Here is a 72,089-nt window from a genome sequence, read left to right on the forward strand (position 1 = left end):
TGATAAAATGTAAAAAAAAAAAAAAAACAAGTAAAAACAAAAACAATTAATTCAATTGAAAAAAGTTCCTGGATGGGAAGCGAAATATCTTCAAAGTTTGCAACAAAGTCCAGTGGATTGTAATTTTAACTTTTTTGGAATGAAATAAGCAAAACTCCTTTTAAAACCCTTTTGTTTAAAACCTTTTTTTTCAATGTTTAATACCTTTTTTTTTTCTTGTTTGCAACAATAATGGAAGAAAATTCACTCCATAGATAGAAATTACACACAAAGACGACTGAATCGGGTTGACATTTGCATTTTATTCCCATTAAGCACTACAGAGACAACAACAGGACCGTCCACATGCAGGTGGACAGTTCTGGCACAGAGATGAAGGCAGGGAGCATAATCTTTGCTCTCCTTCCGAGTTACTTTAGAATAAACAGAAACTAAAGGAGTTTTCAGGTAAATTTGGAGGAAACTTTACCCTCAGGGTGGTCCAATATATTAATGGGTTTAGGGTACAAGCTTAATACCCTAAATGGGCTGACATTTCTTATTTCTGGGACCCAAGACAGCTGACGGATTAATCCAAAAAGTTTGGTGGAAGGAAAACATTTTATGTGGATGGAGGATGAAAAGTGGTGCGACTGAACCATGAGGGGGCGCTGCTAATAAAACTATTACCTGCTTCTGAGGTTTATTGAGTTTCTTAAATCTTAGTCTCACTTTGTAATGAGTATCATGTTTTTAGTTGTTGGCTCATCTTTTTTCTAAGGTAAAATTGAGTATATAGTAATATATACTATATTATTATATAGTAGTATATATAGTATTATATAGTAATATATAGTATTCAGTAACTTATTAATTTAACTGAGGAAATGAAACATACAGCTCCTATTTCTCCCTCCTTCTATTTTTTAGTGTTGCTTTGCTCTCAGTAATTGATACTTGATTGATTGCTTACTTTCTGGGCGGGGTGGGAGATTTCATGAACCTGGGGGGGGTTGGGGACTTGACACTACGGGGGGGAGTGGGGGACTTGGGTGTGGGGGTTGGGGACTTGGATGCCGGGGTGGAGGCAGGGGTTGGGCTCTTCATGGACTGAGCTGGGGTCTGGGGCTTAGATGGGGTAGGGGTCTTGGAGGGGGCTGGGGATTTGGGCGGCGCAGGCTGGGCTGCAGGCGCGGCGGTTTTAGGGTGTCCCAGTTTGGGCTCTGGGATCGGCTCCCCGTGCCTGTAGACGCTGACGGTGATCTCCACGAACTCGCCGCCGTATTTGTTCCGGACGTTGATGCTGTACTTGCCGGAGTCGTCGGGGGTGACTTTATTGATCACCAGGCTGGCGAACTTCCCGCCATCAAATGTGACCCGGGTGTGCTCATTGCATGCCACCTCTTGCTCGTTTTTGAACCAGGTGACCTCAGGAGTCGGCTCGCCGAACACGGTGCAGGTCAGGCTCAGAGACTAGACCAGAGGGAATAGTCGATTTAAACACAGACACAGAAAAATAACTCACATGTGAATCAACTAAAAACTCTCCCCTCTAAGGAATCTATCACACTGCCTTAAGTGGTTGTGGTCAAATGTCCAGCATAGCAGCGATCCGCATCAGAGGAAATGTTTGGTTAAACTGGCTGTTAAACTACAGATTAAGTTCGTTTTTAATTTCCTCTCTGGAATTTTGTGGCTGGCTTTATTTTTAGTAGATGAAAAAATAAATATTTCTGTTGGGAAAACAAAAAGAATTTATCTGAACTGAATCCAAGTTTTTTGTCATTACTCTCAGAAACACCAGGAAGTCACAATGGAAGGTGACTAAGGTCGGTGTTTCCTGCTTTTCTCTCTTAGCTTTGCAGTCGTTAGGCTGTTACAGTGACACTTCACAGGAAAACAAGGGCCTCTCTTTACAAAAAAAAAAAAAAAAAATCAGGTTTAGGGCCGTTCTGCTGCAGAACATCTTTACCAGACGCAAAAGGAATGTCTTTGTCTTGCTGTCAGGAATAATGAAAACAAAAGTTCCTTATTGACCTTTCAAACCATTTGTTTTGCACCTGAGTCTATTGAGGAATGTTATCACATAATTTTTACGACAAATTTGCTACTGCTGAGGGTTAGATCGTGGATTTAGTGAATCCTGCTCCCCAAGGGATTTTATAAAGTCGATGAAAAAATATATTTAAATAATATATAATATATATAAAGATTTGTATTAATTATAGAATAAATATGTTTTTAAAAAGGCCTCTGAAGACTTCAACTGATCTTTTGTTTCAGAGGAGCTGCAGCAGCTTACAGCCCCGGTTATCTTGTGTCTCGTTCCAGCCTCGGCTCCTCAGGAATGCTGCTGCGGCGGTTGAGCTCTGACCCTCAGCCTTCTTACTACAGAGCTGATGTAACCGTCCCGCTAAAACAAACATGGCTCTAAAGTTGATGCAGAGACTGGAAGCTTCTCACCTTCTCTTCCATAATAGTGACCACATCAGGGAGTCCACCAACCACTCTGCCACGGTCTGAGGACAAAGCACAGATATTATTCCAGGACTCGATGACTCACATAAACCCACAGTGTGGGTTTAACAAGGCGGCGATGTTTACACAGAGAAGACAGGAATAAAGAATCTCGGAGGCCATATTTATTCTCTGCAGCTGAGGCTCGAATCTTAATTAAACTTTTCTGAATGTTTAAAAAGCTTTAATGGAGGTTTTCTATTCCTCTGAGATGAATGAAAGCTTAAAAATAATAAAATCAGGAAAAATGAGAAAACCAGGTTAACATCACATTCAAGAAATTTTAAAGGGAAATGGGCTGTTCCAACCGTTGCATTTCCGAATTGTGCCGAGTTGTGCCCTACTTTACACGTGTAAATAAAATTTATTTGATTGGTCGATTATCAAGAGGGCGGGATTGCTGTGGCGGAAGGTAGCAAGCAAGTTTGGTTGTGGCGGGTTCCTTGGAAGCATCTTGCTAACCAGTTAGCAACTTAGTGCTAGTAGGTTCCCAATAGAGACTGACATTTTTTCGGGAATCCCATGGGTCACGGGATTCCCGTGGGATTCCCGTGGGATGGGAGTCAGTATTAGTAACGATCACGGGATTGGGACGGTACAGGATTAAACATTAACGGGAGCAGACGGGAGCGGGAGCAAACCAATAGTAACTTCCGCTCTGAGTTTTTCACCCGCGCTCAAAAACAACAAGAATGGGAGTGCTGCAGGAGCGGGAGTCATTCTGAAGGGGAGCGGGATGGGAGTGGGAGTAATTTCACCAGGAGTGGGACGGGACACGATTTAGATTTTTACTCTGGCTCGGGATCGGGACAGGACACCATTTTTTTCTGTGGGAGTGGGACGGGACAGGAGTGAAAATCCACTCCCGTGTCAGTCTCTAGTTCCCAATGGGAAATTCCATTGCGACCAAGTAGCACTAAATTGGTGACTTAGAAACGACACTGTCAAGGAACGCTATGGACAGCGGAAACATGCAAGAGGAGGAGAGTTTAGTCTCCTCCGTCATACATTTTTTATTTAGAGGAGGAAAGCGGGGATAAAAAGATGTTGTGGAAGAGGACGCCAGGGCTGCAGAAGCTTGGTTTGGTGTAGAAGGCTTACAGCCGTACATGTTTGAGCCCTTGCCTCGCAACGCTGCCAGTTCTGTTAGCTGTACGCCTGCTGAAGACACAGACGTCCATCCCCGTGAACACTGGGACGGAACTCAATGGGAAAGGAATTGATTCTTATTTATTATTTCAACCGTTGCGTATATTAGCTGCGATGTATGGATCAAGATTCTATGACCAAAAAATTTGATTGACAGATGACCGTTGATATATGATTGGCCGAATTTAGGTGTACAGGCTGACGTATAACTAACTGGCCTGCATAAGATAACAAAAAAAACTACAACACAGATTTTAAGAAAGGATTTTTTTTTTTTATAGAAATTTTCTAAATTTTCGGCAATATTAAAGTAAATTTATACACATGTTTAAGCCAGAATGATTTGACCGTTAAGTATGGCTTCCCTATGACTTTAAGGACTTTCCAAAGGTAATTTCCTTGACCTCAAGGACAATGTTAGGAATATTTACCTGTTGTTACCATGACGATATCATCAGATGGCTCCCAATTTATTTTATCCTAGTCTTTAGAATAATCAGAATCTGCACAAAATGTAACATTTTGATCTGTCTTAAATAATTATTCATTGAGTCGGTTCCTGGATATCTACGTTTTATTCTTGAGTCAATTTTTTAGCTACCCTACCTACCTCTAATGTCAACATAAGATCTTACTTACTCTTCTCAGCAAATGCAGCCGCCCTAAAAACAGAAAAGAAAAACAGTTTGATGAACAAAAATGGCTCAGTGTTTAGATACACATCCACAATTTAATTTTGTCAAAACAACTTACTTAAGCCTCAGATACTCCTCATATGCATCAGTGTAAGCTGCCAAAGGAAAACAAAGACATTCATTAGAGAAGAAACGGTCCAGTCCAGTTAGAAACAATAAATCCAACCCTTTCCGGACCAGTTTAAACACCGCAGCTACAGCAAGAGCTGTCAGCATAGGATGCAGCTGTTCTCATGGACATGCATTCAGAGGAGGCACAGAAAGCTTTTGGACAGCACCATCCTGCCTGTTTCAGGAGATGCTGGAATAAGAAATGCATTTTGGAAATATATCAATTAATCAGAGGGTCTACTGCAGGTGACTGATATTAAGTCTAACTAATTACTATCATAGCCCAGTTTGAAACATGAATCCTCTGTAGCTTTTGGGATGGAGAGCTAAATCCTGTTTAATGGCAGAGCTGTTAGAATTTCTCCCACACAGCCTCCTGTCCTGGAATCAACATCTAATCAGTTTTAACATCTGTGCCAACAAGGCTTTCTTCTAAATGAGATCTTCTGTCTCCCTGTAAAAATAAAGGGTTAATAATATCAAAAATAGCTCCTGCAGGTGTGTAATTTGCAGTGGTTGGAGGACGTTACACACCTAACGCCGTAATGTATCTTCAGATCTACAAATATTTTATTATTATTATTTACATATTTATTTGCTGTTTATTTATTTGCCTTAAAATAAAAATAATAGTCTGGTATTTTTCCTGCTTTTTTCCCCACCAAAATCCTGGTATCCCTCCCTTAAAGTCCCAAAAGATTTCTAAATTGGCCCTAATGTTATAAAAGAAAACTTTTAGAAGTACATATCCAGAAAAAAAAATTGTTTAGCCATAGAAAAAAAAGGCAGAGTGTTAGGAATCCAGTTTGTGTGGGTTGTGTTTTTTTTTTGTGTCTTTCTCTTCCTCCACCACCAGATGGTGCCCTCTTCTCGTTGGTCCTCTCGCACACCTGCGGCTGGTTGGTTCATCACTGAGGACTACTTAAGGACTGTCACTATCTCAACGCCAGAGTGTTTGCCAGTTTTGGGTACTCTAGCCAAGCTGAGATTAGCTGAGTCTAACTGAGTCTTTGTTTCTCTGAGTTCTAACTGTTTTTTTTTTGTCTTTGCCTATCGGCAGGAAGCCATCCTGCAAGCTGGATGTTTTTGGCCTTCTTCCCCTGGAAGGATTGTTTGAGTCTCACACTGAGCAGGGGATTAACCTCCACAAGTTCCGTTCAAGACCTCCTGGATTCCAAGTGACAGTCTGCTAAATAGTGCCTCAGGAACCAACCAAATTAAAACCTGTCTGCTCTCCAACGAGTTCCTCCCTCTGGTTAACCCACATAAGACTGGATCCTGGGAAGAAGGTTTTCTCCACTAACGTGAGTCCTATTTGCTCTGTTTCTCCAAAGTCATCGTTCAAAGTTCCCACGGACCCTGAACTACCCTGGTCTCTCTGGTTTACTGCATTTGGGTCAGATCCCTTAAGAAAATCATGACAAAGAGAAAATGCAAATAAAAGTGAAAACTACAACCTATTTCTGAGACAGGATTGACATATTTTCCTGACTTTATTTATTAGACTAAATTGTTTAAAAATAAGTTAATAGATGGTGAGACATCAAAAATTTTTGGTCCCCCCATGTTACTCGTTTTTAAATAATCTTGAGGAATTAATAAAAATAAAAAATAACATCTTGTGATACAGCAGGTGGTGCAGCTCTGGTTATATAATGTTGTTTATCCACCATACAGCTGCACAGGCAGCCCTGGTTTCATACCTTGTCCAGAGAGGTCAAATGTCCGGGTGTGGGTTGTTACCCCATCTGAGATCTCAATGGCGTAGTGACCCTTCTCCTTATCGGATGGATCGCAAATCTGCATCCAGGCCATCTCTGCAGTGCCGCCGATCCTCATCTTCTCAGAGGATGCGATCTTACTGTCCCTGCAGTTTCACACACATCACCAGCATACACTAGCAAATGAGATATTTCTAACACAAGCTGTTCAAATGAGACGAAGAGTCTGAAACTCAACATCTTTTTATTCTGAAACACAACATTTCCCTGGAAAGAAGTAAAGAAATCCTAAACAATGAGGACCAGAACACATGAATTACACTGTTATTTCGCAGAGATTAACTGCGTGCTAAAAATCGTTTCTCTTTTTCATCAGTGAAACCTTCTCTTAACCAAAACTTTGGCCTCAACAGAGCCTAGAAAACAAAGAACTGAAAATCCTTTGTATTGATCAGAAAAGAGGAAGTAATTAGAATCTCAGGTAAGAGATCAGATATAAGGGAATAATTGGGATTAAGTAAAACAAAGTTTCAATTTGAAGAGTCAAACAATCCCAAATGTTCCTTTTTTATGATGTAAATGTTGCTTAATGCTGAGATGCATATTGAATGGGATCCCTTTGTCTCTGCCATGCTCTGTCCACAGAGAGAAAACAACTTGGCCTGATTAGCAGCACGATTATGCTATTTATTCTGCAAAAAATGATCTAAACATCAGCAAAGATGTGAGAAAATAAGTGTAGCCTACATTCCCGTTATTTTAGCTGTTAAATCTGATGATCTACATATTTTCCCCTAAAAAAAAGTTAATTAAATAAAATGCACTTTGAATTTAGATAAGGGATAAAAAATAAAATAAAAAAATATATATATATTTTTTATTTATTTATTTTTTTATCCCTTATCTAAATTCAAAGTGCATTTTATATATGTATATGTATATTAAAAACATCTCTTTCCGTTGAAAAATGTCATACCTGCTCAAATCAATGGAAAATACAAACATTTCAAGAAAAATTACATATCTTTAAATTTTTAGTGTAATATATAAATGTATTACTTGTGCTTCCAGACAGTCTTCATCTCCTCTGTGTAGTAGTTCATGTAGCACTGCAGCCTGATGCCCTCTGGAGTACACTGCAGGACCAGCTCAGAGGCTGACGCACCTAAATAAAAAAATAAAAAACAAACATCTCTTCATGAATCAGGGAAAAGATTCAAAGTTTATTTCTGCTTTAAAAATGGTTCCTGTTGCTCTGTTCATGTAGAAGTTTCTAAACAGTTGGTTTCTTGTCGGCTACTGCATATAAACTCTTCTTCAATTCTTCCAACCAAAGGCTGCACAGCAAGTAAAAATGTAAAGTAATGTATCTTGTGTTACTTTATCAAAGTCGAGCATTTAAAAGGTGCAACTTTTCACTAAGTTTGTTTTTTTAATGGAGGTGGGTTGATGTGTTTCTTTAAACAAATCAAGTTCAATTATTTGGGAATTAGCAGTAAGAATAAATAAGACTGAAGATTTTTAAGGTTTATAAAAGTTTCTATATACTCTCTTCTTATTGGTGCATTGATAGGATTTAATTCTTTTAGATACTAGAGTGGAAAAGGAGCCATATTTATATCACCACCACTTCTATAAAAACATGTTTGGTATTAATTTATGACCTGAAATCTATTAATTCTGGTTTAGAAGTGGACCAATACATCAGTGAGACAATATTTTTGGCTAATACTATAGTTTTTGTGTATTAAAATCTGACGACAACTTAAAATCACATGAAGCACATGATTGCTGTTCCCTCCATGTTTTCCATCGTTAATGTTTCCTTTAAGTTGCATAACATTTGTTATATTTGCGTCATTTTAAACATGTAAATGAGAGAAGAAAACAAAACATATGCTTCAAGAATTCCTCCAAAGATATTCGCAACACATTTTTAGAAATTCGGTAAGACTGGTATCAAAATAATTGGTATCGGACTTAAAAAATCTATACTCCAATTAGCGAAAGCTGCAAAGGATGAAGAGGTTTATTCTGTTGTTAGATTCTTTTCTATTCTAATCAGAAAATACCGACTTCGAGCATTCCACAAGCAAAGATATAAGTTGGGTTTGGAGAAAGATAATGCAAAATCTCCACATAACCTCTGTGAAGTATGGTGGAGGGCCTGTGATGCTGTGGGCCCTAGTTCTGTCTCACAGCTCTGTGAGCCACAAAAAACTGATTATTCAGCAAACACTGAATGAAACAGAGTAGAATAGAATTAAATTTTATTGTCATTACACTGTCACAAGGAAAAAGCTCAATCTCTGCATTTAACCCATCACCTTGGGGAGCAGTGGGCTGCCATTGTGCATAACCTGGTGAGCAGTGTGGGGTTAAGGGTCTTGCTCAGGGACCCAGAGTGGCAATCAGGGAGTGGGGCTTGAACTCAGTACCTCTGGAACCCAAGTGCAATGCCCTAACCACTAGGCCACCGCTGTTTCCTTTAACTTGTGTACCATTGGTCATATTTTTGTCATCTTAATTGTGTAAGTGAGAGAGAAAACCAATATTTCGGCTTCAAAAATTGCAAGGCAAAAACAAACTCAGCCGATTGGAACCTACCAGCATTGCGAGCAATTGCATTGATGATGTCATCAAACACTGAAAACCAAAGAGGGAAAAAACGTAATCAGCACATTAGGATTTCTGTTCAAGTAAAATAAATGTGACTGAGTGTTTACGTCTCGAGTACCTTGGCCTGAAATGTCATAAACAGAAGTGTCCTTTCCTTTGTCATCACTCAGCACAGCCTTATAGACTCCCTGATCCTTTCTGGAGAACTTTAAAAACAGGTTGGGTCGTTTTTAAAACCTTTTTGAAACAATTTTAACAGCAATTCCATAATTAATTACACATCAGATGAATGTTTTTACCAAAGGCAGAGGAAGAGAGACGGCTCCAGACATGACATTGGGGGGAGTCTCTGGGACAATCTCATCATCTTCTTTGTACCAGTGGAAAGTTGTGTCCTTTTTCACATTAGCCACCTAAAATCACACCAGAGAAAAAAGCTTAATCTCTACAGTCCAGTTAAGCTGGGGACAGATATGATACCTGTTTTAAAAACATGTAACCTTGCAGGTGAGCATCACTGTACAGTCCTCAGAGACAGTGAAGTGCAGATACTCAGAGAAATGTGGACCTAAAACAGAAAAAAATCATAATTTCTGGCAGATGAAAGCCAACGTATAACATGTTGATTAATCTATAATCCAGTTAGAGTTCAGGCGGAGCAACAAAAAGCTTCATTTTAAAATATATTTGGCCTTTAAATGTGCTTCTACCTTGCTTCCTAATGTGCTCTTTCCTCTGAAACTCAGCCTCCTTCAGGGCAGCCTTGAATGCTAAGAAAAACAGAAAACAAAACCAAACCCCAAATATTTCTCAGAAATGAACCATGATAATTAAATTAAGTCTAATTCTGACACAGATCCTATTTCTCCACATATGTCCATTAAAATTTATCACAGCAGCTTTGCTCAGGCACCTCATTATTTCTGAAACAGTCTTACCATCTCCCACAAGGACCAGGGAGCTCTGGGTTTTGGCCTTGCCGTCAGTGATCTGGACCGTGTATGTCCCCTCATTGGCTCGGGTGAAATGATCCACTGTCATCTGGATGACCCCTGAAGCCACATCATGGCTGATCTTTTGACCCTGAGAAATAAATTCATTAATAGGCAATTTTACACTAAACAGCCTCAAAAGTCACAATAATCCCAGTTTCTTTCTCACAGCATATCTTCCCTTATGTGTTCCAATGGTGCCTTTCAGACCTGTTTTCTACACCGTGTCCCATTACAATCAACCATCTCTCAACTCATCAACCCTTTTGAAATAACCAAAATAGAAATAGCTTGTGATATGATGAGTAAGGAAACTGGGAAAGATTTCCATTGGTTTCAAATCTTGACTAAAAAAAGATTGTAATGAATGGAGGCAGGCTGACTGGCAGAAAGCTTGTGCTTTTCACTGACAATTGAACCAGTTGGTGACAAGCAGAACCGACAGGTAGCAGCCTGGAAGAGGCAGATGAAAGCAGAACCTGCCGGTGACAGGCTGAATTGGCTGATTTGAGAGCTGAGAAGGCATGCAATGACTGAACAGAGGGGAAGGGGATAAATGTCAAAACAGCCACTTCAAATCTGTAAACATTTCTAGGTATCTAAGCTTAATTATTATAAATATAGTTTTTTTCTTTTACTTTCTGAAATTGAATTTCTTCTGCAAAAAATGTAATTTAGAAAATCCATTATTACAGTTCCAACTACACTGCAAAAACGATCTAGAAATAAGCAAAAAATTCTTAAATTAAGTGTATTCACCCTTAATTTGAGTAGGTAAATGAGATAGTTTGCCAATGGAATGAGTAATTTTACTCTTAAAATAAGATCATTAGATAATATGCACTTGAAATAAGACAATGCAATTGTGTTTTCTTATTTTAAGTGTAAATTGTCTTGTTCCATTGGCAAAATGTCTCTTTTACCTCCTCAATTCAAGAACAAATGCACTTATTTTAAGAAAAAATTACTTATCTAGATTTAGATTTTTTGCAGTGTAGGAGTGTGATTTCAACCAGGAAGAATCTTATTTTAGTGATCTTCAAATGGAACAACACAGAGGAGAGTGCTTTTAATAAATGCTAAAACAGCCTGCCATACCAGAATGCATATAAACTTGCACATTAACCGGAGTAGCAATCTTCTCCCTTACCAACTTCTTCTCCTTTGCAGCTGTAGCGCTATTGCTCTATTAAACACATTCTCCATATGTGTATTTTTTTCATCTATGCATTAAAATCTCTAGTTTAGTGGGGTGAAATAGTCACTTCCTGTTGTCTGTTGTCATGGTTACTTGTCTAAACAGTGTAATGGCTTTACATACTTGTTAAGCACGTGTTCAACTCTGAGTGGACCTACTATATGTAGCCCATATATCTGCTCTAGAACCCCTTTCATTTCTGTTACATCATAACCATTGCTGCAAACAAAAGGTGGTGGAAATGAAAACAAATGGTAAAGAAGCAAAGACACAGGCCTATAATCACACCTCTGAATGTGATGCAATGTGGACAGTGTTAGAGGTTTGCAACCAAAAGGAAATGCAGCTTACTGCTGTAGATGAGGAGGATGAGGAGGAGGATACATTTCATAGAGACTCCCAGGCTGTTTCTCAATTCACAAGAGCACAGATTCGTGTTCTCACCAAATATGTTCTTGGCAACACAGGAATATATGGACTTGGGGAGAACGGGGACACATAGTATAAATCTAGGTCAATTAGAACAGAAGGGTACTTGTGAGGTCACCACACTATCGTCAGGAGCTGCATTTCACCTCCCGTTACTAACAGTCTCTAGATAATAATAAATTCTTACTTTTTTCATTTATTGGGGAAATAATAATAAACAGAGTCAGATAAACACAAATCAAATGAACATTTTACCAAATAAAATAAAAAAAATTGCTATCAGAGCCAGCTGTACTTCACACATGGCTATGCAGAGAGAGAGCTGCTGCAGATGGGATAGCCTTGGCTGCGGTTAGCCTCGGAGGTCCGCTGGTTGCCGCGATCCTCTCAACCTCAGAATTTTTTTTTTTCTAAATACGCACTAAATCAGTAAATGGGCCGTATAGTGATGCTTAAAAGTATAATTTTCTTGCCTCAAATGATATTAAAACGTGCTTTTATAGAACAACGGCAACAGAAAAGAGAACTTTTAACTTGGTTCTCTGAGCTCTGTGATCCCTCCCTTGGAGACTGCTGATGACGCAATGCATGCTGGGACAGCTGTCAATCTTAAAAGCGGAAGAGTCTGTGCTGATGCATGCTGGGTGAAGAAGTAGAGGCGAGAACAACAGCTGGGGACTTTGTTCGTTCTCGGTCTTGTGTTCTTGTGAATTGGAACAGCACTAGGGCTGAGGCTGATGACGTTTCACGAGCAAAGTGGACATGAGAACACACAAGTACACATATTGAGCAATGGCCGCAGTCTCAGATTATTACATAGAAATCTAAGCAAACCAGAGAGAAGAGGAGGGTCATTTTTGCAGCAAAACCTTACTATGGTCATTCAAACTGAGCAACAGATACCAGAAAGCACTTCTGCACATTTGCACATTTGCATATCATCTGATTCTGGTGTATCTGAGGTGTTACTTGTGTATGGCATTATACCTCGCCACTGGTGACCTCCTTGTCATTGACGATGAACCTGTAGGAGACGGATGGAGACAGCTTGACGGCCTGCAGCCAGAAACGAACATGTCCCTTCTCCAGAATCTCATAGTTCAGGTTGTGTTTCAGCGGAACCACTGCACAGAGACAAACACAAGACAAACACTCTGACATTTGGTCACCAAGAAAAAAAGACACAACAGGTGATGCCAATGTTTACCTGGGTGCCTGATGGCATAGCTGAGTTCAAGCATCGTGTTCAGAGCTAGAGAAAGGATCCAATGACACAACCAGAACATCAGCGTCAGCAAAAAAAGAGTCTGAAATGTTCAGAAGGTTCTGAAGGTCATGACGTACCGTCCTCAGTCAGAGTGTGGCTGGAGGAAACCCCATCTGTGTCGGTGACGACCACAGAGTATCTGCCCAAATCCTCCTTATCAGGGTTGGTGAAGGTAAGTCTGGATCTGTGAGTCACACAACCATCATATCACTGTCAAGGAACTGCTCTCACTCTCATAAATATGTCCAAACTACTATATTCTTGGTCCGACCACTAAGTTTATTACATGTATGCATGCTTTTAAACAACTATTTCATCCAAAAAATGCAAACTGGAGAGGGAGCAAAGCTGAAAACCGCTGTTAGGAGTTGATCCTCCAACTTCTGCAGGGTAGCTCTTATTTGCTGGTATTCTGTCAGTTTTCTAAAGTTCTGTTTTGTTTTCGATTCCTTTCAATTTTAGAAAAAGCTAACAGAAGAAACAAACAGGTTTTGCAACACCTAATGTTGCATCAACCTTTAAAGTCTTTCACCTGGAACCCTAAGTTACTGTAAAACATTGATTTTCTCAGGAGGAATGTTCTAACTAATATGACATTTAAATTGTCAGTATATTAACGATAAACTGACAAAAGTAGAGTCAAATTTATGCAACGCGATATGACAACCCTAAAGATTAGAAATAGAATTCATAGTCTTTTCAGAACTACTTTTTGTGGTTTATGGGGGAGAAATGATAAACCAAAAAGTCTCTGCAGCCGTTTCTCTTATATCGATGAACAGAGGTTTAAATTCTTGCCAATGCTACTTAGCCCCACCTACTTCCTTCATTGTGCATTCATTCATTGTTTGGCTGTGACTCCATCCTGGAGAGAACATCAGCTGTGCTGCTGCCATCAACTCCTTTTTGCATTGATGTTTGAGCTTGGCCTGTTTTTCAGTGTGGTCGTAGCCTGATAAACCAGACTAAATGTGAGATTAAATGTGTAATTTAGTCTGGGCCCGATTATTGAGACATCAGAAGATTGTTGATAAGAACAACCCGTAGTTTTTCAAACCATGTCTGTGCCTATTGGCCAACGCTCTGACCAATGAGCGCAACTGACTGTGACGTAGTAAGCGCGACAGAAAGCTGGTGGGGGAGTGTAAACAAACAGCTTGTCAGTAAAACGGCGAATACGTTCTTGAAAATGAATGAGCGTAGAGCCTCTTCCTGCTCACAACTCAACGAAAACCCCAAGTCTAATCCTTCCAAAACTGATTCCAAATCTGAGTCAAATGAGAACTGTTCAACAGTTGTCGTCAAGTTCCTTGTTGTGCTTTCTCCAGCGTCGCCCCCTCAAAACCCCGCCCGCTTTGCATCCAAAAATTCAAAACACATCTCTGTGTTGTGATTGGCCAGCAAGTTCTAGGGCCTGGGGCATTGATCGAGGCTAGACCAGTCGCAGGTAAAAAATAATTTTGGCCGCTGGCGGTGGGGCTAGTTTACTAGACTAGTGTGGTCCTGTTTCTCTGACTGTGACTAACTGGATGTGCTCTCTTCATCCTCTGACATGAGAGCTGGCTTGGAGCTCATCTGCCTGGCTGTGTGTTTCCTGGACACATTCATTGTTTTTTGCTCCCAGCTGTTAAAGAGGTAATCTCAAAACAAATAGTTTCTCAGCTGAAAGCAGAGACCTTTCAAATAATATTTGTTCTTCCATCCACTTTGTTTTCTGAATATTTAATGATAAATACCCTGTCACTGTTTATCTACAGTACACCCTTTACAGTAGTAGATATAAAAGCCTTACTGGGATTATGGCAATAAAACTTACCAGAAATGTAATTTTTTTAAAATCTGTAATCTGTTGCAACTCATGATTTTTTGAATAATATAGGGATGGGTGGCTTTGACTTCAGGATGTACTCTGAATACTTTTGCAATTTAATAAATCTGTAATAAACATGACCAGAAAAACAAATCCAAACCTTATTTTGTCCTTATTCTGTCACTAGAATTAGTCAGAGTCCAATAGAACCTATTTATAACACAATAGGCTCCTTAAATACAGCGGCTGCATAACTTAGCGCCTTTTCATCAATAACCAGAACATTAACCATTAACGCCACTGAGACACATTTTTAATAATTGTGTAATTTCTTTAAATATGTTTATCAGCTTGCATTTTTATACTTTTTTCTCCTTGACTTGTTTTTTGAAGAGTCCGAGAAACAGACTCTCCATGTAGTTTAGGTTTGCATGGAGGAAGCAGGTTGCTTACCAAAAGTTCTGGTTACTTTAAAGGCACACTATGCAACATTTTTCAGTTAATTCATGTGTTCCATAACGTTATGGATGATTAAATGAGTCATTTCAGGTTGAACAAAGGTATTCTCGGCCGCCCTGGTGGTCTGTGGGGGAAATACTGCACTTGCAATTGCAGGAGCACCGACCCGCACCCACAGGCTCAGAAGTCAGAAGTCTCATGAGAGTCAGTCTTGCTTTACGGCGAGAACTGCTACACCCCCCATTTAAAAGCATGCTCGTTGCTAGCACAGTGGCAATCTTTGTGCAGTAATGCTACGTTCACATCGGACGCAGCAAAAGCGGCAAAATCGCATCTGCTGCTTCATTTTTGCTGCTTGTACCAATTAGTTCTGACGCGCGGCTGAAGCAGCTTTGCTGCTCTGGCTGCGCGGTGCAAAAGTGTGTCTGAGGCGCGTTGGGCGGAGCTTCACTAACCTTTCTCTGCCTCGCAGCTATATTTGCTGTGATCAGTGGGAATAAAGTAGTTTTAATATGTGTTTAAGTGAGAAAATACACCTGAAAACGTAATCAGTGCAGTCAGTTCATTCAGATTATTATCCTGCCTTCAATATTTTTTCTGTCGGAGCCGCTCAGACCCCCACATACCAGGGATGCGCCGACAGTATGGATCCCTTCATCAGCAGCAGTTCACCGCAGCAGCTGGTAGGTGTTTTTCATCTAAATAATCCAAACTGCATATTCTGCCGGCAGATTTCTGCATTTTAAGTTAATTTAGGCGTCAATAAACTGTTTAAGAGGAGTGATCATCAGCGCTGTGTCTCTCTCCCTGCGTTAAACGCGCCCGACGCGCTGCTTCAGCTGCTCAGACGTGCTGCGCCTGCTGCTCAAAACGCGCCGCTGGACCTTTTGCTGCGCCTTGACGCGCGTCAACCATTGACTTTGCATGTAAACTCGCTGCTTCTGTCGCGCCAGCTACGTCCAGTGTGAACGCAGCATTAGTCATTCGCTGCTAAGCTCAAAACAACCGCGCCTGGCTTGACGGAGAAACCAGGAGAACAGCTGAGCATCTTTACAACAGTGCACTTTTACTTTCGCCCTCTGGGGGGAGCCTCGCTGGAAAATCAACACCGGTTGCAAAGTGTACCTTTAAGTATTGAGCGAGCTGCACATGTTTTAAAGCCCCCCAGCTGGAAGACAGCAGGCTTACTTACATTCTGCCCTTGGTTGTGACGTTGACCCTGGGGCAATCACCGATGGCTTTGTAGTTCTTTGACCACACAAACTTGGAGGTTTCACAGATCTCACAGGCCTCAAATGACAGGAAAACATCTCCAGTCTCCTCGTCCACACCGGCTACTATCTCTGTTGTTCCTGTCAATGCAAATAAACATGTTAACAGTTTTTTTTTCACATTTATCAATTTTTCCTTTGTTATTTATTTTCTAAATATTTGATTTTGTCTTACAAAGTCAATGCTGTGGTATAAAAAGGACATTATTTTAAAATAATTCATTTACTGTTGACTAGATCCTAGATATGACTACAAAAACTTAACAGTGAACGGAAAAGATCTAAAGATCTGCAAACCAAAAAAAACAAAACAAATCTTCTGCACCAGATTTCCCAGATGCGTCAAGTGGGAGATAATGATGATGCAGAGCAGAGAAACAGCAGCAACAGAGAAGAAGGAATTTAAATGAACTGTTTGTGCCGCTACCATTAAAAAGAGAAGAGGTCATGAAAGGTGAACCAAAGCGCCCCAAAGCGAACCATTTAAAAGAGAAATCAGATTAGGTCAGGTCAGAAGTTATTCAAAGGGTTTGACTGCTGAAAAGGCTAGAAAATAGATTTTATATTCCATATTTTGACAAAATCAAAGGAAATTGGGGTTCATGGTGATGTGGTTCTTAGCAGTTCTGCTCTGCAGCTTGTACGTCCTTGTTTTTTTCCTGGACCCAGAGTTTTCTGAAGAGGTTTCTGCTGACTGCATCTAACATAAGTGATGTAACAGCAGCGCTGCTTTGGTGTTACCTGGAAGAGCTCTGGCACAGACCGGCTCAGACAGCTCAGAAGCTTCACCGACACCGTTTGAGTTGACTGCACGGACTCTAAAGACGTAGGTACTCCCTTCCTCCAGTCCGGTGACCTGCAGCGAACCAGGGGAATGCAGCAGCATCACGTGCAGAGTTGGCTCAAGGTGCAACTTAAACTAGCATATCACAGATAACTGATCAGGTCTCCTACCTGCAGGTAACGATGACTCACTGGCTCCTCGTTCAGAGTTACAAACTCACTGGAACCCTTCTTGGCCATGTCCACAAAGTATCCGGTGACAGCACTGGCTCCAGTATAAACAGGAGCTTTCCATAGGACGACCAGAGAGTTACTTCTGACCTCACTGAAGCCCAGGTCATAGGCTGGACCTTAATCGACAGAAATGTGAAGTTAGGAAGCTGAGACAGCGGCATTTATTGCAAGAGAAAAAGTTCAAATTTATTTAACGTCCTCAGACAGAGTAATAGGGCTCTGACTGATGCATTTCTGTAAATAAATTCATACCTTGCAAAAACACACACACACCCTCCCCCCAGGGGAACCAACCCACCCCCTACAAAAATAACTTTCTAACAGTTGAACATTTGGAGGAAGAACAACTTGAGTTCATCAAAGCCATTCGCTGTTAGGTTAAAATGTATTTCACTGGCCAAATGGATCTCCTCAAAAAAACAGTCCTCCCCTTCATACCATGAAGGAGGCTGTGTAACTCATTCTTCTCTCTCATGACATTCGTTTGAAGCCTGTGAGGCTAAGAACAGAAATACCTCAACATTTTTTAATCCACAGAACAAATATATCTGCTCAGAAACGCAGAACTCAAGGACCAACAGCTTCTTTCAGTCAATCATATATTAAACATCTAACAGATGAAAGCAAGTATTTCCATTTTTATTCTATTGTGGTCTATAAGCATTGCTTTTTAATGTTCTTTAGGTCTAGATTTTGCCATATATATCCTTTTTCCTTTTTTCCTGTTTTTATTTTTTCCTGTTTGGATTTTTTTTTTCATGATTTGAATTTTCTTCTTGCATTTTCTCTAACTAAGTATCATATCAAATTTCATGTTTAGTATGTTTTCCCATTTTCTTTTCCTGCAAAAAGTAATCAGTCAGATCCTGTTCACCTCCTGTCATGACTGCCTTCTGTTTTTAGCCTTTGTTTTCCCCTGTCACCTCACCGTCTATGTGCTAATCAGTTTGATTTCAGCTTTCTATTCTGCTTGGAACCCATATGTTGATGTTACCTTGTTCTAATAATTAAAACTTTTCAGCTGTTCTGTCTGTCTTTATGTGCGTTTGTCCTATAACCCCTCCTAACAGTCTAGGCATATTAGCTGACAAATCATTTGTTGTTAGATGTCCTCAGATTTAAATGAGAACATTAAATAACTAATAATCTGGTGGAGTATGGAGTACATTTAGTTCCTTTATTGTTACAAGCAAAGAACCTGTTTAGTAAATTTTAAAAAGATTAAAAAGAAGTGATAATTGGTAATCAAAAAAAGTTTTGAGAGTAACATTACTGTTGTCTTAAATTTTAATTTAAAACAATTTTGTACAGACTTTATATTTTACAATTGTATTTTTCATGTATCTTCCTTCTCTTCAATTCAAGCCCAAGAAAAACACTCACTCCAATAGAAATGTTCTGGCTAACATCCATGCAGACCAATGAAAATGTGTCTTTGCTCCTCGCTACAGAGAAATGAACGTATAAAAACTTATAAATGAACAATATAAAAAGAATGCAAGTTTTAAAACTAAATCTGACCAAAAGAAATTTAAAAAACTAAAACAAAAAAAATTGAAACTTGTAAAAAATACATAAAAAAAGAAGAAGAAATCAGAAAGAAACAGCAAAGTTACTGTAAAAACCTTTTTTCTAATTAAGAGCTGTTACAAAGTCTAATTGCTTTTCTTTTTACCTCACATTTCCATTCACAAATCGGGTTGTTTGCCTGCAACAGATAATGGAACAAAATCCCCTTCATAGTGGAGCTACTTCTAGGTTGGTGAACAAGGACTGCAATAGAGACCAAAGAGCCTCCAGCTCATATCAGGACTGAGTCTGAAGATGGAAAAGAGGGAGATTTCTTCTCTAACCATCATTTCAAATAGAACCTGTAAATATTAACCCAAAAGTTACAATCATATCCCTGTATTTACATCACAATTTTAAACATGAGCAGTTATTATCTAGTTCACTGATTTCTAAAACATGGAATAAGAAGGTTGTCTTTTTCAGACGCCCTGAATCTTAGTAACTGTCAGTGTTTTGAAATAATTGACTGAACCAAAGCTGAATATTCCCTAATTAAAAACCTTGGGGGATATGAGGCTGTACTGTACCTGGCACCTCCATGGTCCAAGCTTCACATTTCATCGGGGTACTGGGAGCTGAAGGTAGACCAACACCTGCTAGATTACCAGCCTGGATCCTGAACTCGTAAAAAGTTCCCTCTGTTAGATGGTCCACCTAAAACACAAACACAGCTTGACTCTCGGGTATTTATTTTACAGTAGAAATATATTTGGGATTCTTTCGAGTTAAAGAGCTCTGCGTAATCAGAGAACTCACAGTACAGGTCCTTTCAGTGACGGCGGCCAGGTTGACCTCCTTCCACACCAAAGTATCAGCGTCACGCTTGTCGATGTAATAAGCGTTGATCTTGGAGCCGCCACAGTGTTTGGGACTCTTCCAGGCCAAAGTCATGGAGGAGCCGTCGCAGCTCAGCATGGTGATACCGAACGGTGCACTGGGAGTGGCTGGAAGTTTCAAAGAGTTCTACATGTTCCAGTTTGAACTTCATACATGTGAAAAACTACAGCAGACAACAGATATTGCGGTCAGATATGCATTATGGCTGAAAACCTTTTGTCATCTATTATTGAAGACAATTTAAGTGCAAAGACTAAAGCCTGGGTTATGCTTGAAGCGTCTGCAAGGCCAAATTACATCATTTTATCTTTAATGCCATTCAGATGGTGTCAACAGAGAGGTCAACAGCTTGAATTTCTACAACGAGCACTTTTGAAAAAAGTGGCTTTATCTGAAATCATAAAATTGTTGCTTCTATCTGCTGTTCCTAGCATTCTTATTTCCTCACCTTTTGTGAGGCCAACAGTTAGAACGCAATTCAGGGTTGGAAAGGAGATCTGGACAGCTGGTATGAATCCAGCCTTTGATTTCATGAATGTCATCATGTTACAGACACGCACATTGATGAGCTAGTAATTTTGGGACTACAACCTTTCTAGAAAAGAACTGCAAAAAAAATTTAAGTTATATAAATGTATGGAATGGCTGAAACTCTCCATTAAGAAACCACAACATACAAAGATGTTTACATCAGCCTGTCTTTTACTAAGTACAAGTGATTTAACAATTTATTGTTTAAATCTTTGAGGTGGGCTGTGCCGGTACTTCCTGTCACGCAAAGGATTGTGGGCAACCCTCCTGATCCAAATGGCAGCTAGGAACACCAGGATATCCCTATGCTAACTGCATTGTATCTAGGAAGCATACCACTCCCTGGTCCTAGCTCCTTTCTAACTTCTATCACTGTTCAGATATCACTTATGGTGACCTTGGATGTTTTTCCTCCATGGCTTTAGTGTCCTTACAAATTTTAGGTATTTGGATTCAGCCTTTATATTATGTGGACAGCTCCATGTGGAAAAACATGGTTGACATGAATATGACGACTAAAGAGGTGGATGATACTGATACCAAGAAGATACAGGGTCAGTATTACCAATACCTGTACCGATACCATACTTTATACTTATTTAAGCCAGATGTACCATTGTTAGAAATATTTTATTTATACTCTTACCTTGTTTGTGTTTCATGGGTTGTGTTCTAATGAACTATTATGATGTATAATGTGTGACTAATCTTTTATTAACTCTTGCTTAAGATTGTTCCAGATAAAGGTCATGCAACGGACGGGTTGTGAAAGAGGCCTGAACATCCTCTATCACATGCTGAGTTGTAAAAGAGACCTGAACAGCCTCTATCACATGTTTCTTCTAAACATGTGTTCTTGGAACAATTCAATTGTAAAACAACCACATTTTTTGTTTTAACGTATGTGCTGAGGTTTAAAGTAAGATCATTTTGTTTCCCTTTCCCTTAGTTAAACCTCAGCTGATGTAATTAGGGACATCTCCTTTTCTTCAATAAATGGCGAGGAGAAAGCTGAAGACTGCAGAGTGGGGTGGAGATTGTAAACTCTGCAGTCTCTTCCTACTCTCCTCGCAAGTAACTACACTCACCGGCCACTTTATTAGGTACCCCATGCTAGTGTAACCCACAGCACATAAGGCCCTACTTCCGGGTTCAATCTGAGTAGTGCGCCCTGTCCCTTTAAAAAGGGGCGGATCCCTGACCCAAACAGATTGCTCCACAGATGCTACAGCCAACGCTGCTCCTCGCTGTGGCTTCTCTGTTTTTGAAAAAAAACCCGCCTGGAACTGCACAGCTGCTTAATTTACTCTGATGCCTTCACCATAGATCACTTTAGCTTCTTACAACTCGGTAAGTGTGTTTTCATCTATTGACTCATGCTTGATTGTTCATTCAAACTTACTGATAACTTAAATAATACCGCAGATTTACAACTCATAACCTGGTGGACATTACCTATATGCTCTCTCAAATCATCTACTCATCGGTGAGTTAAAGTATATTATTTTTATTCCTTATTTTGAGTTTGTGATGCTGCAGTACACCGATTGCATGCTATGCTAACATGGGTAGTTAATATAGCTCCCAGACACGCCCACAGCTTCACTCAGACTTTTATTTATTTTTTTTTATTAATTCAGAGGGAAACTTTTCCCCAACCAAGAAGCAGTAAGATTTTTTTCCCAAGCAGTAAATGTATTGGTCATACATTATTTTATGCTTTGGGTTAACTATAGAACTTTGTTTGGAACTTTTCCAGCCTTAGAAGCCATGGTTCTTTTTTGTTTAAATAGATTTGATTGTTTATTGATATGTGTTGCGCAATACAATTAAAATGGAACTGTTGAAATAATTTGGGTTTTTGTTGACCCATGATTTCATCTTTGAATAAGTGCACTTTAATTTAACTTGAGATATTTAGAAACATTGAAGCTTCATAAAGAAATCTTGTTTATTATTTAAATTATTTGTGTCTTAGTGCTGTGATTTACTGCATAACTAACTGACTTATTGTTTTTATTTATTGCTAAGATTAAATGTATTGTTTATTATTTTACTAATTTATGATTCTGGCCTGATTTCTGGTCAGGTTTTTTGTTGTGTGCTGTTCCTTTGACTGTCCATTGGGTGGCGAGCTACCAAGAGAACCACCGATACAGTGTGGTAGGAAAAATTTCTCACAAACCTGGATCCTCTGATTTTGTTTTCCCAATGGACCTCATGAACTGTGAACCTTTTACTAATTGAACTGAAGAGTTTAATTTCTTTTTTTGCTCTTTTGAATTATCCTGTTGGAATATATTTGGTTTTTTTTGTTTAGTTTTTTTTCCTTTGAAATTATATTGGTTATCACATTTGTGTGTATATTCTATTAATTCATATCCATATAAATTATATAATATAGCTCATTAACATGTATATGTAACCCATACTCTTTCTATTAGAAAATAAATATACAACTATTAATCATAATTTTCTTTTTATGTGCTTATACACACCCCTTGACTCTACAGCCGAATCTTCTTCTGAGCTCATTTTTCAGTCAGCCAAGCCCAAGTGTTACACTAGTAACGGGTTGGACCCCCTTTTGCCTTCAGAACTGCCTCCATTCTTCGTGGCATAGATTCAACAAGGTGCTGGAAGCATTCCTCAGGGAGTTTGGTCCATATTGACATGATGGCATCACACAGTCGCCGCAGATTTGTCGGCTGCACATCCATGATGCGAATCTCCCGTTCCACCACATCCCAAAGATGCTCTATTGGATTGAGATCTGGTGACTGTGGAGGCCATTTGAGTACAGTGAACTCATTGTCATGTTCAAGAAACCAGTCTAAGATAATTCCAGCTTTATGACATGGCACATTATCCTGCTGAAAGTAGCCATCAGAAGTTGGGTACATTGTGGTCATAAAGGGATGGACATGGTCAGCAACAATACTCAGGTAGGCTGTGGCGTTGCAACGATGCTCAATTGGTACCAAGGGGCCCAAAGAGTGCCAAGAAAATATTCCCTACACCATGACACCACCAGCCTGAACCGTTGATACAAGGCAGGATGGATCCATGCTTTCATGTTGTAGACGCCAAATTCTGACCCTACCATCCGAATGTCGCAGCAGAAATCGAGACTCATCAGACCAGGCAACGTTTTTCCAATCTTCTATTGTCCAATTTCGATGAGCTTGTGCAAATTGTAGCCTCAGTTTCCTGTTCTTAGCTGAAAGGAGTGGCACCCGGTGTGGTCTTCTGCTGCTGTAGCCCATCTGCCTCAAAGTTCAACGTACTGCGCATTCAGAGATGCTCTTCTGCCCACCTTGGTTGTAACGGCTGGTTATTTGAGTCACTGTTGCCCTTCTATCAGCTCGAACCCGTCTGGCCATTCTCCTCTGACCTCTGGCATCAACAAGGCATTTCCGCCCACAGAACTGCCGCTCACTGGATGTTTTTTCTTTTTCGGACCATTCTTTGTAAACCCTAGAGATGGTTGTGCGTGAAAATCCCAGTAGATCAGCAGTTTCTGAAATGCCAACAATCATGCCACGTTCGAAGTCACTCAAATCACCTTTCATCCCCATACTGATGCTCAGTTTGAACTGCAGGAGATTGTCTTGACCATGCCTAAATGCACTGAGTTGCCGCCATGTGATTGGCTGCTTAGAAATTAAGTGTTAACGAGCAGTTGGACAAGTGTACCTAATAAAGTGGCCGGTGAGTGTAAATTTATTGTCTCTGTGCCTTCTTTCTTTCCCTGTATGTATAATGTTTTAGGTGCTTAGACCTTACATTATGGAGCCTTTTGGGTTTTTGTGATTTTTTATTTATTCCAAAAAAGTTAAAAATTTAAACAAAAAACAGACTACTGGACTTTGTTTTCCAAGTATGTAGACGTTTCTCTTCCCATCCAGGAAACTTTCTCAATTCAAAATGTCTGGATTGGCGTTGAGTTCCAGGCTTTATAGAGTAGCTCAACAAAGCCTTGTTATGGCTTAGAAAAAATGCAAAATGAACGGAAAAAACAGGTCCGTCCCTTAGTAACAGAGTCAACAGCTCCCCATTATTACCCAGCAAAGTCCAGTGGTTTGTTTTTTTTTACTTTTTTGAAATGACTATGACCTGGATGACTGAGAATGTTCACCAACTTTTTGCTTTATTATTTCAACTAAACAATGGAAAATTGACAAAAGTTTCAAAGCCATTTAAAACGAAATCTATAAATTAATAAAAACTAAATTAGGACACCATGACAAATACTGGTTGGGCTGCTACTGCTGAGCCATGTGATGGTGCAAGACGGTAGCGAGAGAGGGGAGGGGAAGTGGGTGTTTTCTATTTCTACATGTTGTAAGGTGGTGGTTTGTGTTGCATACGCCTACCGAGGTTCGGCCTGAATATTAGGTACAGGAGAAAAAAGTTGTCTCTGTGCATTTATTCCTAAAACTAAATGTGTTTCAGAGGGAAAACGGTGCTTCTGTGCACAGTTAGGGTGAGGAGAACAAAGAGGCAGCGGAGAGTAAGTACAGTTGGACGTTATCATATTTTAATACATACCATATTCCACTGCCTTCCCTGGACAAAATAATGAAATGAGACACACTGAGGATAGACAGCAGTTAACTGATCATCTTTAGAAACACCTCTAACTTATCATTTCTGTCAAACTCACCAGAAATTGTTTGAAATGTTTATTTTATAAGCCTTGTTATGGCACGTGATAAGTATGACTGATTCCTGACTGCGGGCATCCTCTTACCCAGAGCAGGCTCCACAGCGATGGGAGAGGACTCCTGGGACTCTTCACTTAGGCCAAAAATGTTGACGGCTTGGACGCGGAACACGTAGCTCTCCCCTGGGATAAGGCGGTGGACCACAAACCTGAAACACATTTAGGCAATTTAACTCTAAATAAACTGCAAAAATCAGTAGAACTTCTTTCAATTCAAAATATATCTTCTGATATTTTTTTTTATTCTTGCATCATGCAGGTTAATTCTAAAGAAAAACCTCAGGATATTTCTTTTCTTTGATAGTTTATTGTAATATAAGTGAATGTGAATCTGCTGCTGCCATCAACGCCTTTGTTTATAGATGTTCGAGATCTGCCTGTTTTCCAGTGTAGTCCTGTTTCTCTGACTGTGATTAACCGGATGTTCTCTCTTCATCCTCTGACATGGGAGCTGGCTCGGAGCTCGTCTGCCTGGCTGTGTGTTTCCTGGACAGTGCCGCCTTTTACAGCTGCTTTTTGTATCTCTGCTTCTGTCTCCTTGAACCCCAGTCGGCCTCAGCAGATGGCCGCTCACACTGAGCCTGGTTCTGCTGGAGTTTTCTTCCTGTTAAAAGGAAGATTTTCCTCTCCACTGTCGCTACAAGCATGCTTATTGTGAGGATTTCCTTTGAGTCGATGCAATCAACTTGTTTTCCTTAGATAGAAAACTTTGAATCAATTTGACTGTAGGTGAACTGTAAAGGGCCTTGAGTGGAATTGAGTTGAATGTGTGTGTGGACACAATAAATGTATTTTTTTTTATAGGATGAATAACTAACAGGTTGTGTAAAGATATCTGCTTTTTGTTTTATTCCCTGTATTCTAAGTATTATTCCATTAGTCTCAAGTTAGAATAGCTGTATTCTAATTGCAGCTAATTGGAGACTTTTATAAAAGAAAAGGAAAAATATAAACAATCATTGGTTAATTAAGAGCAGCTAAAAGAAAACCATCTCACGTCTTCTGATCTATAATGTCATTTGAGAAATACTTTAGATATAAGGGGATGAACCAGGAAATTGAGCTAATTGTTCCAGCATTTATTTTCTCTTGTTCAGACGTTCACACGTTTAATTATTAGCATCACTCTTGTTTTATCATGTTTTCTTTGGTGGTTTATCTGTTCATTTCAGAATTCGTGGGAAGAACCTTAGCTTGTAGGGCCCTGCATGATGAAGCTTCTTCCAAGGAGTTTAAACCACAAACTCAAACCCTCAGGTCCTTAAACTTTATTCTACTGGTTCAGAGCCAATGAGGATCACTCTTTCCTGACTGAACAAGCTTCAAAGGTTTTTATGTTGTCTTGAAATGTATTAAAAACTTGAGACTCTTTTTCTTTTTGTCATCAGTATAAATTGCAATAACTTAAATCTGGATGTTTTAAGTTATTTTATATGTTCATTGTCTTGTAATCATATTTAGATTTAATTCTAATTGGCTGATTTAAAGTTAATGAGCTAGTTTCGCTCCTCCCTCGCTCTGCTAATCTAACTCTGACAGAAACAAAGACCCAAACGACTTAAAAGACGCAACAAGAACTTTGTTCCGACTCTCTCATTTTCTAAACAACATCCTAAGATGTGATCGTTTGCTGGTAAAATTTTATTTTTAATTTAGTGTTGTATTTATCTACATGGTGTCTAAGGTACTTTGTTGTTTTGTTTTTAGATAATGTATTTGTTTTTAATCTTACTGTATTTATATCCTGTATATCCTTATTTATGTTTACATCTTTACTTCAAATCATTTTTCTGGTTATTAAACAGTGACATACAAATAAATCTGGATACCTAAAAACCTCAAAGACATAACTTCATCAGGAGAGATTTGGTCTTAACACATCATTGTGGTACTGTTTAACCTTTCTCTTGACATTCACACCATAGATCTGAAATATGAAATATGAAACGAAAAATATTTTGAAGAAAAGAAAATTAGAAAAATCCAATACAGAAAGAAAAGGAAAAACTTTGAAAAGGTCAAGTTTACTCTTTTGAAGAGTAAACTTGCTGTTTTCCCTCTCTGATTTTTTGTTTGTTTTTTTACCTTTTATTCTTTTGAATATTTTTCCAGTTTTTGTTTTACATACTACATTATTTTAAGTTGCCTTTCATGGATGTAAGCAACAATTCAGTTTATTTATATAGCACCAGTTCACAACACATGTAATTACACCAGAGCATACAGTCAGATTGGTTCAAAGTTTTCTTCTAAGGAAACAATATTTTTATTGTTAAGTGTTACTGTCTGCTCTGTTTTGGATTTTTTTGTTCTTAGGTTTCACTTTGAGCTTCAGTTACTGTTAGGTTTATGTTCTCTGTTTTTAAGATTTATCTATTGATAAATATCCTAGTTTACTTTTTCTTTGTGTTTTTCAGTTACCGGTATATGTTTTTCATAAATTATAAAAAAATATATAAAAAATATCTGAGAAAATATAAAATTTACTCTCAAAATGTCATGATTTTGGCTCTGATAACTGGCCTGTTTGCTCATTTCATTCACCTGTCTAGCTCTGCCCTGTTCCTCGTCAATCGTCAGTCCCACCTTTTCCGGTTTCCTATTTAAGCTGCCTGTTTCCCAGCCATCGGTGCCAGATTATTCTTAAGCCTTTGGTGTTGAGAGTTCTTTAGGGTTACTATAGTGTTCTGATTGTCTGATCCTGATCTGTCTCTTTATTCAACATATTCTCTATCAGTTCGTATGAAATTGTACGAAAAGTTATGCACACTATTTTGTACGTTTTGGACGTTTTTCCTCAAAAAAACAGATCAGTGCGCATGCGCAGGCAGCCAGACAAAAAAAGCAGATCCGCGGACGGACGTAAAAATGGGAAAAACAGTGCAATAATTACTTCTTTATGTCTCTAACTACGTTGCTTGCTGTTTTATACCTTAGGGTTAGGGTCAGGGTTAGGGTTAATTGTATGTTAAATTAGAAGTTATTAAATGGTGCGTAAGATGCGCATGCGCATACGACAAAAAAAAAAACGTACGAAATTACGGTGCATAACTTTTCGTACGATTTCATACGAACTCATAATGAGAATACACTGCTATATTTGGACCTTTAAGCGTGCTTGCCCCTGTCTGATTGGTTTGCCTGCCTGTCTTTGGGCTCCTGTTGGATTCTTCTATGCACTGAACTTGGATCTGCCTCTTGACTTCGCCCTGTGGATTATCCGATCGTCCTTCATCAGCTGGGATCTGATCTCCTGTCAGCTCTGCAGCCTTCTAGGCTACCGTGTCTGGAACTTTCTGGCAGCGTCTGCTGCGTCTGTTCAGCCGACAGGCTGGAATTATCCTGGTTCTCTGGGCCTGGATTGAACCAGGTTAGTGACTCACACGTTCATAATCACCCTCTGTCATATTTTTGCATTCTCTAGCCTGTGTTTCTCTCAAATAGACGTTCCTGCTTCAGACACCCTGGCCGCTGCAGCCACTCATTTATGTCATTGTTTGAATAAACGCTTTTTATGTAATCCACTATGCATCTTGCCTGAATTCTGGGTCCTACCTTCTGAACCGTTACACAGAACCTGAGCTAGATGAAGTTTGAAATGGTCTCATTTCAGCTTTTTTAAATCTCTATGTACAAAACATGTTCTTTGCTTGCAACAACAAAGGAACAAAATTCACTCCATACATATCCCAGCATGTCTTACCTGTTATGTCTGAAGGGTTTGTGGTTACAGGGGAACCACTCCTTGGCTCCTACAACACGGCCATCAATGTAATAACCCATCAGGTTCTTCAAATGCGTGGGAGCTTCCCATTGGACAAACACTGATGACTTGGTGTTTCTTGTGGCAACAACCTTCCCAGGAGCAGAGGGAACGCCTGTTTAAGAAGAAACCTCTAGTTATAAATCATCTGTTAAGCATTTATGTGGTAGATACCGTTTAAATCTCCTTACAGACAAATCAAAAAGTTATTGTTTTGTCAAATTCAAACATTTTCCCGTCAAACTGAAATTCGTATTAAACAATCCACAAAAATGTCACTGATGGAATTTAAATCATATTCAGAAAAATCCTTAGGTTATCTAAGATATGGGATATGACATTGTCTGTTGAATACTATTTCTTAGATTTAATCAACAAAGAAAAATCACCTTTTACAGTTTGTGTTGATTGTACTTTTAGTAAAACCCAAACGGTGCACGTTTCTGATGTGAAACTAAAGTGATTTTGTTTTTGAAGCATCTCCTATAGCTTCAGTGGTCAGTCTTTGCTCAAACAAACACACAGTAGAAGACCGACTCATCAGTGTAGGATGTGAAGTATTGGCTTAAGTACAGAGTGGTCATACATTGTGACAGAAAATACAAGTGCAACGTTGTGCTTATTCAGAAACAGAAAACATAAGTTCCATGTGTGAAGGAGTGCCCTCAGAGAGTGCTTTATGATTTCAGTCATACGTACCAACTGGCAGCTCAGTACCTGAAACATAGGGTCACTCATTTACAATAAGAATCACTGGGAATAATTCACATATTCTGTGGCAACCATTAACATTAAGATCATCTAAAACTCCTGAATAAGAAAAAGAAACGATAAAATCCTTTGGTCACATTTGAAGTTAGTAAGACACAGATTCTGAAATGTAATTCATTTTTTATCCCTACAAGAACCATAAAAAGAATTTATTCTATAGAGAACTTCAAACATTTACGCAAAGTTGACATTTATGGGTTAAGATATCTGTCAATAAAAACATAAGTGAAAGTGTCAGTATTTGTAAAATAAATAAGTAAAACATGAGGAAAAGTGAGGCTTGTATTGCTTGCTGTTGTAATTTCATCACAATCATAATCCCTTTATTAATCCCTTGCAGGAAATTCTTTACTTGCAGTGCACCCAGTTACAAAAAAGCTAAAAGTATAAGATAGAATAAAATAAAAAAAATTAAACCCCTCCCCTAGTAAAATAAGAGATCTAGTATATACAATCAACAGTATTTATAATGCTGCTAAGCACCTAAATTACTATTATCGTACATATGACATCACACATCTCATCTCTGAAAACACTAGCTTAGAAGTTATATACAAGTTACGGTTTTCAAACAATACAGCAGTAAAAATCACAATCGTTGCGTATATTAGCTGCGACATATGAATCAACGTGCTATGACCTAAAAAATTTGATTGACAGATGACTATCGATATATAATTGGCCCAATTTAGGTGTTCAGGCTGACATATAACTAACTAGCCTGTATAAGATAACAAAAAAATAACACGAGACAAGTTTTTTTTTTTAAAGTAGAAGTTTTATCACTTTTGGGAGAATATGTCTGATAAAGAGCACATTTATATACGTACATGTTTAAGCCAGAATGATTTGAAATTTAAATATGACTTCCCTACACATGAAGTGCATGATTGCTGTTTCCTTGATGTTATCCATTATTAATGTTTACTTTAAGTTGCGTAACATTTGTTATATTTGCGTAATTTTAATTGTGTAGATAAAGGAAGAAAGCAAAACATCGGCTTTAAGAATTGCCCAAAAAATATTGGCAACACATTTTTAGAAATTCGGTCAGAAAGGTATCAAAATAATTGTTATCGGCTTTAAAGCTGACGTATAACTAACCGGCCTGCATAAGATAACAAGGAACCCCCCCACACAACACACACACAGATTTTAAGACGGGATTGTTTTTAAAATAGAAATTTTCTTTTTGGGACACTATTGTCTGATAAAGAGAACATTAATATACATGTTTAAGCCAGAATGATTTGAAATTTAAATGTGAGTTCCCTACGACTTTAAGGTGCGTCACTGCCACCATCTGGTAAGGAGTGTTAGAGTTTCATCAGGGGTTTTAGATTGGAACTTGTTTATTTTTGATTTTTATATTACTTTATTTATATGTCAATTTAATTCAGTTATTGATATAGTACCAATTCACAACATATGTCATCTCAAGGTATTTTTCAGAAACAATTCAACCTGATAGACTGGTTGCTGTGCTGTATAAAAATGGAGTAATGGTTCTATTTTTGTTCTCCTCGCTTGTCTTTTCATCTAAAGCCAGTTGCCAAACAACTTTCAGGTGCATTACTGCCACAAACTGGAAAGCTTCATCAGGGGTCTCAGATTGGTATTTGTATATTTTTGATTTTTACTGTTTGATTGCTGGAAAGTTGTAATTTGTATTCATAACCACTAAACTTGTACTTTCACAGATTTGTGATGTCACATTTATGTATGAGATGCAGAGATGGCAAAAGTACTCACTTTCCGTACTTGAGTAAAAGTACAGATACTTGTGTTAAAAAATACACTGGTAAAAGTAGAAGTACTGATTAAACTTCTTTACTCAAGTAAAAGTAACAAAGTACAGGCTTGTAAATTTACTTAAAGTATAAAAGTAAAAGTAGAAACCACTTTTTTCATGCCGTTGCCTACATTTTAAATGGATGTCTGCCAATAGGACTAGATCTCCGTTGTGTTCATTTTCAATCATCTCGTCGTCCATACTACTATGCTAACGCCACCGCCACCAAGCTGCAATGATTTGCCGCGAATGAATACCGCCGAATCTGTCGATTCATCTTGTAGTGGTGCGTCAAATGCAACGTAGATTCCCATCCAATTAGATTGAATTTGGTATTGATGACGGGGAAAATAATCACGGTAACTCCATTGAAATGATTCAAAACTAAAGTAATGAGCCAATTTTTAAAAATGTAAGGAGTAGAAAGTACAGATATTTGTGTAAAAATGTAAGGAGTAGAAGTAAAAAGTTGCCATAAAAATAAGGAGTAAAGTAAAGTAAAAATATCAGAAAAATCTACTTGAGTACAGTAACGAAGTCTTTGCACTTCGTTACTTCCCATCTCTGCTTTCAGGTGCATTACTGCCACAAACTGGAAAGCTTCATCAGGGGTCTCAGATTGGTATTTGTATATTTTTGATTTTTACTGTTTGATTTCTGGAAAGTTGTAATTTGTATTCATAACCACTAAACTTGTGCTTTCACAGATTTGTGATGTCACATTTATGTATGAGATGACAACAAGCAGATACAAATCTGAAACTTCTTCACATTTAAAGACATACATCTAATAATAATAATTTAAGTTCATTGATCTCAAATTGGAGAAATGTACTTCTACATTTAAACCATACCCTTTTGGGAGCAGTGGGCTATCATTCTGGGGTGGTCGGGAAGCAGTGTGGTGTTAAGAGTCTTGCTCAGAGACCCACAGTGGCAGTTGGTGGGAGTGGGGCTCAAACTCAAAACCTCAGGATTCCAAGCTCTATGGTCTAACCGCCAGGCCGCCACTCCCCGAAATTCAGACACCTATGCTCTCATTGACAGTTATCTTACCCAACAGAAGTTTGTCATCATAGCTGCTATGATCCAAACTCCAAAACTGAGAAAAATGAGGTAATAAACTAATAATAACCCCAAAAAGTAACCCCTGATAAAGTGATTTGAATTATTTAATTTGATTTTGTGACTAGTAAAGCATTTGTGATTGGGATGTTCTAATTGGATCCTCTTACCATCCTCATCCACCTTTTGGATGGGCTCTGAAGGCGCTGAGGCCTCGCTGGAACCATATATGTTGACAGAATAGACTCGGAACTGGTACTTTTGCCCGTCTTGCAAATCAAATAGCGGGTAACGGGGTGAATGCAGTTTGACGGCTGTGTTGATCCTCTGCCACGCTCCAGTGCCTGCTAAGCACTGTGGGAGGGTTGGGGAGGAGGGATGTACAAAAGATAGAGCTGTCTATGAAAATTGCTTTCTCAAATATCTACTGAAATATTGATCCAAGATTTTAATCAGCTTAAAATGTGTCTAGTAGGGTTATTGTGAAATTCCTGATGAATTAAAAACAGAGGGAGTGGTTTATGATTGTGGTCTGGAAGCTGAAACAGTTTAGAGCAAATGAGGGTTTAGGTAGTTGTTTTATGAGGCAAAGACACTGAGCAGAGTTTATTGACAAAAAAAGGCAAAAGGTGAATCAACACGCACCTTTTCAATGATGTACCAGAGCGGAGCCCGTCCCCGAGGGCTGGGAGGCGTCCAGCTCAGCACCACGTACGATTTGAAAATCTCAGACGCATGCACGTCCGTGGGCTCGCCAGGGATTGTAACGTAGCCTAGATTGGGAGCGAACGCTTCTCAGATATAAAATACAGCAGAAGCCACTGCAGGAGTCCAAAAGATTTCTTTTAATGTCAATATCAGAAGGGTTTTTGCCTTCATGACACTTTGCTTACCAGAGAGAGAGAGCATCTCTCACAACTGTGTTTATTTAAAAATGTTCCTGTAATGCACTTTGATTTGACATTTGCTGCTCTTTTATCCTTTAGGTAAGAAGGACTCAAAGAGATGATTCTCAATAAGGAATTAAATCTGATTTACTGAGCAAAAGAAACGCAGGACTCCAACAACAACCCCATCTTTTTCGCCAGTGGGATATTCTTACTTCAATTAGATTCTTTTTAATCAGTGTTTGGAGTTAATGGGTAGAGAGAAGAGCAATCTGGTTGTAATGTCATAAAACACTCTATTAATAAAGTATGAATGGAAGTGTCTAAATAAACAGTGGGTTTATTAACTAAAACAATTAATTTGTTAGAAGTGCAAGGATGTACCATCAACAGTCAGCTGAAACGGGAGATTTCGTCAAACCTTACCAACGGTTAAAGAGCAAGAGCAGACCTTAAAGGTACTTGGTCACATTATTTTATTTTATTTTTATTTATAGCCCAGAAGCTCATTCTGTCATGATCTGGCCTGTTTGCTCCCCCTTAATTAGTAATTCCTTTCACCTGTCGTTTTTCCCTCCCTGCCTCAATTATAATTTATTCCTCTCACCTGTTTCCTCTAGTTTATATTCAGTTCAGCCTGAGCATTCAGTGCCAGATCATTGCTTGTCTTTATGTCAGTCTGTCTGAGTTCATGGTTCATGTCCAGGATTCTAGCAGCCAGTGGAAAGAGGGTTTTAGTGTTTGTCTTGTCTCCTGATCGTCCACTGTTCCTCCCCCACAGAGTCCTCTGGGTTTTTGGCTCATAATGGGGGGAGGTTCAGTTTTTATCCAGTAAGCCTGGCTCCAGGGAGGAGACCAGTTTAAAGTCCTGCTTCAAGTTCCGGTTCCACGTCCTGTCTCGGCTACCCTCTTCCACTGAGCCTGCCTGTCTGCACCTGATCCTGTCTGCTCCTGTGCGTGACCACCTGGTCATGCTTCTGGTCCCAGTCAGACTCTGAACCCTCCTGGGAGCCTGTGGATGCCTGGAAGTCTGGATCCTGCCACCTGTTTCTGTTCCTGCCTGATCTGGATCCTGCCTGTTCTGTCTGTTCCTGTCTGTTCTGGATCCCTGACCAGAACCGGCTTCCAGCATGACCTCTGGGACTGCAGCACTAAGGGACATTCTTGGTCTGGACTGTTAAACCAGGTAAGTGACCAACGCTGATAATTTTCTGTCAGATGATCGTGGTCACTTACCTGTTTTTCTCCCACTACAGAGTGTCTGAGATAAGGCGGTGCCCCGCCCCCCCGCTTGCAGTGTCCGCGAGCCACAGCTCCGCTTTAGTTTTGTTTTATTTAATAAACGTTTTCCTACTGACTGTCTCCTTGAATACTGGGTCCATCTGTCGGCGGTTCTTGACACATTCTGGTTACATAAGATGATCATGTCCTGCAGCCATATTATTTGTTCATTTTGTGTTTTTTTGCTTCATTTTTCAGCCATTTTGTTAGAAAGTAAAACCCTCAGTTTGTTTGTAAAAACAACACAAGTAGGATCCTGCATGTTCGTTGGAGGGAGTAAACAAGGAAGTAAACTACTGCAGCTAAGCTAAGTAGCATCTTCCAACTATAAAATAATGAAGAAAAATCCAAGATCCAGTGAGAAAAGAAACAAACTTGTTTTTTATTCAAAACGTTATAAGACTGGAAAGGTGCTGGAAATACAGTTTAAATATTGGTATTCACTGACGTCTCTACAGTCTAAGTACAAATAATATTATAAAAGAGAGATCAACTTTTTTTTTGTCATTACACTGCCAAAAATATAAAGCAACTAAAGGACTTCTCTGTATTTAACCTATCCCATTGGGGAGTAGTGGGCTGCCAATGAGCGGCACTCAGCGTGCAGTGTGTGTTTAAGGGTCTTGCTCAAGGACCCAGAGTGGCAGTCTGTGGGAGTGGTGCTTGAATTCAGAACCTCTGGATTCCAAGTGCAATGCCCTAACCACTAGGCCACCACTCCCCTAGTGTTTGGTCTTGCCTTGTCAGTTCTTCAGGTCTTAAATTGATCTCTGTCCCTGTTGGAGTAACTGTACATCAGTTTATTTTAAATAATATCTGTTGGTTTTCAACCACCCCTAGCTGTTGTTTTAGTACAAGGCAGTGCAGGACGGTCAGGCCAATTTGGCAGTCTCCATTTTTATTCTGTGGTACTTGGTAGGTCTGTTTATGTCTGCTTATTGCACCCATTACTGGAAATGTACTTAGATTCAAATAGGACACTTATATTATCATGATCAAATGGTGTTATGTCTTTTTGATAAATGTGACCAAGCACATTTAAGCTCCAGCGCAATGAGGATGTGTGAAGAAGACCCAGAAACAATCCAACATTTCAAAACAGGGTGTAAGACCCTGGCAGTAAAGGAATTTGTGAACAATGTCACAAACAAGTAACAGGGATTCTATACAGGGACATCAATGAGACCTCTTGGGCGAATTAGGCATCACCTCACGAGGTGGTGGAACATCACTGAGTAAAGATCTTGTAGGACATATAGGTACAAACCAGCAAAAGTAGAGAACAGCTGTTGGGCTTGATGTGTCCATCCCCAATGAAGGATAAATATAACAAAAAGGGCTAAGAGAAGAGGTAAAAGTGGTGGTAATTGCCCTCAACAGACACATAGAGAAATCTTAACCTATTGGGGGTGACTATCCTATTCTCTTACAGTTCTTAAAACACCAATTCTACAGGACCATGTAGTCTGATTTTCATTTTCTTAAAGCGAAACCAGTCACACCCCTTAAAGCGAAACCAGTCACTGTAAATGGTACATAAACTCACTATCGTTAGGGATCAGGTTAGACAATGGTGTCCATAAATACAAACTAAAGGAAAGCCAAAAAAGTCTCATTCAAAGCTCAAGAAACAGATCCTGATGGAAAAAAAACTGTTACAAATAACACAATTTGATTTTAGTTTTTGCACTTCAAAATGTAAACCTTCATCTGAAGAGGTTCTAAAGTCAAGGCTGGTGACGACAAAGTCCCAGGCTTTCAGGCGGTTTGAATAGAGATGCAAATCCATATTCAGATTGGTTCCTCTAACATAAATAATAAACAAATGAATGATAGTGGCAGCCGCTGAAAGATGTTTGGTCACATGCAGGAAAGTGTAAATTGGTCTGAAGTGACAGAGAATCAGCACTAATGGTGAGCTTCACGTTTCTGAAAGCTGAAATAAGAGGCATCTTCTCATGTAATGAAATGGCTTCCTTCATTCCTTCCAGAAACCATCTATCTTATTTATCCAAAATACGAACACATGGTCAAGATCAGAGTGTCCTTTGTCCTTGAAGCCTGAGTGTCCCGAGGAGCTGGTTCTCCTGTGTTGAGCCTTTCGTCTTTTGAAAGGTTATTTTGTTCCTCTGAAGTCTGGACATTTCGGCGTGAGATTGTCTTTGTGAATGTTTTCATTGGGATGAACCAATCTGTCTCAAATGTTAGTTACATACTGTCCCTTTTATCTGGACATTTCTGGCCGCTATGGGAAAAAAGTTTGGAGACCACTGGTCTACTTCCTTTCTTCAGTTCAGTTCTTCAATTCACACCTTCTTGCATGCCACCAAGCATTTCTCAGTGAACTAGGCCACCAATGACCACACCTTGATGTTAGGGAGGGTTAAGTCTACATCTGAGGCTAACTGCTTAAAAGCCTGGACCTTCATCTGCTTTAAATTTAGATAGTCCTTCAGAAACTTAACTTTTAATCCTTTGCGGAGTGACCATGTCCTGGATAAAGAATCTTTATCAATACATAACAGATAATCGGTTAAACCTAACATCTGAACTGGACAACACAGCTTAAGACCAGGGGAACAGGATGGTTGGAAATACTCTGACAGACATGTCTCACATTTTGTACCAATAAAATACAGAATAAAATAGAGAAACTGTAAGAAATGCTTGAATGTGATTATTCTGAATAGGTGCGGGGCAACAGCAGGAGTTAGTATTTGGTGAAATAATGAATTATTGACACTCTGTACAAAAATATTCTTTGTACTCTACTGTACCTTCCAGGTCATCATCCTTGATTACTATGTCATATTTTCCTTCAATTTTAATCACTGTTTTTTGGAGAGGAGGTTGAAAACATCAGTTAGGAACTGTTGACTTGCTGCTTTCCTGTGATTTGCGTTACCTTCATCGGTACCTTGCAGGCGCTCACTCTCTGCCGGATCAAGGGCGGTCACTTTGTCAGACTTGCGTGAGGGTCTGCTGATGCCTGCACTGTTTACTGCTCTCACTCTGAAGTAGTAGGAGTGGCCCATCCTAAGGTTATCCACCGGGTACTTGCAAACCTTCACCGGTGCCGTGTTGCACTGGACCCAGGTGTCGGTACCAGCTTCGCAGCTACACAACAGAACAGGAGAGCTTATGTTAGCTTCGTTCCATCACAAGAAATTAAGAATATTGCACAATTTTGTTAGCTTTTACAATAGAACCATGTTTTTAAATGGGGTTGCTTTATAACTGAATGTTTTTCAGAAATTATGTTAAAACGTAGTACAGAAAAGCTGCCATTAGTTCACTTAGTGTTTTGGACTGAGCAGTCGCCTAACTGTACTCATGTTGGAGAGCCAAAGTCTATTTTAAGAGAGCCTGAAGTGTTTCAGGGTGCTGACTGACCGATCCACAAAGTATCCAGTGATCGGTGCCTCGTTGACGGTGTTGGGAGGTTTCCAGGCAACCAAGATGTAATCCGAGTTGACATCATATGCCTTGACGCTCATTGGTGCACCAGGGGCTCCATTTACAGACGCCAGGGCATCTAGGAAGCAAAGAAAAATAGAGATCAGCAGGAGGTTGAAAAGTTGGATTGAAGAACCATAAATATTAGTTTGATAATATATTAGACATCAGGTTTTATAACACGGACAAAGCTCGAAGTTATCCAATCTCAAGTCTTGGTGCAGCATCATGTCTCACCTGACACAAACAGGTAGGCACTGTGCTCGGTGGTGCCTTCCTTTGTGAAGATGCGTATGGTGTAGAGTCCCTCATCGTCTTTGGCCAGATGAGGCAGGGTCAGAGATGCTGCACCTCCACCCACCGACATCTCCACCAGATTACTTGGTTTCAACAGCTTGTCTTTCAGAAAACAAGATGGAGTAAGCAGAAACTGATTAACCAGAACCCACCAAATAACTGAATTTAAAGGAATGGATGGATGGATGGATGGATGTCTAACCATCTCTGTACCACTGGATCAGGGGTGGTACGTTGGGGAGGTCAGGAACAACCACCATAGTACAGACGAGTTTGATGGAGCTTCCCTCAACACCAAAACTCACTGGGAACCTCTCCAGCAGGGTGACCTCCAGCTTACTGGGGTGGATCTCAGTCAAATGGGGCACTGCACATGAAGGAAAAATTCAGTCATGGGATTTAGTGCAGCAGCACTTCAGCTGTTTCAACATTCTCTACATGTTACATCTAAAAAGCAGGCTAAACCACATGGGTTTATATAACACCAAAGATTTGCTCTTGAAGTAAGAAGAACTTGAGGTAACTTTGATAGCTTCGCCCTAATCAGATGTTTTTGGACAACTTCTGTCAATGTATGATTTTTTTTTAAAGTAGATAACAACATCATTTATCAAATATTCCTACTACTAATTCACCAGTAGAAGGTGGCATTTCTAACAGCCTGTTCTTACCTAAACCCAGATGGCAGTACTCTCCTGCTCCTGCTGGTCCTGTCAACAAACAGGAAGGTAGGATTTTTACAACTGCTGCTTTATTATATTCTGTTTTAAGGAAAAAGTCATAGACTTACTCTTTACAACAACCATAGCCTTGCTGGTAGCTGTGCCATGCTGATTGGTTGCCACGGCACTATACTCTGCAGTATCACTCACTACACACCTACAAATAAAAAGAAGATAAATGTTAATCAGTCAAATCGAATTTAAAAATCAAACACATTTTATGTTGGAATTTGGTTTAAGTCTATGACACCTTTAGCTGTTTTTATGCAGAACAAATTATTTATCATCTTCTTTGACCAGAAACCTCCTATTATTCCACATTGTTCCATAAAAACTCATTATCACCTTACAAGTATGTTCTAAGTATAGATTGTGCAAAGTTTCACAGGTTAAATCATTTCTTCCCACTACCTTGTTTTAAACGTACACATTTCAGTTAGTGATGTACTTTATTGGACATCACAGGGGTGGAGTAAGAGCTGTTCATCTGACTTTGAGGAGAGCTTTTACATGTCGAGCTACATATAGCTATATGAAGAAAGTCAGGATTCATACTTAAAAACCCCTTCATCATTGCTCTGGGTGGATGCTAAAATATTAAGCTAATCAAAATACCAAACAAATAAAGCAAACTTTTTTTTTTAATTGAGATTCCGTATTGCAGAGACATTAAACCAACACTTCTTCAAATTCACTTCCAACTCTTAGAATGTTGATGTTTGGTCAAGCCCCTCTACTGTCAGATACTGGCGCCATGGCGGTACTCTGCTCGTAATTTTTCAATGCGCAACAGGGCGTGGCCAGAACTTCAATGTACTGTAAAGTAAAAAAGTAACATTAACCAACTCTACCCTAAACCCCCATAACTGTTATCAGACACTCCTAAAGCTACCAAAAACAATAAGTCTTTATGCTAATTTTCTTTATTTGTCTGCATTTACCCTGGGCATCAATATATGACGAGAGGGGTGCTAGTATTTGATAAGTTAGATAAGGAGTGAGAATATGTTGACTATAGAGACAGAGTAGCACCTGGGCTGCCAACCAAATGCACTGAATGAAAGTACAAAGTCGCAAGGTCAAGATAAAGACATAAGGATTGACCTCAGAGAAGCATGTAGCTGCTGCTCCCCATTTTAAAAAGGATTATAAAAATGTATTTTTTTTTTCAAATAGTTTTTTTACCATTTCTCAGAGAAATATTGCATGTTAGAAACTATTTAAGGCAGCTCACAATCATCCTAGAAGTGAGAATTACTTCAAACTAGCAGAAAAGTCAGACGTTGATAGGCTTGTTTAGTGAATTAAAGACCATTAGAACGACTCAATGTGTGCAGAGTGTTTTGAAGGGTTACCAAAAAAAAAAAGCCTCTTGCTGAAGACAAAATGGCAGCAAAGTTCAAACCAGGAAACTGGCATCTTAATGAAGCAATTAGCAATAATTAATGGACATGAAAAAGTAAAAGACAAGGGTGTGAAACACTAAAGGTATCCTTTAAGTTGGAAGATGGTGCAACGTCACACATCATTGCTGTGTTGTTCTTTGTGTTTTTGTACATCATTGAACTTAACCCCTCCCTGCCTATAAAAGACCACCAGATCAGGTAGCATAGGAGCAAAAATGACAGCGAGGGTGTCCAGTGCCTGAAAACGTTCACCTGAAGAGGAGCATTTGCCAAAATGAAGTTCTGTGTATTATTGACTTACTTCTTTACCACTCTGTATTGTGATGCTTTTTGCTGTGTATATGAGGTGATTAGCTGGGGGGGTCAGGGCAGGGTTGCAGCTAGAGTGGAGGTAGAGAGAGGCATCACTTTTAAGGCTCAGTTATGATTTGCACCATTTAGTTCCAGTGAAAATAAGTCGTGCATCACAGCCTCTGTAGCTTTTACAATCTGTGCAGCTTTTCCCTCTGTACCTAATTTTGTACCTTAAATTACTCTGCCCGGCTCTGGAGGCGGCTGTGCAGCACAGACCACAGGCTTACAACATCACACAACTTGTAGATGTAGAAAGCAAAAGTGTTTTCAACACAATCTACTGATAATAGTTATATTTATGGGCCAAATCATAAAATGTCTCCAGATGTTTAATCTTGCGAATCGTCTCCAGGAGGAGCCGGCGCCTGGCCACCATGTTTTTCTGTGTGAAGCTAAATTTTGTTGTTAGAAACGTTCCTAGCAGTGCGATGTGGATATTCAAAATGACATAATTAGGCCACGTGGGTGGACATTCAAGCACAAACCAGGCTTTACATATCTTGTGTTTAATACAGACATCGCTCAACAGCTCCGTCTAGTGGTTAATTCCTCCTTTATTGAACCACAAGGCTTCCAGATAATGAATTCTTTATTTAACCTTTACTTAACGAGATCAAAAACCTCTTTTTTCAAGGGAGTTCTGGCTAAGAGGCAGCAAAGTAACATAAGAAACAGAGATACATTAAATTAAATGGCAGTTACATAAAAAAAAATATCAAGTAAAACAATTACAGATAATTGAGGCTACTTCAAATTCTTTCCCTTTCAATGTAAGAGCATTTAAGGAGCATTAAAAACTCAGGCAACTTCCAGTTTCTTTGTAAAAAATCCCAGGCACAAGGAGCAGCAAAGTTACAGTAAAGGCTTTCTTCCCTATTTCTGTGCAGGCTATAGCAGCAAGCAACAGCTTATCGTTGGATCTCAGGGCAGAAGAAGCCATGCTTTTCTGTCTAAGTAAGTTACAAATGTAAGGGGGCAGCAATCCAAGAGGGGCCTTGTAAATAAAAGTGTACCAATGACACTGCCTTCTCTTATAGAGGGAAGGCCATCCCACCTGAGAGAACAGGTCACAGTGATGTGTCATGAAACATGGTAAACAGAGTCAAAAATTTGAGAACAATACCAAATAGTATTAGATTATGGCCAAGTCTATAAATTACAGACACATTCTTTGTTAAAAGCAAAAAAACCATCTTATACCAACTACCAGGCATGGTAGTGAAGGGATGATGCTGTGGGTTTGTCTTACACTCACAGGACCTGCACAGCATGCTGTCATCTAACCAAGCTTCTATTGTCCTGTTTGTGCTTCAAACAACAGTGAGGCCATTAATCGATCAGCTCATCCAAACTGGGTCACCAACAGCCCGAGGATCAACCAAGCAACACGTGTAAAGTAGAATAGCTAAAGCACAATCATCAGACAAGAGGTCAAAGGGAAAGGCACAAGATAACATCATCCAGTGATCACAATGGAAGGAAGTTCATCAAGCTCTTAGATAATGGGTGGCTCTTAGTTTTTCCAAAGACAGGAAATTTAGTCCGGAGAGTTTTTTTTTTCTTTTTCTAAGCGTCCTGTAAGTTTGATAGTTTTACAACTACAAGAACCCTATAACCTCCACACAGATGCTGGTTCCAGTGGCGTCACTGGTTCAGACCCATTTGAAACTTTTGTCCTGCTGTTTTTTTTTAACAACTTTCACAAAGATCATCCTAAACTCCCAGTTGGCCTAATAACAGCTCTTTCCTGTTCCTCTTGTTTCCTGTATGGGCGGCTCCCCCAGCCTCCAAACACTGATTCAGGGGTCTTCTTCCCGCCTTGAGGGCGTAACCTAAGGACTAGACAATCTGCCATGACATCAAGAGCATTCATTCCCACTATAGAAGGAAGAAATGTGACCTTCACCCAAGACAGAACTATTTTAAGATGATCCTTTCTCAGCTGTTGCAGCATAAAGTCACCCCACTAACTAGAATGCTTCTTACTTCCTTTGACATTAGAAATCATATTTTATTTTCCCTTATAAATAAAAATATCACATAGCAGAAATAAGGTTAATATAAGAAATAAAAAAAAAAACTGTTTGGAAAGGAATGGTAAGAAATTAAGGCCTGGAGAGGCATTAGAGAGACGGACAGGAAGCACATGCAGCACCAGTGGGACGAACTGATGTCTCCGATGACACAGAGCTCAGCACTTTGATATGAACAGCTGAGGGCTCCAAGGATCACAGAAAACCAGTTACTCTCCATCTTGACTCCCTGTAAATTCAGCTCAAAAATAAGACTGATAATAAATTTGGACTGTTTGAAAGTTTTAATTCTGCTAGTAATTCTGCTTTCCTTCTTTTCCTCTTGTGTTCCTTCAGTCAAACATGGAAGTGATGGAAAATTGAGTTTAAATTCTTAAAAAAGGTTTGCAGCAATTAAAAGCCGAACAATAGAATGATGTCATGATTACATCATCAACTGGCGCTGGTTTCCATGTTAATAAATCAGAGCATTAAATATCAAAACGCTGACAAATAAAGAATATGAAAAAAAAAGTTTTTTCAATACCGACAAAGCTTGTCTATTCTGTTAATGTTTGATGCAGCATCTTTTTTGTAATTACATTAGTTTGACCAACAGAAAAATGATCTCAATGTGAAAAACTTTATTTTCTAACTAAATGTTGGAGCCAGAGGTTATTATTAAAGGGATACATTTGCACTTGTATACGGAAGAGGATTAGCGCAACTGAAAAAAATAAAAAAGTTACCAGATTTTTTACATTTTATTTCAGTATAATATGAGAAAAAAAGTCAGAATTCTAACTTTAATCTCAGAATTCGTATAGGGCAAAAAAACTGTGATCTGTTTTTAAAAATTTAAACAAGAACACTTTGCATGGACATCGCCATGTTGTTTACACTGCAATGCATTCTGGGTAAATGACATGCTAGGTCCTGTAGTACTAGCTTCGTTAAGCCTACACAACGATGCCGTTATACCTTTTCAGTTTGAACTACAGTGCATTGAAATTGATAATAATGTAGAAATAAGAGGTGATGAACATGAGGAGGACCAAATAGAGGTAGAGGGCAGAGTTGGCTGAAGAAGATGCTGTTAGGACATGCTAACCAAGATGGATAGCTATGCTACAAAGCACTCCAGTTATCAAACAGAGGATGTTAACAGTTAGCATCTGAATCAAAACATATTCGGATATATTAGAAAAATGAGGGGGCTGCTCAGCGGAACAGTGGGTAGCACTGCTGCCTTGCAGCAACAAGGTTCTGCGTTCGATTCCTGGCCCAGGGTCCCTGCGTTCATGCTCATGGCCACGACCAACAAACTTCCTAGCAGACATGACGCTAAATCTGCTGCGACTGCAAACCTCTTTTCTTTCTTTTTCTTTATTCTTTTTTTTTGGCAGGCATTAAACAGTACCTAGGTTAATACCGCAATCAAATATATCTTTTTATGTAGGCCGGGCGCTTCCGGGCACATTGCTGCCCCGTTAAGTTAGGCTATCCTTGCACATACCAGCGGGACTCGTTATGAGTATCTATTTACACGCCCAGAAGTGGAAAAACTACATAGAAAGTTCAGCTTATGCCAGCGTTTTAGGAGATTCTGGGACGTCAGGCATATGCAAGCTAAATTATCAAGGTGTGACAGACCCTAACATAGAAAGTGTATATAGATCAGTGCTTCTGTTTTCCTTTTGTATCTCTGCTTCTGTCTCCTTGAACCCCAGTCATCCTCGGCAGATGGCCGCTCACACTGAGCCTGGTTCTGCTGGAGGTTTCTTCCTGTTAAAATGGAATTTTTCATCTCCACTATAATCTTCAATAAACTGGTTTTCCTTAGATAGAAAACTTAACCAATCTATGAATGTGGTCTGATTGAATTTATTCTGTAAAGTGCCTTGAGGTTACATGTGTTGTGAATTGGTTATCCTAAATCTGATAACTTTGTTTACTGAATTATTTGGAAGATTTTTTTGTTTTACTCATTAGATGCTCCTCATGTTGCTAACCAACAAGGTTGATCAAAAAATGAAGGAGATGTGCTTGAAGGCTGAACCAATTTTACAAGAGGAAAAGAAACTTATAAACTGGATGCTTTCATAGCCTATTTAGCCTGAAGATATTCTCGGTAAAATCAGCCTTTTTGATTGATAATTTTGTTGATGACTCTTTTGTTGAATAGCTGAGTCTCATCCATCTAAACTTAAACAACCTTTCATGGGAGGACACCTGCAGAGTTTTACCTGCTAATGATCAGACTGTGGACTCCATACTTGCTCTCAATCTTGTACTTTCCTGGGGCGCTCAGTGGATCCACTGGGGCTCCTCCTTTATACCTACAACCAGAGATGGGAAGTAACAAAGTACAAATACTTCTTTACTGTACTCAAGTAGATTTTTCTGATATTTTTACTTTACTTTACTACTTATTTTTATGGCGACTTTTTACTTCTACTCCTTACATTTTACACAAATATCTGTACTTTCTACTCCTTACATTTAAAAAAATCGTCTCGTTACTTTAGTTTTGAATCATTTCAATGGAGTTACCGTTATTATGTTTCACGTCATCAATACCAAATTCAATCTAATTGGATGGGAATCTACGTTGCATTTGACGCACCACTACAAGATGAATCGACAGATTCGGCGGTATTCATTCGCGGCAAATCATTGCAGCTTGGTGGCCGTGGCGTTAGCATAGTAGTATGGACGACGACATGATTGAAAATGAACACAACGGAGATCTAGTCCTATTGGCAGACATCCATTTAATATGTAGGCAACGGCATGAAAAAAGTGGTTTCTACTTTTACTTTTATACTTTAAGTAAATTTACAAGCCTGTACTTTGTTACTTTTACTTGAGTAAAGAAGTTTAATCAGTACTTCCACTTTTACCAGAGTATTTTTTAACACAAGTATCTGTACTTTTACTCAAGTACTGAAAGTGAGTACTTTTGCCATCTCTGCCTACAACCCACCAAACAGGACAGTGACAGTTATCTTCCCATTTCCATCTCTAATCCTGGACCATATGACACTTTAAATCTCTGTTATTGGTTGGGTGTCAGGTAAACATTACACTCCTTATCAAGCATCTGTTTTCTTATCTTAATGTAGCACTGAAACGCAGCAGAAAAAAGAAACATAAATAAGTCATTTTTTTCTAGAAATAAATGTATTTTCCCTTGTTTTAAACAGGCTAGTAAGACAGTTTCCCTGTAGAATAAAAGTGTGTAAATATAAACTGAGAAAAAAAAATTCTTGAAATCTAAATATCCTAATCTATGGGAAAACATTCCTATTTAATTGAAGTCATGTTATTTGATCAATCAAGAGCATATACAGTTATTTGAAGACATTTTTAGTTTTTTGTAGTGTAACCAACTGCAAGAACTGATGTTAAAAGGAGTAAAAAAAAAAAAGTAGAAAAATAAGTTTCTTGACTCTTGAGCAGGGAAATAAGATGATCTGCAAACTAAATTATCTTTTTTGGTCTTAAAATGCGTTTATTCGATAATATGCACTGGAAATAAAATGTACTAGTTCTTTTCTTATTCTAAATGTAAATCATCTTAGTGCATAAAATGTTCATAGGGTGGCCACGCCAAAAACTAATAAAAAAATCAGTTTAGGTTCAGTTTACTGTAACAACTGGAAATTGAACGAGCAAATCATCTGTATTTTCAAAAGAAAATCAGTGAGACAGTCTATATTTTCAAAAAGTCAGTGCTTATAGATCTACACACACATTTATTCATATAAGTTGTCTAAATAAGTTGTGGTTTTGCATAAAATACACGTTGAATTGAATTGAACAGTGGTTTCTTATCTCTAATTCCAATGAAGGGCACAGCTTGTCCCAGAGGTGGTGAACAATGGCTGAAATCAAATTCAGGGGCTAGGTCCTCTGAAGTCCAGAATCATAGATTACTCATACGGATTCCGAGACTCCTCGTTGTATCATCTACAAATGCGTCCTTCTTTTTGCCCAATTTAAAGGATGGGTCCGGTGTATCCTACATAGCCTTGGGTACCCCATGGTTCATTGCGAGACCAAGTAAACCGGCTGCTCTGTGATCAAAGGAAAAAGGGACTTGGCGGACATTGGTATGTGAATAGTTCCGTCTGGAATTAATGAAAATAGTTCTTTAAATGGACAGATTGTAATATATCTGCAGTGTGGGGACTATAAATCTGATATTATTTTTATTTTCTAATTTCTATTTTGCACAATTTGCTTAACTAAGTGACAGAGCGTACGGCGGTAAAAGCCATGGAAGGCTAGACCTGTTTAAATTCACATCCAAAACTCTTCCGGTCTCCTTTTTTTCGAAGGACACAGTCCAGGTAGACCGTGTCCTTGCAAGACGCAGCCCATAAATTCGAGTTCAGCCTATGTTCCTATCGGAAGAAGAAATCCCCTGGTAGGAGTGGCCAGTGACTGCCCGTGGCCACCCCTGCCTCCCCTTTTAGCTCCGCCCTCGGTCCATTAACCCTGTCTTATTCAACCTAAAATCAAGGCAAAACACAGTTATTTTATGAAAAATTACTCACTCATATTTCAGTGAGCACTTATATAAAAAGCAGAAATATTGAAAGCCGTGTACATTCCTACCATTTAACAATAGGGTGTGGGTTTCCCTCCACGGTGCAAAAAAGCTTCACCGGGGTCTTCTCCCAGACAGTGTGGGGCCGCAGGGCCACCAAGAAGTCAGGCATCTTGGGAATTTCCTCCAGTAAATCCACTCTCTTTCTCATCATGTCCTTCACCTAGAGAACATGGATGTGTACAAAATAAAACAAGACCACTTATCTGCTTGGATCCTGTTATTTTAAGGCTGTCCTAATCATTTAGAAATAATTGAAACCATAACATATGATGCTGTTTTAAAAACGTCTTGGAAAAAGTTATTTATGTCTCTTGTTTAACAATAACAGCTGCTGTTGTATTTCATTTAGTTGATTGGTTAGTCCCCTCTGCTGTGAGGACAGTGTTCAGGGAAAGGAAACACATCCCAAAACCACAACTATTCACTGATATTCAGAGCCAGAAAACTTTAGGTAGGCAGGGACCAACATTTGCTTTGTTTTCCTTGTTTTTGAATGGGGGCACAAAGCAACAAAAAAAAAAACAAAAAAAAAAACACCTGAGTCTTAATCTTGTTGTTTTTGTCTTTGCCTCTCGGCAGGAAGTCATCCTGCAGACTGGATGTTTTGGACCTTCTCCCCCCTGGAAGGATTCTCTGAGCATCAAACTGAGCTGAGGATTCAAACTGGTGGTTTGGATCTACTTTTCCCCAAGGATTGTTTGAGCTTCTCTCTGAGTAGGGGATTCATCTCCCCAAGAAACTGTTCAAGTACCGCAGGAAATCTAAGTGGCAGTCAGCTCCTCCGTTCCTCAAGAACATACCTCAACCTGGGTAAACCCTGTCCGCCCTCCAATGAGCAAGTCTATTATTGGAACAACCCACACCTCCTGGATTCAACGAAAGAAACCTTTTTCTGGAAAAGTGAGTCCTGTTGCCTTTATTCCCTTCTTCAAATCAAAGACACAAATTTCCCACTGATCCTGAACTAACCGCAGAATCTTCCCCTTCACTTTTCAGTCCCGGTTCGACAGTGTTCATAGCAGCACTGGACTCCTCTCTATCAACTCACAATAAAACCTGCTAAACTTCTCTCTGTTTGGTTTTCTGCATGTAGCAGATGATGGTTGAGATCCTATCTGAATACAGGTAGCGCTAAAGGTGCAACACCTTAATTTTAAAACGTTTTCAAAGTAGACCTTTTTAAACAAATACATGTGTTCATCAGTTACAGTTCTGTGCAAATATAAGTAATTATACAGAAATTATTTGGTATTACGCCTTTAGTAGAGATACCATATCAGGGGCCATGACCAGCTCTACAGGGGCACTGGCCCCTCTGGTCCCCTGTCTAGAACCACCCATGGGAAAACACAAGTTGAAAAGAAAGAAGTGCGTACATTTCTATTTAGAAAATAATTGAAAAGAGGAATGTTTTCAGCAAAGTTCCTCTCAAGGTATTTTTGACCAGGAAACTTTTTTTAACTTTTATTTTCTGGATTGCATTTGCAATCCTATAAAAACACAGCATTTGATGCACAGTGTGAAAAGACCTTGAAAAGTCTGCTTGACTAAAAAAGTGTAAAGTACTTTCAATCCTTCAACCATTTCCATGACTACTTGCCTCTTTTTGGATAGCAATACTCTCCACTTGAGCTTTAGTGGCAATCCTCATTCTGTGCAGCTCCTCCTGAATAACAGCTAGTCCTTTCCCCACATTTGTAGACACTCTCTGATACTCCTCAGTTTCCCCAGCAGTCCTATAAACACACAGATGAAATTAATGTCCTAGACGTTGTTGCAGCCTTTAGCCTCCTCCTATACATTCATATTAGATGGTGAATTCCTCATTTTTTAATGAACTGTTTGCATTGAAGGCATAAAGGCTGGCGGTGGATTAATCTAAAACATGAAACACAAAATAACGGGGGAACCATGTACCTAAAAAAGGGTATCAAACTCTTCAGGTTTTATGTTTGCCAAAGGAAGTCAATGAAAGTTTATTAGCAATTTGCTGTAAATCAGAATCAGAATCAGAATCAGAAATACTTTAATAATCCCAGAGGGAAATTACTTTTGTTACTTGCTCCAGTTACAGTTTTATATATATGTACACACATCCAACTACACAATATAATAAAGATAAAAAATAAGAATAAACAAAGAGATAAAATTAATACCATGGCTATGTGTCAGTAATCGGAGCTTTGTCTTAAGCCTAAAATAGTTCATATATGACTCTGGCCGTGTCCAAACCTCTGACCTAACCCCAACATAGAGCACCATATACTGTAGGGGTTATGCCATTTTATATGAGTATCTTAATCTCTAATGGATAAAAAAGTAGTGGACTCAATTTCCCATAATTCCCCATAATAATTCAATTCTCAATTCAATTCAGTTTATTTATATATCACCAATTCACAGCACCTGTCATCTCAAGGCACTTTACAGTTCAACCAGATCATACAGTCAAATTGATTAAAAGTTTTCTATCTAAGGAAAACCAGTTGATTGCATCGACTCATTGACTCGAAGGCAATCCCTCACACTAAGCATGCTTGTAGCGACAGTGGAGAGGAAAAACTCCCTTTTTACAGGAAGAAACTCCAGCAGAACAAGGCTCAGTGTGAGCGGCCATCTGTGGTTAACCATGATGGTGGATTGAAAGGTAGAGATTATTACATTAGATCTTATCCAAGGTCAGTATATGAGAAGATATATCCCAGAAGGATTTGCAAGAGCTCTACTCTCATATGATCATGGGTTTTATTTTGGGGTCGAGAGAGAACAAAGATGGTAAGGTCACCGTTTAGGGAGGCGGAGTTACATGACCAATGGGGGCAAAAAGTAGTGACCATCTGTCCGGACGGTCAGTTAACTGAGTTCACTATATAGTCCCTGCTCTATATAGTGATTTAGCAGTTACAGATTAGGACCCTATGTCTAGCGTTGGTAAGAACAATTGCTAGACAAGAAAAGTAAATCTCCAAATTGCAGATGCATTTGATTTATGGTCTTTTTGCATTAGATAAGAGCAAAGCAGTCATTCTCTCACTGCCTCCCAAGAGAAGACAGAGTTCCAGCTAGCGTGCAGATCCAAGCATGTCAACCAGAAAGGAGACATTTTCCACACAAAAAAAAATAGTCCCATGACAATTGACTCTGTCTGTTTATATTTGTAATCATGTATGTGCTTCTTACATATGTGGTGACAGTAAATGACAGCAAATTTCTTGCTAATTTTTTTATAACATATGCCCATCAATTAGAGACTGACATTTTTTCGGGAATCCCACGGGTCACGGGATTCCCGTGGGATGGGAGTCAGTATTAGTAACGATCACGTGATTGGGACGGTACAGGATTAAACATTAAAGGGAGCAGACGGGAGCCGGAGCAAACCAATAGTAACTAAACAAAACTAGGATCGATGCCAAAATATAAAATCAAACGGAAAGAAAAAAAATCCAGTTCTGGTGCCGCCATCTTGTAGTTTTTTTCCTTGAAGCCTACACTATAATGCGAGTCAACAAAAACTACATGACTCAAAAACCAACAGTGCTTCCGCTCTGAATTTTTCACCCACGCCTAAAAACAACAATGGAGGGACCAACAGTTACTACAGTTAGAAACAGGAACTTAACTGACCCTTCATAGAAATTCAGATTCAATGTATTGGCAGAAATCTTATTGAAGACAACAAGAATGGGATTGGTGCAGGAGTGGGAGTCATTCTGAATGGGAGCGGGAGTAATTTCACCAGGAGTGGGACGGGACAGGATTTAGATTTCTACAGGTGCTGGTCATAAAATTAGAATATCATGAAAAAGTTGATTGATTTCAGTAATTCCATTTAAAAAGTGAAACTTGTATATTAAATTCATACATTACATACAAACTCATATATTTCAGATGTTTATTTTGTTTAATTTTGATGATTACAAATGACAGAAAATGAAAATCTCAAATTCATCATATCAGAAAATTAGAATATTACTGAAGACCAATAAAAACAAAGGATTTATAGAAATGTTGGCCAACTGAAAAGTATGAACATGAAAAGTATGAGCATGTACAGCACTCAGTATTTAGTTGGGCCTCCTTTGGCCTGTATTACTGCAGCAATGCGGCGTGGCATGGAGTCGATCAGTCTGTGGCACTGCTCAGGTGTTATGATAGCCCAGGTTGCTCTAATAGTGGCTTTTAGCTCTTCTGAATTGTTGGGTCTGGTGTATTGCATCTTCTTCTTCACAATACCCCATAGATTTTCTATGGGGTTAAGGTCAGGAGAGTTTGCTGGCCAATTAAGAACAGGGATACCATGGTCCTTCAACCAGGTACTGGTAGCTTTGGCACTGTGTGCAGGTGCCAAGTCCTGTTGGAAAATGAAATCTGCATCTCCAAAAAGTTGGTCAGCTGCAGGAAGCATGAAGTGCTCTAAAACTTCCTGGTATGTGGCTGCGTTGACCCTGGACCTCAGAAAACACAATGGACCAACACCAGCAGATGACATGGCACCCCAAACCATCACTGACTGTGGAAACTTTACACTGGACTTCAAGCAACGTGGATGAAGTGCCTCTCTTCTTTTCCTCCAGACTCTGGGACCTTGATTTCCAAAGGAAATGCAAAATTTACTTTCATCAGAGAACATGACTTTGGACCACTCACCAGCAGTCCAGTCCTGTTTCTCTTTAGCCCAGGCAAGACGCTTCTGACGCTGTCTGTGGTTCAAGAGTGGCTTGACACAAGGAATGCGACAGCAGAAACCCATGTCTTTCATACATCTGTGTGTGGTGGTTCTTGAAGCACTCACTCCAGCTGCAGTCCACTCTTTGTGAATCTCCCCCACATTTTTGAATGGGTTTTGTTTCACAATCCTCTCCAGGGTGCGGTTATCTCTCTTGCTTGTACACTTTTTTCGACCACATCTTTTCCTTCCCTTCGCCTCTCTATTAATGTGCTTGGACACTGAGCTCTGTGAACAGCCAGCCTCTTTAGCGATGACCTTTTGTGTCTTGCCCTCCTTGTGCAAGGTGTCGATGGTCGTCTTTTGGACAACTGTCAAGTCAGCAGTCTTCCCCATGATTGTGTAGCCTATAGAACTAGACTGAAAGACCATTTAAAGGCTTTTGCAGGTGGTTTGAGTTAATTAGCTGATTAGAGTGTGGCACCAGGGGCCATCAATTTTGAACCTTTTCACAATATTCTAATTTTCTGATATGATGAATTTGAGATTTTCATTTGTTGTCATTTGTAATCATCAAAATTAAACAAAATAAACATCTGAAATATATGAGTTTGTATGTAATGTATGAATATAATATACAAGTTTCACTTTTTAAATGGAATTACTGAAATCAATCAACTTTTTCATGATATTCTAATTTTATGACCAGCACCTGTACTCTGGCCCGGGATCGGGACAGGACACTATTTTTTTCTGTGGGAGTGGGACGGCGCAGGAGAGAAAATCTACTCCTGTGTCAATGAGGAGTGAATCATAGACTCATTGATTCAATGCAATCAGCTGGTTTTCCTTATAATTTACCAATCTGATTTTATAATCCGGACGAGTTGTCTCTGTAAAGTGCCTTGAGATCAGCTATGTTTTGAACTGGCAGCATATAAATTGAAATAAAAAATTTGAGGCGTGTTCTCTCTGGGTACTCCTGCTTCCTCCCACAGTCCAAAAACATGACTGTTAGGTTAATTGGCTTCTCTAAATTCTCCTTAGGTGCGAGTGTGTGTGTGAATCTCTGTTTGTCCTGTTTCTCTTTGTGTTGCCCTGCAATGGAGACCTGTCCAGGGTGGACCCCGCCTCTCACCCATTGACAGCTAAAGATAGGAACCAGCACCCCTCGCGACCCCCATTGGGATAAGTCAACATATTCTCATTATCAGTGCGTATGAAAAGTTATGCACACTATTTCGTACGTTTTGGACGTTTTTCCTCAAAAAACCACATCAGTGCGCATGCGCTGGCAGACAGAAAAAAAAAGCTGATCCGCGGACGGACACCCAGGGATGGATGGATGGATGGATGGATGGATGGATGGATGGATGGATGGATGGATGGATGGATGGATGGATGGATGGATGGATGGATGGAATTATTTCATAGTGGAAAATCTAAATCTAATCACAGTTTTTGATTTTTTTGGGGGCTAAAATGGTAAAGCCTTAATAAGACCTCACCTCTGCCGGGACGCTGGTATGGTATAGGCTGGTTCTGCCATAGCCGCTGTGGCCTGAGCCTGCACCTGGTGTGTCGACTTGGAGCTGGATTTCCTGTAGGGAGGTGAGATGGGTTAGAAGTTCTGGTTCTGTAAAGACTGGCTGGCATTAACAAGATCCAGTCATTTAAAAACAGGTTGGTGTTATTTCTGCAATCCTTTTCGATGACTGGTCCAATGAGACGACAATTAAAAATCAATTAGACGTCACTTTTTTCTTTAAGAAATCAATAAAACAACGCATTTAGTAATTATTTGACTAAGTTCCTGTTTCAACCGCAGAGAGGTGAGGGTCAGATGCTGACATGATGAGGAAAACACCTGCAGTAAAAAAAAAAACACAGAACCCTCTTACAGTTTGACTGGAGAAGCTAGAACTAGAGCATATAGACTAATGAGGGTCGGAGAGAAACAAAAAGTTAATTTCAAACACACAGAAATATAATTATTGCTCTGTTTAACAGAACGTACAAAGAGACAGCTTTGATGCAAAGCTTTCTAACAGTGAGGGCAGCAAAACACACATTTCATTAATAGATCAGGAAAGAAGCAGCAGAGCATCGGCAGGAGACAGCAGCTTCTAAGATTACATTATCTATCTACCTATGTGTCTGTCTGTCTATCCTGTTTCTACTATTATGAACATGTTTATTTTCAAAAAACCTGACACTTTATCATTTTTTGATTTTTAATTTTTATGAATTTTAAATTTGAATTGATTAGTTCAATCTTAAACGAGATGTTCTGTACTTTCAATGGTTTCATTATTTATAGTTTTTCATCATAACAAATATAGAATGTTTCTAATATTCTTTTTAAAATCTTAAATCTAAATCTTGTCCGTCGTGTGATTTTTTTTTATTGTTATTTAATGTTCTGTTAATGGTTTTCCTGCCTCCTGGGGGACTAGGAATAAAAATTGGCTTCAAAATAAATACAAACTGTACCGAATACAGTTTAAACAGTGATGCCCCAACCAGGTTAATCCTGGTTATCAGTGATCTCACTCACCTGCTGATTTAGACAATGATTATTTCCTCTAAGGACTACCATGCATAAAAAAAGACCCTTTGTTGTTTTGAATCCATTAGAATTTAAGAGTTTCAAGAAGATGCTCAAAGCCTTCATAAGAAACTTATGGGAAACTTCTAAATATATACGCTATTGATCAGTGACTTTTATGGACCACAGTGGTTGTATCTAATCAAGAGGAGAAAATCTAATTGAGTAGGACTACGTCAGGCTAATAAATGGGCTTCCGTATTCCATAAATTTCTTAGTTCTCTCAGGACCCACAAACAGAGATCTAAAACTACATAGCAGAATCAGAATCAGGCATGCTTTAATAATCCCAGAGGGAAATTACTTCTAGCTACATAGACAGCTCCCATTCTTGTTTTTTTCTTTGTATGAAACACTGCAAAAAACAAAAATAAAGCAAAAACATAACTGTCCAGCCTCATCAGTCATATTTAATGGAACCACTGCAGCTGTTTCCAGCTCAGACTTTGTAAAGAGATGATTTGTTTGCAGACAGCAGGAACACAGCAGCTTCAGGTGAAGCGGGCCTCTGTTGTCCTCGGCTAATGGAGCTACAGACGACGCATCTGGCAAAGCAGCAGCGGCTTTACAAAGCAGAGAGCAGATTTCACCTTCATACCTTTCTGTATGCTGCTGGACAACATGTCTACTGTGATGATAAGCATAATCAGTTTTAACGTGGCTCACAGCCTTCGCCTTATACCAGGGTTTGACTGTGGAAGCCATGATGGGAAAACGTCAAGGAGACCAGGCTTTAAGCAGCAGGGGAAGGGAGAGACCACACATGGGTTATCATGACACAATAACCACCACTGCTTATGTTACATCAGCAGGATTCACAGGTCGGCAAAAAGCTCAGATCTTCACTCACTGCTGTGAGTCTTTCCAAAATTTATTTGCCAATGGCCACATAAGTCTAATATAAAAATGGAAAAATTTTACTATTTTACAAATGGATTGAACATATTTTTATTTCTTATTTCTTTATTTCTTATTTTTATTTTGTTTTTCATTGTGTGCGATACAGGTACACTTGCACCTTAATCCTTATTTACCTTGATATACTGTATATATATATATATTGTTTATTGTTTATTCTTAATGCACCTTTTCGTCTTTGTTTGCACCTTCTTTTACTTCTATGCCAATATGTGACAAGTGAATTTCTCCGCTGTGAGATCAATAAAGCTCATCTAATCTAATCTAATCTAATCTAATCTAATCTAATCTAAAAGCTCTAGTTTGACCTTTGTCTAAAACTGCTTTCTAGTGTTGCTCATTACCACCTAATATATGGAGGGAATTTTGTACCATTATTTGTGCATCAAACAACATGCTTTGTAAATGGAAATTTGAAAAAAAATGCAATCAAGAAAAAAAACGTAATTAAAAAGAGGTTAGATTGTAGCTGTTTTCTTAGGTTTTGTTTTTAATTTTATCAGTTTTTTAAAACTAAATTTATTTAATAAAAATTTTTTTAGAGGTTCTATATTTTAACATCCTACATCTTGTCAAAATTGTATTTTCTAAAACTCTTTTAATATTAGGATTTTATATTTTCAAATGTTTTGTTTAAAAAAAGGTTGCAAAAATTGCAAACAAATTGCAAAAAAGAAAACAGAAAAGCAAATCTTAAAGACTTTTTCTGATTAAGACATTTTCCAAAGTTTAATTTCTAAATCTTTTTTTTTTTTTTCAAATTTCCTTTTACAAAATAGGCTTTTTTAAATCTATATAATGTAATATAATAAAGTGATTCTTGCTAAATATCCACATAAGTCTAAATATACATCCATATGCTAAATCGGTTTAAAGAAAATCCAACAAACTGTAGAAATCCAGCGGTTTGACCTACTTTTGGAGCTTCCTACCTATAACTCTTCTCACCACCTAACAGAGAACAGCTATAACTAGCTCTGAAACAGTCAGGAAATCAATTTTAGGGAAAAAAAAAAGGATATTTATCATTAGTAAAAAGAACACCAGTGATAAAATTTCTCAGATTATCAGTCAGTCATCAGATTTCAAAGGTTCTTTCAGACTAAACTGCAAGTCAGTTATACTACTTACAGTTAGCAGCAGTATTTTAAATCATCTTTTCACAGGGTTATTTTTTTGTATATTTGGCCGGAAAGAAAATGAATTAAGAAACACTCAGCAATCATTTATTACCCTCATGATTCAGGGTTTAAGTTAGATTTCACACCACTGCTTAGTAAATACTTCCCTCACAAAGACATATTAATTGTACCCGACCGAAAATGAATTCTGAATGCAGGGCAGCTTTAAAAACCAAAACTTATTCTATGAAATTGATTTTCAAGAAATATTGACATATGCAACTTACCTTAAAGAATGAAAACAAGCGAGAAGCGGTAGCAGACCAGCCTAATGCCACTTGGGAAGCTCTTGCTGATAGCAACAAAAATATTACCCTCTCACCAGAGGAATGCCGTGCTCCTTCCACCCCATTTATGGATGCACTTCAGATTATATATAGCATTTCCCACCAAACTTCATTTTCATTCACAATCTGCTGTTTGGAGATGAAGGACATGCATCTATATCTGCAAATCAAATGAATGATTTCTGATATTTGTTCCATTCATGGTACTTTATCTAGTCTGAACATTTTCAGACCCCAGTTATTAAAGAGTTAAAGGAGAAAGCTGCATCTTCATATGAAAAAACTAACCACAAGGAACCTGCAAAAAAAAAGAGCTACCAAGAAACAATACAGCACACCTTTCATTTTAAAAACAGACGTCTTATTAAGGCTGTTCATAATGCCTGTTTTATTATCTTCCTGATAACATTTAATAAGTTATTAGGAAGTGTAATCATTGTGTATAAAGGTTTAAATCAATTGAAAACACTGGACCAAGTTATAAGGTTATATTTCTTTGGTAGACTAACCCCCCACTCAATGACACCTTTTTAGGTTTCTTAAGACAGTTTGTCCTCCTTGGCCCGACATATGCAGGCAGCGTTCAAGTTATTTTTAACAGCAAGGCTTGTGTTGCAGGGATACCTCTCCTTGATACTGTACAAGACCCTCTGCAACTATTTATTTCACAGGAGCCAATTTACCCCTTTAAAAGCTAAACTTTAGAAAAATAAATCTTAAATAACATTTTTTAAGTAGAGTTATCATTGAGCATTTTGACAAATAAAAAAAACAACATCCATTTGATTAGATCTGTTATTTGTATCATTTGTGACACATCAGGAATTTGCTGCAGTTTATCATAGATTTTAGTTCACCGTACATCTGATTGTATAGGCAGGTTTTTCGAGAATGAAAATACCACAGTGATAATGTAGAGTTCTACAGAGTGAACTTTAGTTCTTTAAAGCGCCTGAAGTTGTCCTGAGCTAGTTCTATAGTTATGCTGCTATAGGCTAAGACTGCTGAATGACATAACAACCACCTAGAATTTTAGGTTCTCTGTTTTTTTTTTGTCATAGTAGCTTCATTTTTTTTTTTAATTCAACAATTTCACACTTTACAAAAAATACACGAACATTTGTCTCCATTGAGAAAATATTACACTGTGCATGTTGGGAGCAGAACACAACTACGACGTTGGGGACCGAGAACTTTTGGCCATTAAGTTGGCTTTGGAAGAGTGGAGACACTGGCTCGAAGGAGCAGAGCATCCAGTCCTGGTGTGGACTGACCACAAGAATCTCGCCTACATCCAGTCCGCTAAACAAGCTACTCCTCGACAGTCAAGGTGGTCTCTCTTCTTTTCACGTTTTAATCTCATTATCTCCTACAGACCTGGATCTAAGAACACCAAGCCCGATTCTCTCTCTCGTCTCTACGCTGTGGATCAACCTGAGTCACCCCAACCTGTCCTCCCTGCCTCATGTACCGTTGGAATGGTCACTTGGGAGATAACAGATTTAATCAACGCTGCCCTGGCCACAGAACCTGACCCAGGTAATGGACCACCTAACCGTACCTATGTCCCCTCGTCTGTTAGGTCTCGTCTCATTCATTGGATGCACTCTGCAAGATTCTCTGCTCATCCGGGAGTGAGCCGAACAGTTTCACTAATCTCAAGACGGTTTTGGTGGCCCACTTTGTATCGAGATGTAAAGGAATATGTGTCTGCCTGCTCCACCTGTGCACGGAACAAAGCCTCTCATCAGCCACCCTCCGGTTTGCTGCAACCGCTCCCTGTGCCCTCACGTCCTTGGTCCCATATTGCCATCGATTTCCTCACTGGTCTCCCAGAGTCTCGAGGTATGTCAACTATTTTAACCATCGTAGATCGTTTCTCCAAATCTTGTCATCTGATCCCTCTCAGAAAGCTTCCTACGGCCTATCAAACCGCCCAGTTGCTGATCAAGCACGTCTTTCGCCTCCATGGTATTCCCCAGGACATCCTCTCAGATCGTGGTCCCCAATTTGTCTCACAGGTTTGGAAGGCTTTCTGTTCTGCTCTAAATTGTAAAGTGTCACTAACTTCTGGCTATCATCCCCAGTCAAATGGTCAAACTGAGAGGATGAACCAACACCTCGAATCCACCCTCCGCTGTCTCACCTCCAATAATCCCACCGATTGGAGACAATATCTCACCTGGATAGAATACGCCCATAACTCACTCAAGTCTGCATCTACCGGTCAGTCTCCCTTCCAAGTTAGCCTCGGCTACCAATCACCTCTCTTCCCTGCTGACGAGAGAGAGATATCGGTGAAGACTGTCAATCACAGCATCCGTCGTTGCCAGCGTGTTTGGAGAGAGACCATCCAAGCATTCAACCGTTCCTCTGAGTCCTCTAAGAGGTTCACTGACCCCAAGAGACGTCCAGCCCCCGAGTACAAGGTCGGCCAGGAGGTCTGGCTGTCCACCCGGGACATCCCCCTCAAGGGGATGTCCCGCAAATTATCCCCGAGATTCATCGGCCCATACAAGATCACTCGAGTCATCAAACCCTCCGCTGTCCGTCTTCAACTTCCCCCGACACTCAGGATTCACCCTACGTTCCACGTCTCCCAGGTTAAACCAGTCATCTCTAGTCCCATTTGCCCTCCATCCGACTCCCCTCCACCCGCCCTGGAAGTCGATGGACATCCGGCCTTCACCGTTCGCCGGATCGTGGACTCCTGTTGGCGAGGTCTCGGTTGGCAGTACCTCGTCGACTGGGAGGGCTACGGTCCGGAGGACCAACAATGGGTTCCTGGTTCATACATCCTCGACCCTTCTCTCATCGAGGAGTATGAGCGTTCCCTCCCGTCTACCTCTTCCGCACCGCCAAGGGGCGGTCGTTGAGGGGGGGGGTACTGTTGGGAGCTGGAGAAATACACCTTTTCTCCAGCAGAGTCCGCCCTGGATCCTCCCTGCTGAGCTGCTCTGCACACCTGCAGCTGATGATCTCATCTGGAGGACCTGGACTACTTAAGCTGCCTTCAGACCTTGCCTCGACGCCGCAGTGTCTTAATCAGTTGGTTAGCACTTAAGCCATAGATCCCTAGTGAACCAAGTCTCCTTTGAGTCCAACCTGGATTCTAACCCTTTTGCCTCTGCTTCCAGGTTTCCTGTTCTTTCTCCTGTGAAGCTCTGGAAGAGCTTAACCTGCCGAGCCAGCCCTCCGAGCCAAACCTGAAGACTCACTCTCTGGATTTCCTAGCAGCTCTGGATACTGAGCTGGAAACACAAGCCAAGGTCAAAACAGCCTTTAGAAGTAAGACGCTGAAACAGCTTAGGGACTCTGCCAACCCAAGCTTTCTCCGGACCCAACAGTTCCGCTCCCAAAGCCTCCTCTACGTTCATCAAGGTACAAACCTGAACACAATCAGTCAAGTCTCAACCAAGCCTTCGCTAACCAAACTGTCTTTCTCACAGACGCCAGTGAACCGGTCCCAGCCCAGAACCATTGCATCAGTCTTTATTATATGTGTGAATTTGCCATAAACTCTGTTAAACTTTCCATCCGTGTCGTCAGTGTTCTGCATATTGGGCCTCCCTGATACCCATCATGACAGTGCAGTATCCAACATTGCTGGGTTTTTTAACAAAACACTAAAAACAAAAATGAAAATCATCACATTTTGCCAGGGAAAGTACAATTTGCAAAAAGATATTAAATTGTTTACACACATTTTCAGTTTTTGTTGCCTTTTGATTAAGAGAATACTTAATAGTGTTGACATATTGCTTGACCTCATTGTTAAAAGCAATAAAAGATATTTTGGAATGTGTAAACTTACATTTATGAATGTAGAATTTTGCCAAGAGAATAATCAGATTAATAATGAAAGTTCCATTTGGTCTAGTCTTAGTACTGTTAAAGTCATAAAGTCCAAAAAGGACATCCTTCCAGAATAACTTAAAGTCTTTCTCAATTTTTTCTGCAATAAACTTCAGTCAGACCAGAGATTTTGGACAAAAGAGCAATGCCAAAACAAATGGGTTACTGTTTCAACACTCATAGAACAAAAAGTGCACAATACATGTCTTTTTGAAATTTTTTTGACAATATGATCATTAGACGGGTAAAGCTTATGAATTATTTAAAATGATATTTCTTTAATTTTGTTGGTCAGCAAATATCGGTTGGGTAAGAGCCAGACCTTCTTTCAGTCAGTGTTTTGCACAAATTTATTCCAGTATGGAATCACATATGGAACTGTAATGAAGTCTGCTTTGAACAGGGATCTAATAATTTTATTGTTCTTACCATTATTACAAGAAAACAAATCTTACCAACTGGAGTGTCAGTCGTCATAGTAGCTTCATCTGGTCTGTTATTGTGTGGCTGTGACATCATCCTTGAGAGAAATATCAGCTGTCATTCCTGGACAGGGGCCACCTATGGAGCTAGATAACGTTGGCCTTTTGTATCTCTGATTCTTTCTGTATGTCTTCTTCTGTCTGCCTGAACCCTAGTCGGTGTCAACAGATGGACATTCAGACTGAGCCTTGTTCTCCAGGAGGTTTCTTCCTATTAAAATTGAATTTTCTTCTCCACTGTCACTACACACAAGCAACGTTTAACCTCGGGTCAGCCCAACTTTTATACTTGGTTCCCTCGACCTTTTACACTCGGATGTCCCCAAAGTTTACCCTCAGTTTCCCCCAGTAATGTTTACCCTTGGCTACCTCCAGGAACATTTACTCTTGGTTCCCCCGAATGTTTACCCTCTGTTTCCCCCACCGTTTACCCTCGGTTCCGTCAACGTTTACTCTCAGTTCCCCCCAACTTTTACCCTTGATCTCCCCCAAAGTTTAGTGTCGGTTTCACCAAACGTTTACTCTCGGGTTCCCTGACATTTACCTTCGGTTCCCCCCCGAAGTTTACCCTCAGTTCACCTGGACATTTACCCTGTCTCCAACCCGGACGTTTACCCTTGGTTCCCCCTTATGTTTACCCTTTGTGTAACGGAATGTCTACCATCGGTTCCGCCCAATGTTTACCCTCAGTTCCCCCAGGAATGTTTACCCTTGGTTACCTCCAGGAACATTTACTCTTGGTTCCCCCGAACGTTTACCCTCTGTTTCCCCCACCGTTTACCCTCGGTTCCCACAACGTTTACTCTCAGTTCCCCCCAGCTTTTACCCTTGGTCTCCGCCAAAGTTTAGCGTCGGTTTCGCCAAATGTTTACTCTCGGGTTCCCCCGACATTTACCTTCTGTTCCCCCCCGAAGTTTACCCTCAGTTCCTTGACATTTACCGTTTCTCCAACCCGGATGTTTACCCTTGGTTCCCCCTTTGTGTACCCTTTGTTTAACGGAATGTCTACCATCGGTTCCGCCCAATGTTAACCCTCAGTTCCCCCTGACGCTTACCCTTGGTTCCCCTTCTAGGTTTACCCTCGGTTCCCATCAACGTTTACCCTCCGTCCACCCAACATTTACCCTAGGGTCTACCCAACATTTACCCACGGTCCCCCCCGACGTTTACCCTTGGTTCCACGGAATGTTTACCCTACATTCCCCCTGATGTTTTTAGATGACTGAACTTTGTAATGCCAGCCAGCCTTTGCGGAACCAGAACTTCTTTTTTTTTTTATTATTATTACAGTGTCCTGTCTGGCAATGTGGCAATAAGAATAATTGTCTTGATGCCAAAAAGAGCCCAACAGATTTTACTTTCACAAGTGTAGCAGTATGGCAATTGCCATATTGCTCCACTTGTTTCATGCATACAAATTGCTTTATTATAATTATGCAGGGAGTTTTACAGTTTATATGGACACTGCAATGTAAATAGAGCAGAAAAACAGAAGAAAAAAAAGGAAAAAAGAAAGAGAAAAGATGCAAGAAAGAAGAGAAAGGAGACAATGACAAAAAAATTTCAGAACCAGAACTTCTAACCCATCTCATCTCCCTACAGGAAATCCAACTCCAAGTCGATACACCAGGTGCAGGCTAAGGCCACAGGCGCTATGGCAGAACCTGCCTATACCTTACCAGCGTCCAGGCAGAGGTGAGTTCTTACTAAGGCTTTACCATTTTAGCCCCCAAAAAATCAAAAACTGTGATTTGATTTAGATTTTCCACTTTGAAATAATTCCATCCATCCATCCCTGGTGGGGTCGCGAGGTGTGCTGGTTCCTATCTTCAGCAGTCAATGGGCAAGCGGCGGGGTACACCCTGGACAGATTGCTATTCTATCGCAGGGCAACACAGAGACAAACAGGAAAAACAAAGATTCACACACAATCACACCTAAGGAGAATTTAGAGAAGCCAATGAATCTAAAAATCATGTTTTTGGACTGTGGGAGGAAACAGGAGTACCCAGAGAGAACCCACGCACGCTCAGGGACAAAACGCAAACTCCATGCACAAAGACACTGGGCCAGGAATTGACTTGGGTTATTCTTGGATTGTTCTGCTTGAGCAGCACAATTCAACAATCAGATTGGTTGGAGTTTTCCATCAGGGAAAACCAGTTGATTGCATCGAGTCATTGACTCGCAAGACCTGCTCATTCGGGAAGAGCTAGATTGACCAATATATTATTTTCTATCTGCCTTGAATAATAATGTCATTAAAATACATCTTTTAGATAACTAATATTCCAGCATATTCCCTTGTTTACCAGTTGAAGTGGCAAAAATGATGCAATATATTTTAAAAGATTATATAAATGTATTTTCTTCAAGTACTATATCGATATCACAGCAGTGGGAGAACAATTAACACTGATGGCTTCAACCAGAAGGTAGCCTGACTTACTAGTGCAGGGGTTCCCAAAGCTGGGGTGACAATATGTTTTCACAATAGTGGTGATGTGATCACAGAAATACATGGAGTGCAGAAATATATAATTGTGTACATAACGGTAAATGTCCTATAAAATAGCTAATTGTATCATAAAATAAGCAGATGTAACATTAAATAATCTGATACATGATTTAAATGTTAAATATACTATTAACAATAAAATGCACCAATGAATATTTAGAATTACATTTAATAATAATAATTTTAATAATTAAATATTAGTTAAAAATAAAAAAGTAATGTTTTCAGAAATAATAATGATTACTTCACTTTATTGATAAATGATTATAGAGTGAAGTTATTATTTTTAGGGTGTCAGGGGTCTTTAGTATTATTATTTTTGGGGCCATAGGTCGAAATGTTAGGGAATTCCTATACAAATTTATTCCAAATTACTTAACCACCAAGGGGTAACACATATCAAACTAAATTCTTAGAAAAAGCACTGGCATTGGCTAGAAAATATTATGTTGTCACATGGAAATCTGAGTCCCCCTCCTAACAATTTGGTTTATGGAAATTAACGGCTGTGTACCACTGAAAAAAATATAAGACATCCACAGAAAGTCATAGAGAATCTTTCTCAAAATCTGACAGCCTTATTTGGACCGTGTGGGTATAAATGCATAGAATTACTACTCCTATCCATAAAGTTATGTCATTATGTTATTATACAGCTTTCCCACAGTTAATTTTTTATTTAAAAATTTTTTTTTTTTTTTTGCAGGAGCTAGAACAATAAACAGCAGCAATGATCAAAAAGTACAAAATAGATAAATAGATATGGTGCAAAATGCAGTAAAAAAAAAAACTATCTATCTATACAGTCGGTTTGGTGCCATCTAGTGTGTTTTTAAAGCAAATGTCATTATGGAGGACGGAATTCAACATTTCATTAGGTTTATTCAAACAAAGAAAAAGACAATGAAAATAAATTACAAGATTAAATGAAATTGTAAATAAAACATCAAAAAGGAAACAATGCAAAAATAAGATAATGAAAAATGTGGTCATTTTTAAACGTGAGGTTGGTGCTGGTTTACACATATTTCCCTCTTTCTCCGTGCCATTTACAGACTTTATGCATAGGGAATAATTCTGTCTGAATATATTTTGGTCTCAAAAGCCTTCTTCACATCCTTCATGTTGTTGCCATAAAGCCACAGAGCTGATCATTACACTAATGTTCCCTTTCCCCTCATTTTCTTAATGACAATCATATTGTTTTACAGTCATTTAGATGGAGAATGGAAGAGGAGTGGCTAGTGCATAGGTGTGGGAGTGTGTATGGCTTCAGATGACAAACATAATACCAGTCTCATTCCTGTCTGTGGCCCCAACTCCAGTTTATATAGAGAATAAAAGCAGTTATTGGAGCGTGATAATGCAATCAGCAGAAAGTTTGAAGAGTTTTGTTGTGCCAAACCTTTGGAACAGCATTTATTCCCTCATTAAAAAAAAGAGAGATTCAAATCAATATATTGCCATTGTTTCCTTTAAAATAGGTAGAAATTATTTCAGTGTATTTTTAGGGTGAACATGTTTTTCTTGTTTTGCATGTAGGGGCTGTGAAGATTAACCTGTATTCGTTTTTTGCAGAACAGTATGTATTTTTAAATTGACCAGTTTGATTACGGTTTTCAATTTACATCAGATATTTAAACTTCCTTGATAGGGAGGCTTGTAATTTTTGATTAAGCCCCGTTTTGAAACTAAACAGCTACAAAACATAAGATAAAATAAAAATTCCTGTGCAGCTAAATTAAAGATTTAAACCTTTGCATGCATTAAATGCTGATGGTTACCTATATAAAAACAAAAAAGTCACTTGATTTTAATTAAAAAAAAAAAATATATATATATATATATACACCAGGTATCTGTCCTGCTAGTGTTTAGATAGTCCTTTTTAAGTCTAAAAAGAATTCCAGCAATGAAATCCCACGATAAGCAGGCAAAGCAGATGTGGCGCCATCTGCTGGCAGTATTGCAGAAAGCTGTTACAGAGCGTGGTAAAGCGACATTTTGACATCTTGACGTGCTTGAGGGCAAACCAACACAAATTGGCCACTTTGACCAAAATGATTAGTTACTGTAGTGTAAAGACATCAAAAGCCAGAACCAGGGCTTGAACCACCGACCATACGGTTGCAGGGCAAACTCCTGCATGCGACACCACTGTCCATGCTAACACAGTTTAGAACTTATTACTGATTTAAAATAATGTGTTACTACCCTAGCTCAGGGGGTAGGAACAACGATGGGGAGACCACACAAAAGAAAGGTTTAACCATTTATTAAAGTAAATAAACCTGTTAGCGTAGGTCAGTGGTGTATGTAATGTTGAGGTACATGAGGTGTGTGAAAGTGTACATGGATCAAATTAAACTAAAACTGGAGCAGGAGGCCAGAGGAGTCCATGGAGCGCAGAGAGAGCTAGCCATGTGCTCTGGTCCAATGTATAGGAGGCCACTGCAGGTTTGATACTCTCAGGTCCGCCGCCCACTTCCTGGAAGCACAAACCAGAGGAGCAGTCTCTTCACAATAAAGGTGGCCTTGGCCGTCACAAATGTCACAAACAACGTAAAGATTTGTATGCTGTACATCTGCAAATCACAGTAATTGTTCTCTGGGTCCATAACTATTACATGCTACACTTGACTAGTGTCAAACAGTCAGATTAGTAAACCCTCAGTTACCATTTTTAATCTGTTGTTTGGTTAACCAATTAAATTGGTTGATCTGAAACCAATGGTTTGCTCAGCTTCTGACTAATATATTGATTAAACCAACAAAAATTGGTTTAAATAATTAGATTGATTGTTTTTCCAATCAATCTATCATCCTGAGTCCGTGTTTGACTTGGCTGTTCAGTTTCCTTCCTTCCTCATTACCTTATTATATCCTTGAACGATAAGCGTCTCATGATTTACTTGGTGTTAACCATCAAGGGTGTAACTTAGTGATGAAAACTGGAGGGGACACTCTAAGGGTGGTGGCTGATGGACCTACAGTAACTCGACACAAACGCTTTCAATAGGGTTTGTATTTTCAAAAAATGAGCTCAAACATATATTTATTGAATGATTTCCTATTGTTTAGAACACAAAGGTACCAAAATACACCAATATTTATATTTATGGGTGGTTAGACATTAATATATATATAAAAAAAGGATGAATAACAGCTGGTTCTGATGCCAACAGCAACATATCATGCCTCCCTAGTATGGACACAATTTCAGTTTCATTCATCCATCCAGAAAAATGTGGATTGATTGATGAATATTTTCCCTTTCAGCTACATCATTGATTATCGTCAAAGCAGCAAAATCAAATCAAATTGTCCCAAATATTGTTGAAAGCCAAAGTCTACGTATTGAAATCATTGGTGGGGACATGTCCAGATTAGTCCTTCAGAAAGTTACGCCTGTGTTAACCATCCATGGTAACATCAAGCCTGCTCAGAGTTAATCAGTTCTTGGAAAAAGGTTTGTTCCAAGTGTTCTCTGTCATGTTTCTACTAACCTTCTCTTGTGTGTATTCTCATCCAAGGTCCCTAAAAAAGCTGGATTGCCTCTTGCTGCTGAGTCGTGATTACTTCCTGGATTTCCCTCTGAGGCTCTCGTCTCTTGCACTTCTTCATATGCAGACACACATGTAGACACTGACTAAACCTGGTCAGGCTTCTCACGTCTGGAAGCTGCTCCTCCTTTGTCCTCTCCACCGATCATCTTCACAGTCAGCCTTTACCATCCAAACCGCTCCAACTGTCTCAAGACCTCTGCCTGGATACTCTCTTAACAGACACACACCCATAATTCTGGATCTACTAACCTCTACCTGGTGCTCAAATCTCCCAAATAGCGTGAGATCAGTTTATTTCTTCCCAATACTTAGTCCTTCTCAAACAACCTCCTCACACTGTCTCTCCTTGCAGAGTTTACAGTCTCCAAGCTGGATTGCATTGTTCAATAAACCTCTTTTCACTTCCATTCCATCTTTTCTTGAGAGTCTTTCGCTTCTATGGGCCAGGAAAACTAGACAGAACAACGAATGAAAGGAAAGTAATGATATAAAGTTTCCTTTTCACAGGATTTATGTTCTACGTTTTTCAGATTGATCAAAAAGATGCCAACACTTTAATTCCTGTCTTAGAATTAAAAAACACTGCCCGGATAAATGCATAAAAAAATTTACGCTAACGGAAAAAGCCAAGAGTGAAGATTGTTGAGACATGATTTAGAGCGGTTTAGGACATGCAGCTGATGTTACAAAAAACTCTGAGCCTTTTTGTTTCACAGCAGCTCCTGTGAGTTAGTTAGTTTGATCAAGTCTGAACAGGTCCGCTCAGAGTTGTAACAACTATAAAAAGCCGTCGACAGCGGAGCGCCGATGTTCTGTTGATTACTTGTCAAAGAAATCAGTGTAATGCTGCTAATTTGATGACGGATAAGGTCTGGCTGTATGTGATGGATTGTGAGGTGAAACTGTAGCACTCATATAGAAAGCTATCTGATTACAAAGGACAGCTATACGTGGTCTGAAACCAATAAATATTGAATTCTCTGTCAATTAATGCCACTCATTTTTTTTATTTTGAGTTTTTGCAGCACTAGTGGCTCGTTTTTCGACAGTAGGCTGACAGGAAAGGGGGTAAGAAAGAGGGAGAGAGACTTGCGACAAACGACCACAGGCCGAATTAGAACCCGGGTTGGCAGCGTCGAGGACTAAGGCCTCTGTACATGGGTTGTGCACACTAACCACTGCACCACCTGCATGCCACATGCTGTTTATTTTTTATTTGGATCATCATCAATAGGAAATGCTAAGTGCAGAGCCCAAGCACTGGCTGGTGCTTGGGCTCGCCGGTGCACTGGTGGTGCTTGGTGTTTGGGGGTGGATACCCGGGCGGCTACTAGCTTATTCCTAGTGGCTGGTCGGCGGGGCTAAGCTCGCTGGGGCCCGGCCAGGGCTCCCGCTGAGGGGTGGGACACCCCTGGGGCCTCGGATCCCTGGGGCCCATGGCCGGATCCATTTTGCAGTGTCCATATATCTGTAAAACTCCCTGCATAATTATAATAAAGCAATTTATATTAATAAATCAAGCGGAACACTATAGTGATAGCCATACTGCTCCGCTTGTGAAAGTAAAATCTGTTGGGCTGTTTTTGGAATCAAGACAATTTTTTTTATTGCCACATTGCCAGACAGGACATGGTTAAAAAAAAGAAAATGAAATGCTATGTTTGTGTTATAACACCTTAAATGTTTTATGGACCTAGTGAATGGTTTCCTTTTTTCTGTTCACACCACACTATGACAAAAATCTCCTGACTAAATCAGAAAATAAGAACAATGTGATGGGCTTTAAAGGAATAGTACACCCAAAACATGATTAGCCTTCATTTTCTACTCACCCCCATGCTGAACAACACTCTGGAGTACTTTTTTGATATCTCAAATGCATCTGGAGATCTGGGAGGCTTCTTGCTGTCTGCTGACATTCAAATAATGGAGGTCTATGGTGCCCGAGACAGAAAGGTCCATAAAAGTCCACAAAAAACGTGTTAATATTCCTCCATACTGCTCGTCCAAATTATTCCAAGTGTCTTGAGTGGGTAGCATCCAGAATTTACTGGAAACGAAGTCATTTAGAATGTTTTTAGAGCATAAACAGTAGTGTATAGGATTTCCTGAAAGCGCGCACATGCGGGTTCACGACGCTACGGAATCCGGCAGACCAAACCAGATGAAAGTGCGCATTAAGCGTCTGCTCTGCCGATAATGCAAGCGTAGAAGAAGAAATGTGCTGTTTACCTGTGCAAAGAAAGAAACAACGAAAGAAAAATGTCTGAGGACTTCAGTGTTGAGGAAGAGCATGAGTTCTTTGCCGAGCTGAATGCGCACTTTCATCTGGTTTGGTCTGCCGCGGTTTCCGTAGACTCGTGAACTTGCAGGCGCGCGCTTTCAGGAAATCCTATACACTACTGTTTATGCTCTAAAAACATTCTAAATGACTTCGTTTCGAGTAAATTATGGATGCTACCCACTCAGGACACTTGGAATAATTTGGACGAGCAGTATGGAGGAATATTGACACGTTTTTTGTGGACTTTTATGGACCTTTCTGCCTCGGGCACCATAGACCTCCATTATTTGAATGTCAGCAAACAGCAAGAAGCCTCCCAGATCTCCAGATGCATTTGAGATATCAAAAAAGTACTCCAGAGTGTTGTTCAGCATGGGGGTGAGTAGAAAATGAAGGCTAATCATGTTTTGGGTGTACTATTCCTTTAAGGAGGGCCGAGACAGAGGATGAGTTTATTTTGGAAAACCTGCTCCAGACCAGGTTAGCGCTGGAGAGAATGCTACTATGGGAACAGAAACAGAAGTTGAGGAAATTATTTTATTGAAGCAAAACACTAAGATAAGTTAAGATAGGACTTTTTTGAGAGATTAACATGTTACATCAGCTCTTTTCAGTTTTCCTGATATCAGACTTAGAAAACGTTCAAAGGTTTCATTAAACCTATTTTTTCTAACAGACCCCTGGTCTAAAGCTTCTTTGGGTTTACAGCTGATGGTAGTTCATTTGTGGTGTGAAATGTACCTGATGATCACTCATGTATCAGGTTTCTGTCAGTGTTCATTGAAAACGTTCACACCCTCACATTCATCTAATGGAAACAAACAACAGTGTTTGTACTATAAAGAAAGAGTCACTTAAAAAAAGACACCACAGAGTTTTTATCTCTGAAAGAGATGAGAGGAAAACTGTTTAAATGAATGCTCTCACATCTGGAAGCCTAAAAAACAAACTAAATGAGAGGAACCAGCCAACACAATTTGATCAGAGAACAATGTAACATTTCCATGGTGATGGTGATGATACTCTGCTATACCTGTACATTAAGCTGAGCCTAATTGATCAGGCAGACAACATTGGTTTCCTTTAAACATAAAGGCTGGTAAATATCTACCTTTAAAGTTTGTTGCTGGAATAAGTGACCTGAAAGTGATGCTGAGAAACTAGCTAATGTATATTTTTCTTCAGGTCTGGACTATCCATGGAATCATTTACTAACAATAAGAACCTAGAAACTGAAAATAAACAGAAAACACATCAAGATAACATTTAAACCACTAAGGGCCGGATTTATCAAGATCCAATTTTGCGTGCAGTAATTTGCGCTTGCAAACTGGAATTTTGCGCGAGGGGCTGAACCATGGTTTGCGGGTGATTTAACAAGAGCGATTGCGTAACTGGTGGAAGGTGCAAAACTGTTGGAGACGCCCTATTTAAATGATGGTTTTGCGCGTTTTGTGGTTTGCGGCAAAGTAGTTTGTAGTTTGTACAAAGTAGTGCATTAAGAAATTTAAATCTTACAGTGACACCCCCACCCCTTCCAAAAAAAAAATTTAAAAATTAAAAATAAATACAAAAATTATATATATATATATATATATATATATATATATATATATATATATATATATATATATATATATATATATATATATATATATATGTATAAAAACTTTGACAACCTTTATTCCCTAAGGTGATATGTGGCTGAATTTCTTCTTCACTGGAGTAAAAAAACTAAACAAAAAACAGGTGTTTTGTATTGGCCTGTAGAAAACTGCACATACCAAAAGGCTCACAAGAAGTGACTGTGGATGAGATTACTGCGCGTACGCATCCCCGCAGCATTGGTATGTTGCTCCACAGGCGCAGGGGGGAGGTCGGGGTTCTCCGGCATTTAGAACGTCGGGCAGCACTTCTGAAAAACGAGATTGGGAGATTCCAGCTCTTGCTGCAACCGTACGCTGAAATGACCCAGCCCAGATGCAAAAAAGTGCAATGTTGCAAGGAGTTTTGTGATATCTGGTTTGCGTGGGTCCTCCTTGTGGCTGGCTCTAAATCCATTCGGAGTTCCCCCAACAGCTCCAAAATGGCAATGCTTGATAAACGATATGTTTTGATGATCGTTTCCTCGTTTATTCCAAAAATATTCACACGGAGTGAAAAAATGCGTTCTCTGCGTCTCCTTGCTTCATTTCGACGTCTCCTTCTTGCGACAATAACCGCTGCCATGTGTGCGCAATTACGCATACAGACCATTTGCACCTTCTTTTGAAACATGTTAAATATAGAGTCAGATACCGTTAGCAAAATTGCTTTCAGGTTTGATAAATCATTTTGCGAGTGCTAAATTAATATATTTACATGTTCTCCTCCCACAAGACGCACTTTTGCGTGTAA

General features: G+C 39.4%; 2 protein-coding genes across 4 annotated transcripts; both read right to left on the minus strand.

Annotated features, from left to right (window-relative positions):
* Positions 1–282: 282 nt before the first annotated feature.
* On the minus strand, positions 283–57,058 carry LOC119785457 (myomesin-2-like). Of its 2 annotated transcripts, XM_038288146.1 has the most exons (34): positions 56,928–57,032; positions 55,200–55,332; positions 53,502–53,594; positions 48,925–49,060; positions 47,330–47,484; positions 44,953–45,045; positions 39,003–39,091; positions 38,884–38,922; positions 38,415–38,579; positions 38,153–38,314; positions 37,853–37,994; positions 37,365–37,576; positions 28,604–28,778; positions 24,928–25,049; positions 19,563–19,750; positions 19,334–19,460; positions 17,172–17,350; positions 16,959–17,073; positions 16,139–16,298; positions 12,755–12,861; positions 12,618–12,662; positions 12,398–12,534; positions 9,730–9,874; positions 9,502–9,561; positions 9,292–9,359; positions 9,091–9,204; positions 8,910–8,997; positions 8,780–8,818; positions 7,232–7,337; positions 6,155–6,318; positions 4,399–4,435; positions 4,285–4,307; positions 2,443–2,498; positions 283–1,452 (listed from the first exon to the last, which is right to left on the minus strand). In XM_038288146.1, exons 2-34 carry the CDS (start codon positions 55,304–55,306, stop codon positions 949–951), a joined length of 4,152 nt encoding a protein of 1,383 aa, XP_038144074.1. In that variant the 5' UTR covers positions 55,307–55,332; positions 56,928–57,032; the 3' UTR covers positions 283–948. The 2 variants fall into 2 exon arrangements, with proteins under 2 accessions (XP_038144074.1, XP_038144075.1); XM_038288147.1 differs by lacking the exon at positions 55,200–55,332 and having other exon boundaries at positions 56,928–57,058.
* myom2a (myomesin 2a) lies at positions 28,797–37,358 on the minus strand. 2 transcript variants are annotated; one of them, XR_005281040.1, is made up of 4 exons: positions 37,237–37,311; positions 32,937–33,064; positions 32,462–32,645; positions 28,814–29,380 (listed from the first exon to the last, which is right to left on the minus strand). XR_005281040.1 is itself a non-coding variant. In XM_038288148.1 (3 exons), the coding sequence occupies exons 1-3, from the start codon at positions 37,249–37,251 to the stop codon at positions 29,349–29,351; spliced, it is 231 nt and encodes a 76-aa protein (XP_038144076.1). In that variant the 5' UTR covers positions 37,252–37,358; the 3' UTR covers positions 28,797–29,348. The 2 variants fall into 2 exon arrangements, 1 of the variants encoding a protein (XP_038144076.1); XM_038288148.1 differs by lacking the exon at positions 32,937–33,064 and having other exon boundaries at positions 28,797–29,380; positions 37,237–37,358.
* Positions 57,059–72,089: the final 15,031 nt, after the last annotated feature.

This window comes from Cyprinodon tularosa, unplaced genomic scaffold (assembly GCF_016077235.1).
Source record: "Cyprinodon tularosa strain WSP-4 unplaced genomic scaffold, ASM1607723v1 ctg25, whole genome shotgun sequence".
Classification (NCBI taxonomy): domain Eukaryota; kingdom Metazoa; phylum Chordata; class Actinopteri; order Cyprinodontiformes; family Cyprinodontidae; genus Cyprinodon; species Cyprinodon tularosa.

What these genes read in the sequence shown, in the direction of transcription:
- myom2a (XM_038288148.1), bottom strand. An exon ending in CCAAAAGGTGGATGAGGATG is followed by an intron (nt 29,381 to 32,461) that starts GTAAGAGGATCC and finishes CCTATGTTTCAG; the next exon opens with GTACTGAGCTGCCAGTTGGT.
- LOC119785457 (XM_038288146.1), bottom strand. Translation starts at nt 55,306, where the DNA reads ATGGCTTCCACAGTCAAACCCTGGTATAAGGCGAAGGCTGTGAGCCAC. An exon ending in GGCTATGGTTGTTGTAAAGA is followed by an intron (nt 38,923 to 39,002) that starts GTAAGTCTATGA and finishes GTTTGTTGACAG; the next exon opens with GACCAGCAGGAGCAGGAGAG. An exon ending in CTATGCCATCAGGCACCCAG is followed by an intron (nt 12,535 to 12,617) that starts GTAAACATTGGC and finishes GTCTCTGTGCAG; the next exon opens with TGGTTCCGCTGAAACACAAC.